The 72,089-nt window shown below is 35.0% G+C and overlaps 3 protein-coding genes and 1 non-coding gene across 5 annotated transcripts; all 4 read right to left on the reverse strand.

The window, feature by feature from the left end:
- Positions 1-1,538: 1,538 nt before the first annotated feature.
- LOC122294742 (protein-tyrosine sulfotransferase-like) lies at positions 1,539-13,637 on the reverse strand. Of its 2 annotated transcripts, XM_043103670.1 has the most exons (14): positions 13,290-13,637; positions 12,730-12,815; positions 12,173-12,350; positions 11,999-12,070; positions 10,520-10,808; positions 7,116-7,256; positions 6,785-6,889; positions 6,530-6,677; positions 5,285-5,334; positions 5,128-5,196; positions 4,929-5,048; positions 2,727-2,861; positions 2,007-2,041; positions 1,539-1,698 (listed from the first exon to the last, which is right to left on the reverse strand). In XM_043103670.1, the coding sequence occupies exons 2-13, from the start codon at positions 12,785-12,787 to the stop codon at positions 2,015-2,017; spliced, it is 1,392 nt and encodes a 463-aa protein (XP_042959604.1). In that variant the 5' UTR covers positions 12,788-12,815; positions 13,290-13,637; the 3' UTR covers positions 1,539-1,698; positions 2,007-2,014. The 2 variants fall into 2 exon arrangements, with proteins under 2 accessions (XP_042959604.1, XP_042959603.1); XM_043103669.1 differs by lacking the exon at positions 2,007-2,041.
- A 10,961-nt stretch (positions 13,638-24,598) lies between these two features.
- On the reverse strand, positions 24,599-25,806 carry LOC122293591 (zinc finger BED domain-containing protein RICESLEEPER 1-like). The gene is made up of 2 exons (XM_043102134.1): positions 24,916-25,806; positions 24,599-24,631 (listed from the first exon to the last, which is right to left on the reverse strand). Exons 1-2 carry the CDS (start codon positions 25,804-25,806, stop codon positions 24,599-24,601), a joined length of 924 nt encoding a protein of 307 aa, XP_042958068.1.
- A 17,681-nt stretch (positions 25,807-43,487) lies between these two features.
- On the reverse strand, positions 43,488-45,134 carry LOC122294961 (very-long-chain 3-oxoacyl-CoA reductase 1-like). Its single transcript, XM_043103950.1, has 3 exons — positions 44,490-45,134; positions 44,241-44,310; positions 43,488-44,043 (listed from the first exon to the last, which is right to left on the reverse strand). The coding sequence occupies exons 1-3, from the start codon at positions 45,128-45,130 to the stop codon at positions 43,774-43,776; spliced, it is 981 nt and encodes a 326-aa protein (XP_042959884.1). The 5' UTR covers positions 45,131-45,134; the 3' UTR covers positions 43,488-43,773.
- Positions 45,135-60,157: 15,023 nt separating this feature from the next.
- LOC122295322 lies at positions 60,158-60,265 on the reverse strand. Its single transcript, XR_006237977.1, has one exon. It is a non-coding gene; the product is annotated as a small nucleolar RNA R71 (small nucleolar RNA).
- Between the last annotated feature and the right edge of the window lie 11,824 nt (positions 60,266-72,089).

Raw genomic sequence — 72,089 nt, forward strand, 5'->3', positions numbered from 1 at the left:
AAATAGTTATTAGATACAAGAGACAACAGGTGTGAAGTCCCAACATTCATTCCAAACCAACTAGTACAATACAAGAAAAAGACAAAATAAGATAGATATATGGCCAATGACTTGACTCCCACCATTTCTCTCGAAGGAAAACTGTTTAAAGCGGTTTTGATCCTATAAACAAATTGTAATACTACAACTGAAAGCTGTAGTGAATTGATTTATGCTGCATGTTGCTGGTCTGGATAACTGAATGAGTTTTTCACTACTTCTTTCCTACGATCCTTGGTTTGGAGAAGCGATAACATAAGAAAATTGCAAGCGAAAGAAGTGTTGAATCTCTGGTGGACAACACCAGGAACTGTGGAGATGCATGAAGATCACACACCACACTAAGAGAGTGGAGGTTGGTCGAATCTAAGAGATCCGAGACCGGTGACCCCAAAAATGCCTTATATGGCAGTAGTAAGCTCTCCCTAGTGCAACATGTGGATCTCACGCTCGGTTTGGGCCACGCATGAGACACGTGCAACTCTTTGCAATAATCTACCTATCTTCCAAAGAATCGACAGATGGAAAGTCTTGCGATGCGACGCATGATAGTCATGAGTTGCCAAAAAATAGTAAATCCATTTTTATTTGTGCTATGGTAGGAAAATGAAGGGAAGAAAAAAATACGATAGGACAACGATAAAATTGAGTAATGCTATATACAGTTGTAGAGTTTTCAAGCGATATACAATTATTTTGAAAAAAAGTATGGTCCACTCTCTTAGTGATTGTGCAACATTTATGCACTCCACATTGCAAATATCATTTCTTGACAGGACTATATAGACGAGGATGAGGCTCCAGCCACCCTCTGGATAGGGAAGATGAAATTTTTAGGTTTTAAATGGAGAGCTTATTCATAGGAGAGAGAGGAAAAAGAGAAGGAATGACAAGTTCGACTTTTGATTACTCATAAGTACCTATTCTATTGGTACAACTATTAACTCTTTCACTATTAACTTTTGAAAATAATGCATGAAGTAAACAACCACAACATTTCTAAGAACGCCGATAATCGAGAGCTACTTCTCATCTCTCTTATCGTTAAATCTTTTTTAAAATCCTCCAAACTAATCGCACCAATGAAAAGAGACCCCCTCCCCAACCTTGGTTAGATTTTGTTACCCATATCTTCTCTTATTTTTAGTGTATGGACAGAGAAGACCAATCCATTGCCAACTAGATCACCCAAAACACACACACGCGCGCACACACACACACACACACACACACACATATATATATATATATATATATACGAGGCACGAACAATGCCTATGACCCTAAAATTTGAGGCCCCGTTTGTTTTCACAATCATTTTCATATCATCTCATCTAATCATTATAGTTTTTTCAAATTTTCACACAAAATAAAATAAACAATTCAACTTTTTCAAATCTTAAAACAATAATAATATTAAAAAATTATATTCTAACAATATTTTATTCAACTTTTAATTTTTATCTTAACTCATCTCATTTTATCTACGAAAACAAACGAAGCCTAAATAAGATTTTAAGATTTAACTTTTGATGTTCTTCTTCTTGCATTTACAAAAAGAAAGAGAAATAGAAAGAGTAAGATAAGGGTCGAGGCCAACAGATATACTTTCCAGAACCCAGCTCCATCTAAGTTGTTAAACATGCTCCCCCACCTCTCCTGCAAGTTACAATATAATTAAATCAATCTACAAAATAACCATTCCTCTTCACCATAAACTCATCTTAGCATTTCCAGAAGGGTTTGCTAGATACAGTCGGGAAATGCAGTCAGCGTGCAGTCGGCTGTACGGAATGAATAAAAAAAAATTATAAAAAAATTATTTTCTATTCAGGGGGACCTACATGAATAAAAAAAAAATTATAAAAATAATTTTTTTTTTTCATGTAGGTCTCGTATTAATTCACTTTTTTCTTCACGACTGCATGCCGACTGCATTTCCCGACTACAAAAAGTATTTCTCTTACCAGAAACATCAGGTAATCCAATCCAGTATATGCAGCTAACGACACAAAAAGCAATGATACGTAAACAGAGCATACCAATCAACCAAACAACAATTTCTCTGAGAGGATAATACAGTAAATTATAATTTAACATCAACATAACAATTGTGTATTACTACTTTTTTTTCTAAGAATACTAACTCAGGATGATAATTAAGAGCAAACAGATATATAGAGATGAAGGCATGCACGTATGGTTTGGATTCTAGAATATTATAAAAATCTATAACATGGTCCGAGCTACTATGATCGCTGTTCCTTCCCAGTATAGAAGTGTATTAACTCGGCCAAGAAACAGGGAACTCTCAGAACCCAACTCAACTGATGGCAATAATTTTGACAACCGGAACTATTTACCAATTGTTGGTTGACTTAAACGAAGGCAGCAGAACACTTCCAAACATGGATGCCAACAAGACTTGCAATATAACATGAAATAAACTCTTTCACCTCAAAATTACTATTTCAGTTTCCATAATTAATTTAGCAGAATCAAATTGAAAATGTGTAATTTGACAGTTCAAAGCGTATCCTAAAAAAAAAAAAAAAAATGCAGTTCCACTGATAGTAGAGAGACTCAACATTGTTGCCAAAACAGAGATACAGATGCCCTAATATGGAATAATACCCTAGCAACCAGAACATCAAAGGTCATAAGTGAATTCCTGGACAGAGGCTTACTATAGCAAAAAGCTTCTCCATTGAATGTTTGTGCCGCTTTTCAAAAATGTCTTGAGCATACTTGTAGAGCTCCAAATCAAGTCTGTTAAGTGATCTTATCTGCTCGAGAATCACTCCAGGAACCTGAAGACGTCCCTGTAAAATTTGAAGATAAAAAAGTTAGCAATAGAAAAGGACAGAAAATTTTAAAACCCAGCGATTGTTAGTCACAGAAACTCCCAGATGTACTGAAAAAAAGAAGAAGAAAAGTAAATTAGTCTATCAGAAGGCAGGGATGATGCAGGTGTACCCTTGAGCCCAGGAGATTACGTATTAGAACTTTGATCAGAAGTTGAGAAATGCATGTGTTTCAAAACAGTCAAGACATGCAATAGAAAATAAGTACAATAGTATGGGTATATCTAACTATATTGTGTTTATGTATATTTAAAGCAATCAAATCCAAAGAAGAATGAACCCAAGTGACAGAATGAAAGATTCATAGTTCAAAATTTAACAACTTGTCCAATTAAAGACCACAAATTTACAATTAGTTGTTGGCTTACAAGAAAAGAAAAATTCCTTCTAATTGTTTGGAAACAGAAACTAATCTAGCATGGCAGCACGGGGGGTCAAGGAAAAAATAAAAAAGAACATACTATGTGTTTTGATGTAACACCCTAATAGAAGGCCCAAACTACATGGCCTTTACATTAAAAGGACTAGTCAATTATATAAAAATAGATCCCCATTAGAACATTATAAAGAGCAAAAGCTTCTCATTCCCAAGCAACGTAGATCTCATACACCACATACCCTTACACCTTATATCGGATATCACAATCTCCCCCACTTAAAATCCCGAAATCCTCGTTGGGCCTGTCCTTTGTAGATGGCACGACTCAAGTCCCACATTTCAGGTTGGGATATGCTTTGATACCATTTGTAACTAGACTTGCAACCTGGCATGTCACAATCGGGTTTTGTGCCTGACCCGACCAACCCCATTTAAGGAGCCAACCCAATTTGAACCGCCCCAGTCAGAATAAAATCAGGTCAAACCTATATGATCCAACTTTTTTTTAATTGTTTATTTGTTTATATATATAAATATTATTATTTTTTAAAATTATTTTTAAAAAATGAAAATTCTGCACTTTCTTCTTCAAACAAAAGCATGTCAAGATTTTTCAAAAAACTTCATACAACTCTCCAAATATTCTCAAGATTTTCATTACTAACCCTACGAAGAACATTAACGAAACTCTCAACTCTTCTATTTCCTCCTCCACTGAGGAATCTGTGAATACCCTCTTGGCCTTGAAATGTACCAACAAAAACCAAGGATCCGTTTCTTTATCGGCCCCAGCCTCCACCTAAACCTCTGGTATCTTCCTAAAGCTGTTGAGGAGGCTTTTGGGTATAGCTTAAAGTTTGATTGCCCGAGCATCACTTGGAAACCAATCTGATTACTGTTCTTCTGCTCAAACAAAACCCAATATCTCATAGAAGTTGAAGGTTCCTTGTCCTCGAATTTTATTTCTGCAGCAGTTCCGTCTTTCTGAAATTGCCTTTTATTTTTCTTCATGCTGAAAATCCAACCAGTTATTAGCAAAATAGGGAATTTGGGGCTCATATCGGGCAAGATGGCCTGGATGAGTTCATTGAAATCAACGCTGCCGTTGCATTGGCATCCATGTTGGCCAGAAGGACGTAGAGCTGGTCACCAGAGGGCTTGAGGCCAAGTGAGTGAAGAAGGGCCGCCAATTCCAGCTGGGTAAGGCTGCTGTTGGAGTCCATGTTGAAGTGCATGAAGATTTCCTTGAGCTGCTTCAGCTGATCCAATGGGAGAACTAAAAAAGGCTGCGGTTGTCATGCACAAGACTTGGCCAGCTACTAGCTAGGGTTTCAGAACTGAAAGTAAGCTTTTATACTCCAACGGATTGACACCCAAAATACAAACCCGTTGTTGGTCGGGTTGGAGACCCACTTCACTAATAACCCGATAAAAGCTGAGTTGGGTCGGGTCACATGCACAACCCTATTTGTAACACCCCAACAGACGGCCCAAACCACATGGCTTATACTCCAAAAGGATTAGTCAATGCTACAATTGGAACCCCATTGGAACATTACAAAAAGTAAAAATCGGGGGTGATCACAATTGATGCTAAATGCAGCAGTACATCAAGCACTGCCAAGTCAACAAATAGACATATATACCTCTTTGGAAAAGTTTGCAGGGGAAATTCTCTTCAGAGAAGCAGTGCGTCGGTGTGCTTGCTCCTTTCTTAAACTGGAGATGCAGACTTCATAAGCTTCCATGAGTCTGTCCACCGTCATCTAAAATGATGGGGAAAATCTAAGTATGTAAGTAAATGAATTACATCTTGATTTGTGCACAGGATGCAAAGTCACTTACATTTTGTTTTGTTGCTTCGTCATTTTCAGTTGAAGTCACCTGACCTGAGTTGTGGTCAATGCTGCTATTCTGTATGCAAGAAAAATGTAGTAAGGAACCTATTGTACTTGAAATCCAAGCACCAAACATTTTATTAACTAAAAAGCAAGTTGCTAACCTGATGGTCATCATTTTCAAGCTCAGAAATTGAGAACGAAGAGCTCTGTTCTGCAGCACAAGAAGATAAACCTCACTAGTGCCACACATAATCATCTAAATCTACATATCTAACAATTGAGATTAGGAACGAGATGTATGCCATCCAAAGTTTACCAAAACACAATATATTAAATTCAGACATTTATTCATAACTTAACTATATCATTAGATAACAGCCACTTTTTTTGAGTTTATTAAAAGGCAAAGAAATTCAAAAACAGCCGCATCTTTTTTCTTATGCTTATCAAAAAAAAAATATTGAACTTCTTAAATAGACTGCACACTGAAATGTAATACAATCCTCAATGGGTTCAAGGTTCAACTGGATGTTTTTAAAAGAATAACACTAATGGTGCCAGCATTTTATTCTCCAATTTTCTTTTGAATTCAGCAGGCCTTTCAAATTAGTACTGATGCTCACCTGATTGGTGTAAAAGCCAGCTAGAGGTTCAAAATGAATGTGATTTTTTATGCTCACCATAATTATACTCTTCAAAGTTAAGACTGAATCTATCGCATTGTGCTAATCTGGAAGTGTTGGAACCCCATAGAAATTCATTACATTTGAGCAAAAGAAGACTAAAAGCATCTATTAATACCATCCAGAATTCCATAAACAAACTTACTTCAGACTACAAATTCAGGAATACAGATGCAATGGTTTTACCATGTCGAGTCCAATAACATACAGAAATTGTTATCTATACCATGTTAGAGCACCAGGATCATCCATTTCAACTTTTAGATAGAGATATCCAACTGTACTAAAAATTCAAATCACAGTTCAAAGCCAATCAACGTGTGACTCTAGCAATCCCCATGAGCGAAATCCTCAGCAAGATCCAAAAATGACTCCAGAATTAAACATTCCACTAGAAAATGAGCTCCAAGAGTTCTAATGGTCAGCAAACATTGAATGAATATATTTTTTTTATCACAGAAGAACAGATGAAAACTAAACTTAAGAATACCGCCGGTACTATTTTAATGGATCATTTGCGTCCACACAATCAGCCTTCTAGGGAAGCAGCAACAGGATGGAGAGGTTCTTGTAACAAAACTATGGATTTCAAAATAATATCTTGAGAGAGAAACAAGTTTGCAAATGTATTTACTCCACCAGTAAACAAACAGTGAAACTGCTGTTTGACTGATTGAATTTGCTACAAGACAAAAACATACGTTTATTTTGTCACCAGCTTACCTGATTTGTTGTTAGCTACACTCTCCATACTCATGTTCAATGCTCCCCACTGGGAAATCACCTGCGCACCAACTACATTGGCAAACATTGTTGCAGATTCTCTGTGTTCCTCAGTGAGCCCAACATATAACATATCATCTAACCTCTTCTGCAAGATTTACAAGTATCTACCATGATATGCAACCATAAGGAAAAAATCAATATCAGAGAAACAATATTAGGACTTGCTTATTGACAACTTAGGATATGCTTCACCTTTGCAACTTGAAGCACATGTTCACCAAGAATCTCATACTTCTGTACACAATGGCGCACCTCATGCGATTCCTCTAGATATGAGTTATTTGTCAATCCTGCAACCTGTTAATTAAACATAAATATCATATACCACACAGATACAGAGATGCTCGGCCTGATGAGTGCACAAAAGTAAAAAAATAAAAAAAAAAAGACACTACTTCCTTTCGTACTCAGAAACCTCATTTTCTTACATATATTATGAAAAAAATATCCCAGAATAGATTTTATTCTTCCTAATCACTAAAAAAGAAATCAATATTGCTAATAAGACAATAGGCTTAAATACCTGGAATGTGGCCCCATTGTGAACAATATCAAGTGCTATAGGGCTGTTGATGTATTCATGTAATGGCATAACAATCTCCTCCATGTCATATGCGCCATTGCTCTGCATGTCATCTGAACCCCTTCGTCTTCTAGCATCTCTCTATCCCAAATAATAAAAATGCACAATACTAAACAAGGAGGAATACTGCAGTGATTCAAGTATTGCAAGAACAATAATTAATTGACACCATGCAACAGTCCAAATGACAACACACTTTTGATCATATTGAACCACAGCAGACAATGTCTGCATGTTTGATCAATGGATTACACAAAAGAGGCTCACTGCAGGGCTGCACCACCAGCATGCACAAGTTTGTGTGGGGGGGGGGGGGGGGGGGAGTTAACATGGGCTGAAAATCAGTGTATAAGGGAAACTCAAAAAAGTTTTTCCTTAAGAATTTTACTTTTCCATTAATATTAATACATGAGCAAGGAGTCATGGATTCTCCAAGGGTTGTTTTGCAATATCCTATTCACATGACTTGGAGCCATAGACGTTTTTTTTTTTATAAGTATGAAGATATTTTATTGATATAGAAATAGGCATAGCCAAAGTACAAGGGAAGTATATATGTGATTACACCTAATTAGGAACTAGAAACGGTTACAAGGAAATCATGAAAGTTGAGATCATTAAAGTCCATAACAATGGCCCAATAAAATAAAGTCTTCCAGAAAAAAACTCAAAACTTTTCCAAGGAGTGCTCTCAATCCTCAAAATTTCGGTCATTCCTTTCACTCCAAATGCACCATATTAGACAAATGGAAACCATCTTCCACACAGCTGCAATCTATGGTATCCCCGTGATCCCTCTCCAACTAGCTAGTAGGTCAACCACCCTCCCCGGCATAACCCATTTTAATCCTACTTTGCAGAAAAAGTAATTCCATGAGGCCCTTACTCACAATGTAGAAGTAAATGTTCCACGGTTTCGCCTCTATTCCTGCACATACAGCACCAATCAAGAAGGATAAGCCCACGTTTCCTTAGATTGTCAATGGCCATAATCTTCCATAAGGATGCAGTCCAAATAAAAAAAGCAATCTTAAGAGGTGCTTTACTCCTCCAAATGCTCTTCCAAGGAAAGTGATTACTAGCTTGAGTAGTGAGAACCTCATAGAAGGAGCAGGAAATTTTCCTTTGCTGGAAGGCAACCAAACCAACTTATCCACCACTGTATCAACAGGTCCAATGGTGTATAAAAAGTTAAAAGATCTCAACACCCAACTCCCAATCATGTGCCTCCCTAATGAACCTGGCATGCCACTGTTGTGAGCCATTAGTAATTTCCCTCGAGTCCGCCGTCAAAGTATATTGTTCCCGTGCAATTATGAAAATAGAGGGATATGCATCCTTAAGAGCCGTATCTCCAATCCAAACATCATGCCAAAAACTGATTCAATTACCTTCCCCCAAACACAGCCTAGTGTGGCTAGAGAAAGACCGCCAACCTTTCCGGATATGCTTACATAACCCCACTCCACTTGCCCCCCTAACTTCGTTAAAGCATCAAACCCTCTGTATACTCCCATACTTAGTATCAATCACTACCTTTCATAATGCTTCCCTCTCATAATCATATCTCCACAACCATTTCCCAAGGGGACCTTATTGAAGAGCCTCAAATTGCGAACCCCCCACGCCACCCCTCATTGGAGACCACACCTTGTCCCAACCAGCTGAGTGAAGCTTAAACTCGTTGCCATGTCCAATCCACAAAAAATCTCGTTGAAGCTTCTCAATCCGTACGGCGACACTAGTTGGGAGAGGAAATAATGATAAGAAATATGTGGGAAGGTTTGAGAGGATACTCTTTATTAAGGAAATCTGACCCCCTTTAGACAAATACAACCTTTTCCACCCAGCCAGCCTTCGCTCTATCTTCTCTAACACCTCATCCCAAATAGTCTTGGCTTTGAATGGTGGAGCCATATCTTTTTGCAAATTTGATCCTCTAGATTTTGAATAATGGCTTACATTTAACTTAAATGTCCATGATACATGCATCATTGGGGGCTCAACAATTCATACTCACATTGCCAGATATTTTCTTGAACTTATCTAGTTATATATACTCATAACAGGCCAACAGATACACCACTGATAAACAACACTCTAACACCCTAAATTACTCATCAGAAAAGCTTGTCATCAAAAAATAGTACTTAGAACCAAAACTCGCATGCTCTAAATCATGATGTCCACAAGTAAGTTAACAAATGCCTTTTCCACAGAGAGAGAGAGAGAGAGAGAGAGAGAGAGAGAGAGAGAGAGAGAGAGAGAGAGAGAGAGAGAGAGAGAGCTGGCATTTTCTTTTGAGGCAACACAATCTGTTCCCAATACTGTTACAAAGTAAATGAACAAAAGAAAAAGCCTTCAATCGGAAATGAGTTCTATGACACTAAAATCTGTATCCTTCTCTCTAAAAAGGCTGTTGATCAGACCACCTACCACTCACAGCTAGCCCAAAATATCTAGAAGTTAAGGAAGACTGTATAATAGCAGCAAAATGCTCAAATGCAAATGGAAATTTAGCCCCGGGGTCTGTTAATGACGACTGTTAAGAAGATGTCTAAAAGGAAGGTAGAGTACAATATTTTTATGAAGATTAAGAAAGTTGGTGCTGCATGGGAATAGAGAGTGGGGGGAATCTGTTGACCAACTTTTAGTTTATTGTGAGGTTGCCAAAGCCCTATGGAACAACTTCTTTGGCAGTGTTGTGTTGTCTTGGCTAACGCCTAGAAGGATAGTAGACCTCTTTGCTATCTAGAGATGGCGATATGAAGTCTCCAAATTGAAGCAGTGTGGAAGATGACTCCTATCTGCTTGATAGCTCCTATCTGCTTAGTGTGGTGTATGTGAAAGGAAACAATTGATAAAAGTTTTGATGACCTCAAGCGGCAATGGATGAACTTAAAACCTTCTTCAATACTTTATTTCTTAGGGAACTTGCTATAACTTTTAATGGGTTGGAGTCTTCATGATTTCGTTATATTGTTTTGCATATCTAATTAGGTGTTTCTCTTTTATTCCATGTACTCCCACTAAGATTTTGCATTATTCAATAGAAATTTTGGATTACCTATATAAAAAAAACTTTTATGAAAACTATTAGATAAAAAACCATAAGATTTAATCAAGTTTAGTCATCTTACTCTCATCAATTAAAAACTTTAGAAATTAAATGGAAGGCTTTTTTTTTTTTTTTTTTTTTTTTTCTTTTTTTTTATAATTAGGAAGTAAAGGGAAGTACTAAACCGAAATAAAGAAGGTAAAAGTAAAGAGTAATGGAATTAAGAAAGATACCCTGCATTAGTTATAATAGGAAATAAGAAATAATGTGTATATATATAACTCACCCTAGCAAAGAGGTCTTCTCTCATCCACGGAACCAAATACTTCCATGGCCATATATCCAGTGTACTAACTCCTCTCATCTTAGAACGCAAGCGCTCAGCCATTTGTGTAGCAGATGTTAAGTTCGGATGCACCAAAAATCTAGCTCCCACCTCAATTGAAAATTCATAAGTACTGAAAACACGTTCAACTGGATTCCTAAGTATCGTCACCACAGAAGTTCTATGACTGGGAAGTTTGGACATCATACTATAGTCATCATGAGTAACCAACAACCTGCACTTTGTCTTGCTGCACAAGATACAAAGTAATACCAATTTCTAAGAAATATAGTGAGTGGTATGAAACAAGACTATAGTTTAGAAAAACTCTACTCATAATCCTCACACCACACACTACACATAATTTTTTAATTTTTAATTTTTTTTCTCTTTCCAAATGTGTGGTGCATGGATAATGAGTTGAAGAACTCAATTAGTTTAGGAAGAATAAAACCATTTCTTTATTTTTTTTTAAAAAGTATGTTGTGTGGTATGTGGAGATGATGGGTAGCAAAGCTCTTTATGTTATAACTGTTTGAGCAGCTTGTGTCATGCTTCCTTGTTTTCATTACCCAATATTTAGCAACAACATTTGTTGACCACCTGTTGACCTGGCGAAAGCACTTAACCAATGTATTTTTTTGAAAAGTAATGTAAATTTTATTAGTATGAATGGATGTTGCCCAATACACAGGAAGTATACGTGAGATATCACCTAACTAGAAATCCTGTCCACATAATGATCCATCAGGTAGCTAAAACAATGAAAAAGTCCCGTCCAAATAATCTTGTTATTGAAATTTGGTATAGTTTTTTCTATCGGTAAACAAATTTTTATTGATCAAAAGAGTACAAATGAGCCCAAGTATACAGGACATATACAAGAGCAATGCCTAAGCGTGCTAGTTTAGTGATTGAAATTCGGTATAGTAATAAAATATTTTTTAATGTCTAAAGACTCCTTTTTGATAAGTAATGTCTAAAGACTCCTTGCCTATTGATACTCTTCTTCAATGTGGTTTGACAAAAAATACACATTAGAGACATTAGAGAAAAATAGTTAATTGTTGGACTAAAGTCACAAAGCGTTTGCCTTTTCCCTGCACCAAGTCCCCATCACCTTTCTACAAGGTTAAGTATATAGAAAGAACCATCCTCCACATTTTTTTTTTTATAGATAAAAAGGAAGAACCATCCTCCACAATTAACACTCTAATTCCAAGAATCATTGTAGCCTGTTACTTCTCCACCCTAGCTCATCAATCAAGTCCATGTAACTACTGTAACTTACATTATCAAATACAACTAACAGAAATTGTGCCATTATAGTCGCACAACTGGATTGAAAGAAGAAGACTATATTAAGATTAAGAGCAGCTTGATAAGCAACAAATGTCCAGCGTTTATAGGAATTAAAAAAGAAGAAAGAAAGGTGGGTACCTCGGATCAAACCGCAGCTTATCATAAGAACGGGGGCATTCCAGAGATTTAGAGTACAGCTTTCTCAAGAAGCTGCAGATATAAAATATATCCAAAAGCACAAATTAATATGCTGTCAAAAAGCCAGAGGCCAAACTTTAGCCTTAGGTGAGTGTACTATCTGAAATTAAATACCAATGGAAATATGTTCTGCCTCCGGTTCTGGGGACATGGAGAAAAAAAAGTAAATCTCGCAATGTGTGCTTGTCTTCATTGACTTCTGGATCAAGGGAAGAAACTGCCCACTTTTTTACCACCCGTTCACAATGCCCAAAATTATTCTTCATAGGAGAAGCATTTGCGAGTATTGAAGCTGGGAAATGCTAGGAAAATCAGTTACAAACCAGCAGAACAGCGATAGCCAAGTGTAAAATAAAAACTTTGAAAAAAGTAAAAAGGGAGTAAAAGCTTTTTGTAATCTCCTGCATATTGAAAACTAAAAGCGAAAAGCCCGTAAATAGAAAATTTCACAATTCATTCGTTGGGTAGTTTCATCTTCAAACTATACCCACAAATTAACTACTTTTGTACTAAATTAATTACAAAAGTAATCACAACTTGATAAGAAAATTAAAAATTAAAAAAGAAACACTTTTTGGTATAAATAGGAGGTATAATAACCAGGGAGAATGAGATAAGAAGCAAAATGTTAAAAAGAGAAGGAACATGAGAATCGAATTCTGGCTACACACCGAAGCCCAGAAGCGTCAGCAACAGTGAGAATTGTAGAGTATGATCCATCAACCTCATCCTACTCCAACCACTTGCAACCAAGAAACTAAATCCACAATGACCATAAAAAACAAAGGATAAAATGTTAAAATGTCATTATAAATGAAAAGCTTGCATAAAAGAAAAGCAACAATAACGTGAAGAGTTGATAAGACGAAAAACACTACAACTATTCGTTAAATTATTTTCCTTCCAGACAAGCACAATCGCGTCGTTTATTACTAAAAGTAATCAAAATAAGCAAAAAGAAGTCCAAAAAACTTTTAATACAACACCGACCAGAAATTTTCTGAACTTATGAACTGGGAAAAGCTGAGCATTGATTAATATAGGAGTGCACAAAAAGCAGGAAAATCAGTTACCCTAACAAAACCAAACGACAAGAACAGAACCGAAATTCAAACATGTCGACTCGCGGAACCGAAACAAGCATTAATCGCAAAAAAAGAGGGGGGGGGGGGGGGGGGGGGGGAGAGAGAGAGAGAGAGAGAGAGAGAGAACGGAATTAGCATGGGCCTACCAGTACTGGTTTTCCGGATCTTGTGTTCATAAATCCTCCGAACTATGCAGGGGCTCAAATGGACAGCCGTCGCGATCAATGGAGCCCATCTGAACCCCCATCCCCCCGGCCTTTTCGACCGTACCCGAGTTCCCTTTTCAAGAGCGTTTTCTCGCTCTCCAAACGGAGGGTTTGCTCGGCCTGGCCCTTCTCTATGGGGAACAGTCGTTTTTAGAAGTGCGGTATTGGAAGACCTGGCTTTGATTATGGTGAAGATGCGCCATTAACAACACAAGAGATTGTCACGACTAAAAGGTGTGCTGCGGTAGGCACTCTGCACTCAGGCCGGGGGCTAGTGGATGGTCCCACCCCTGCTCTTCGTATTTGATAGGGTCAAAATGGTAAAATTGAGGTTATTTAAAGGCTAAACAGCAGCCTCCTTCGAGTCCTTCCCGTTGGTAAAATGATTCCACGTTTTGGAAGAAGAAAATAGCGGTAAAACGATTCTACGTTTTTATATAGTCGTTTTGAAAAATAAATCTAGTTAAAAATATTTATTTATAGTACCATTCACTATTTTTTAAGGACATTGTTATATCCACCGAAACCGTAGCACGATAACTTTTATCGAGAAAGTCATTTAGGTGATTTTTTTTATATATATTTTTTAATTTCTTAAAATATTTTAAAAAAAATTTACAATATCATTAAAAAAAATGGTTCTATTTGGCCACTAAAAATTCTGATACGAGAATTTTGAGTTTTAAGATTAAATATTAAAATATTATATTTTAATATTATTATTGTATTAGGATTTGAAAAAGTTAAGAAAAAGTTAAATTGTTTATTATATTTTGTATGGGGATTTGAGAAAGTTGTAATGATGAGATGAGAATTTTATATTTGAGATGAAAATTTTTTAGAGCCAAGCAGAACCTAAATTAATACTAAAAATACAATCGAGACTCATTATCAGAATCCAAAGTAATCTTTTTAAAGGACTCTGCTAAAATTATACATGCTAAACTTCTATATATAGTTACTCAAGGATTATCATATAAACTTAATATTATTTATGATAAAGGAATAATTATATTAGTTTATTATAAAATGTGCTGTAAAAAGAACTTTTAAGTCTTATCATTATCTTAAGCTTATGTATTAGTGTATCTACACAAGGCTTTACTGCTTAAAATAATGCTCTTATCTCCCATGCAAATGTAAAACTAGATTTGCTCCAAAAAGATCAGATAAGTAGATAACAGTAGCTTATATATTAGTTGTAACTTATCTATTAGTTGTATCATTATCTAAATTCAAATGAATTGTAATTTATCTGATCTTCCTCGTATGTACTTCTATATATATATATATATATATATCAATATAGTTCTATCTTGGTATCTTGCCAAATCTTATCATTCTTCAATTTGTTTCATGGTACGCTCTTCGATCCTCATGGCTACCTCCAACTTCTACATTATTATATCCTCCATTTTCTATCCCCAACTACTCCTAACCTATTTCTATGAAGCTTGACAGAAGTAACTACCTTCTTTGGCTATCACAATTTCTTCCTATACTGTGGGCCAATGATTTGATGGGCATCGTTGATGGTACTGAGCCATGCCCACTAAAGTTCGTACTTGATAATCAAGGTAAGGACATTGTTACTCCGAACTTCCTCCTTTGGAATAAAAATGATCAGTGTATACTCAGCTAGATTAAAGTTACCTTGTCTGAAAGTGGTCTTTCGACTGTTTATGGTCTTAACACTTCATGACAAGTACGGACTACTCTCCCAAATAGATTTGCTTCCTCGTCCCGTTTTTGGATTGCTCACTTGAAACGACAATTACAAAACTTGAACTAGTGCTCAAAGTCCTATAGTAATTATCTTCAATCTGCTAAAGCTTGGGCAGATTAGTTAGTTGCTGTTGGAAAACCCATTAATGATGAAGATTTGATCTCTTTCATTGTAAGTGGTCTAAATCCTTCATTGATCAATTCCTTCATTACCTCATTCTCTTTCGCTACTCGAGAGAATCCTTTAACATTCAGGTTTGGTTTGTTTACCCAATACAAATGAAAACATCTCATCTGGAGTTATACCATACAATAGTTTTGACTATCCAAATGTAATATTTCATCTCTTAAGTTTTGAAAACATCGACTTAAATGAACAATAAATAAAAGTATAAAACAGTGAAAACTGACATTAACAATGCTAAATTGATGTGAACAGTACATGAACAGTGTAAAACTAATGTGAACAATGTATGAACAACACAATTTGGGTACTTTATAAAACAATGGGACTCACAATCTTTTTTCAAATCCCAAAAATTAAAAACTATCTCATCTCATCTTAAGTCAAAATTTCAATACTATTCAAAATATATCATCTCGTCTGAACTATGTATCCAAACGAGGCCTCAATGATTTTCTAGATGAATTACTTAGCCATGAAATGCTTCTAAACCAACAAACTGCTGCTTCTACAATCACCTCATTTCCCTTGTTGTTTCTACTAAACAACAAGGCATTTTTCCACTAATCCTAAACACAAAGCTCAACAACCCAAGTATCCTCCTCGTGCATCCTACTCAAAGCCATCTGCCACTGGCCTTTATAATACTTCTCAACCACATCCCCTTCCTCATTTCTAGCAAGTACCAAAACTCCTTGCTAAATTTCTGGCAAGACCAACCATCAGGCTCTCGACCATTTTCATAGGATCCTGGACTATGCTTATCAAGGTTGTCATCCTCCTACTCACCTTGCAACTATGGTGGCCCAAACTAATGCACGATTTGAAGATCAATGAATTGAAAATAGCAGTGCTAATGTTCATATAACTAAGGAGCTAGAAAACTTGACTTTGCAGCAGCCCCTTCCAAGTGATGAAACAATAGCTGTTAGCAATGGTGGTGGCCTCCACATCGAAAATAATGGTTCCTCTATTCTTCAATTTTTTCTCTTAAAATCTAATTTTTATCTTTGCAACATTATGCATTGTACATATGCAACAACAAATTTGTTGTTCGATAAATAATTTTGTCTTGATAATCACTACTATTTTATCCTTACCGATTCTTATTTTCTTGTGAAAGATCTTCAAACACATGCAACACTCTTGGCAGGCAAAAGTGAGAATGGACTTTATCCCTCGTCGGTTGCAACATAAGTCTCTCAAGAATACCCACATTCTCAGCATACTTTGGTGTTGAAACATACTCTTATAGATGGCATTGTAGATTAGGTCATTGCTCTTATGATGTACTTTCCAAAGTTCTTCATGATTTTCCTTTGTTTGTCTTCTAAAAATTTCAATAAAAATGTGATTTGTTCTTCTTGTCAATTGGGTAAATGTAAAAATTTGCCTTTATCTCCTTCTTCCTCTCATCCATCACAACTTATACACACAAATGTTTGGACATTTCTTGTCCTATCAATGAGTTGTTTTAAATATTATGTGTTGTTTACTAATGACTACTCTCGATATTCATGGATCTATCCACTTCGCACCATATCTGAGGTGTTTGATCAATTTATTAAGTTCAAACTACTAGCTGAAAATCCATTTTCAACCATGATTAAGCAATTGCAATTAGATGGTGGTGGAGAATATAACTCTATCCCTTTTCAATCATTTCTCACCAGCCATGGCATATTACATAAGAAAACATATCCACATACATCTTAGCAAAATGGTTTAGCTTAGAGAAAGTATCGACACATTCTTGGAAAAGGTCTAACCCTACTTACTCATTCCAACTTATCAAACAAATACTGGGTTCATGCTTTTCTAAATACTACATACATTATCAATCACCTTCCCACACCAATACTTAACAATAAATCACCCTTTTCAAATTCTAAAATAAGGACCCAGATTATACCATTTTTATAACCTTTGGCTGCAAGTGCTATCCTCTTCTTCGTCCATATGGCTTGCACAAACTTTGAGTACAAATCTAAACCTTACATCTTTATAGGTTATCATAATGTTGGATACAAATGTTTAGATCCTGTAACTAACAAAGCTTTCCTCTCTCACCATGTTGCCTTTGATGAGACTTCTTTTCCAACTAAGGATCAAACTTCATCTCTACTGCCATCCAAGATAAATGCATCGACTAATGCTCCATTCACACTTCTTGTAAGTATGTCTTTTCCTATGCCTAACAATACATCCTCACATCCAACATATTCTCATAACTCCCATATTGACTTGCATTCTTATTCTACAACATCTTCATTCCAAAATCTTCAATACTAGCCTTTCCTATTATCACAGATCTTAACCATAGCTCTCAGTCATTTTTTGCACCTTTAATAGTTTTCACCTAAACCTATACTAGATTTTTCACCTTCTCCCCTAACTGGTTCCTTGCATCCTAAACCATTCCTTGGTTATAAGCTTTCTCCTCTACACGCCATCCTTTGCATTTCTTTCATACTATTCTCCAAGAGGTTGAACCATCTAGCTATACTAAAGTTATTCATGATTCATGATGGAGTAATGCTATGAGTCAAGAATTCTCAGCTTTGTAGCTTAATGGCACCTAGACTTTGTATCCACAACTACTCAATGACAATGTTATTCAAAGTAAATGGGTATTTAAAATAAAACAGGAGTAAGATGGCTCTATTGACAGGTTCAAGGTGAGGTTGCTTGCTAAGGGGTTTGAACAACATAGTGATATCGATTATAATGAAACATTTAGTCTTGTTATTAAACCTTCTATCATTCATGTGTTACTCAGCTTAGCAGTTCATTTTGATTGACCAATTCATCAGTTAGACATTTCTAATGCATTTATGCATGGTCTTCTTGGAGAATATGTAAACCTGGAGCAACCTCAAGGTTTGTTAACAAATCTTTTTTTAATCATGTTTGCAAGCTACAAAAGGCTCTTTATGGTCTTAAACAAGCTCCACGAGCTTGGTTTATACGTTTATCAACTTTTTTTGTTTGAGTTTGGTTTTACAGCATCTTTGATAGACACTTCATTCTTTATTTATCATCATCATCATCATATTATAATTTATATCTTGATTTATGTGGATGACATCCTCCTCACTAGAACAAATCCTAGCTATATAATGTCTTTCATTAGCAGCTTCAACATGAGTTTCCCTTGAGAGACTTGGGTAGTCTTGATTTTTTTCTTGGCATTCAAGCCACTCAGACCTGCTCTGCTCTTCATCTATACCAAACCAAGTATATCTATGATCTTTTGCATCAAACTCACATGTTTGATGCCAAACTAGCTAAGTCTCCATTCTCCTCTAGTTCTAAGCTATTCAAGTATGATGGCACAGCTTTGTCAGACCCTACTAAGTATCGGCAGGTTGTTGGTGCTCTTCATTATTATACTATCATTAGACTTGATATAGCCTTTGTTGTTAACCAACTTTGTCAACATACGCATGATCCTACAACTGCTCATTGGGTTGCAGCTAAACGAGTTCTCAGGTATTTAAAAGGTTCTCTTGATCATGGTTTACTTTAGACAAAAGGATCATTGCAATTATTAGGTTAATGTGACTCTAATTGGGCTGGCAACCCTGATGATCTTCGATTAACCTTTGGTTTGGCCATTTTCCTTGGCCCTTGCCTCATTTCATAGAGTTCAAAGAAACAATTAGTTGTTTCTTGATCATCCACAAAAGCAAAATACCGTTCCCTTGCACTTACAACTGCTGAACTCTTTTGGCTCCACATACTTTTCAAAGAAATTCAGATCCCTCTTACATTAGCCCTACTCTATGGTGTGATAATGTTAATGCTGTTGCTCTTACCTCCAATCCAATTTTTCATGCTCAGAGAAAAAATATTGAGGTTGACTATCATTTCATCCGAGAAAAGGTGTTGAATGGTGATATCATGCTTAAATACATCTCCTCTAATGATCAAGTTGCTAATGTTTTGACCAAAGGTTTTAGTTCTGCTCACTTTTCTAATTTGAAGTCCAAGCTAATGGTTGTTATTCCTCCCATCAGCTTGAGGGGGGCTATTAGTGTATTTACATATGACTCTGCTGTTCAAGATGCACTTATCTCCAATTTAAATGCAAAGCTAGATTTACTCTAAGAAGATCATATAAGTAGATAACAATAGCTTTAGTTGTAACTTATTTGTTAGTTATAGCTTATCTATTAATCGTATCATTATCTAAGTTCAAATGAATTGTAACTTATCTGATCTTCCTTATATGTACTTTTATAAATATATCAATATACTTTTGGGTTGGTATATTGCCAAATCTCATCATTCTTCAATTTGTTTCAGATTTTACCACGGAAGTACATGAACGCAAATAGATCTAATTGATAACCATCATATGCACTCGCAAGAATTAATATGAATTATTCATATACAACTTGCTACACCCGCTTAACAAATTCTGTTAACAAAATGCTATAGCTACACACATCGTTCAAACCTTCATCATTGACGTAATTGAACTTCAATAGGTCAAATGCATCTTGTAGATTCACATTTGCTAGACTTCTTATGACATTATATATATTGACCTAGCATTATCTGAATAAAATCTTACCTTTTTAAATAAAACAATTTAGATTTCAATCAATATTTTTTTCTAAGTAATTAATGTCATAACTCATTCCTTTTAACTGATTTGTAGCATAGCTTCCAAGAATTGTGGACTTTCCTCAACTTATAGTTGATTATATAGTCATAATTTTATGAGTTAGAGTCATCTTCTCTATCTTGTACTTAGGCCCTTTTACTGGGAGAAAGACACGTCCACTTATATATCTCGTTTTCTAGAAAATCTCTACCAACTCACTGACCACTAACCACATGGAGAGTCAAGGCTCCCCCTTCCTTCTGACCCTATTCTTCATTTTCTTTATATCCATGCCATTTTTCTTATTTATTTTTTAGTTTTTTTATGATTTTCCTCTAGAACTATAGATAGTTAGATCTACTACTTTTTAGAATCTAAAACTCTACACACACAGCCTTGTTAGCATATGTGGCTTATGTGTGACCTAAACCCAGTGTGAGATCCACGCACCATCATGTTGCATCATGTCTTATCTAGACATGCACGCCTCTAGGCTTAGTTGCATTTTATCTCCCTTTTCTAACACTCCAAGTACTTGTCCCCTCAGCACATGAGGACATCGACTCTACATAGCATTCTTGGTCACCAATGACTCAGCCTGTTCATAATTTCCTATATATTTTTTATTTCTACTTCCACTAACCAAGAACCATCAAACAAGGGAAGTAGGGTTATCCATCATCTAACTCAAAACAATCCAACCGCACTCCATAAGTTGGATTGCAAAAAAATTGCAAAAGGCAACTCAGCTTTAATGGTATCTCTAATGAATTAATGAGTCTCCTAATAATTTATTGATTTCATAATCAATTTTCTTACTTGTCTTTTTATGTGCTATATTAACTTTGATTGAGTATTTGTTGGAGCTCCTCACCCTTGCTTATGTATCTTCTTATATGTATTATACATATATATATATATATTTATATATATTTAACATATGCTTAGGAAAAAAAGTGAAGAAAGACATTAGACTTTTGTTGGTGGTAAATGTATAGTAGTTCCCTTTCTAAACATAGTTTATTGGCAAAATTTTTCAAATTGCATGATGTCCAACTAGCTTTCTAGACGAAGTCTGTTATATAATTCCTAGGATTTATGTGCAAGATTAAATCTTATTGTTAGGCTAGATATTTCCATGATGTATCAATGCATGTAATGCCTATATATGTTGTATCTAAAAGAAACAAGGAAGTTATGGGAATTGTAACACACATTATTATGCTACTGAGTGTGTGTATTTATAATAATAAAGTTTGAATACAAGTAAAATTCTATAAAGTGATAATACTTATCTAACTGCACTTATCACGAGTTGAATACTCTTTACTTAGTTCAATACTTATCATTATCTAATATTGCCTTATCACTAAGAGTCACTTTTCATTATCTAATACTGCCTTATCACTAAAACTTAGTGCTGGAGTGGTAGAGTCCTTAGCAGATGGAATGCTAGTAGTTATTGAGTCTTTAGCTGCAAAATGTGTTGGTGGAGATGAATACAATATGTTATCCTTTTCCTTAATAGACCTTGCAAGCTAATAGGGAGATCTTGGATCAAACGCTTATCTATAAGGAAATGGAATCTAGTAGAGGTGAGATCCTTGATAAAGAGTTTTGCAATTTGAGTTGCAATGAAGATGAATCAAAGTTGAATGTCTATTGCAACTACTTTTTTTCTAATGAAGTGAAAATCTACTTCAATATACTTTGTCCTTGCATGTAAGATTGGATTAGATGCAAGAGACAATGCTCCAAGGTTGTCACACCATGGTGTAGGGGGCTTGGAAAGATGAACACTAAGGTCACAAAGTAGCATTCATAGCCAATAAAATTTTGTTGTGACTAAGACCATTGCTCTATATTTTGACTCAATACTTGAACGAGACACAATTGATTGTTTCTTGGCACTTCAAGAGACAAGGTAGGAACCAAAAAAGATTGCATATCCATTAGTTAACATTCGATCATGAATACTTCCATCCCAGTTCGAATCACGAAAGAAATGTAAATCAAGGGTGTCTTTGCTAAAGAATAGACCTCTATGTAGTGATCTCTTAAGATATTTGAGTTACCTTTTAGCTGCTGATCAGTATACTGATGTGGGGGCATACATGCTTTAACATAATTGATTTACAATTAAGGCTATTTCAAGCTTGGTGAGGGTGCAATACTGTAGGTTTTCAACTATATGTCGATATTCAGTAGGATCAAGGATGAGATCACCTGCATATTGGGTTAACTTTATTCCAAAGGCAATAAGTGTGGTACAAGGTTTGGCTCTAGCTATTCTTGATCTATGGAGCAAGTTTGCAATGTATTTACTTTGAGTTAGGTGCAGCTGGATGTCAAGATGGTCAACTTTAATGCCCAAGAAATAACTTAGTGGTCCTATATTCTTTATTACAAATTCTTGGTGCAGGTTTTGGATAAGTTACATGATAAATGATAAGCTAGTACCCGTGACAATGATATCATCGACATATATTAACATGAAGATCTTATTTGAACCATAGTAATATATGAAGAAGGAAAATACTACTCCCATAGAAATGTTTTACTAAAACCCTCCACCGACTGACTTGGCTCTTACTAGGTGGATTTAAAAAATAATAACAAACTTAAAATTAAAATTGTCCCTAACCTCCCTCATCTCCATCTACAAACACTGAAAATCAAAAATCTCCCTCATCTCCACCTACGAACCCTCATCTTCCTCATCTCCCTATGAACCCTCATCTCCCTAAAAATCTTGAGTGTATCTCTTTGCACCACACGATCCCTCATCTCCATTTACGAATCCTCATCTTCCTTATCTCCTCAAATCATATGAACCCTCATATCCTTGAAGCACATGAACCCATCTCCCTGAATGACGAACCCTCACCCGTGGCCTTAATCTCCCCAAGCCATCTCATCTCTCTCTCAGCATTCTCTCAATATCTCATTCCCTAAACCATGAACACTCGTGTGAACCCTAAGCCAGAACCCTTTGCCTTCAAAGCTCGTCACCCCTCACCCTAAACAAACCCACGCTTACCTCCATCCCTCTCCACCCTCTAATTTTAAACCCCCTAAACCCTTAATCTCCCCGAGCCTATCACTTGCCTCCATTCCGAGTGACAGAGCTCCATTTACAACAATAGATTCTCTGTTTTTACTCAGTATGCTTCGCTGATTGTCCCTAAGTTTCACTTCTCTCTTTTATATTTTTTTGCATGATTTATGTTCGGCCCTTCTAATTTTTTGCCATTATTGATGGGTTATAAACTGTAATTATTAATTGTTTGAGTTACTATTGTTGTAAATGCTTTTCTGAAGTGATTTAAGGTTATTGATTTAGCATTACTATAATAATTATGCTTAATTGGAGAAAGAGAAAATTAAAGGAGAGTTATAGTTTAGGTTGCATACATACGTGTGAAAGGGTTGAATTTGTGCTTGTCTTTGCCTGTCTTTCTTCCTTCTAGTCCCCCTTAAGGGAATGACAAATAAATCAACACCTCTATCATGTTTGGAATTATTAAGGATTATAAGACCCTTCTCATGCATGTAGGGTTGCAAACGAACCGAATCGAGTCGAATTCAAACAGGAGGTCAAGAGCTCGTTTAGCATATATATCTACTCGAATTCGACTCGAGCTCGAAAAAGATTGAGAATTTCTGATCGAGCTCGACTCGTCTAATGTAAATTCTGATCGAACTCGACTCGAACTCGAGTACAAAAAATACTCGAGTTGATACGAGCTCGAGTAGCTCGACTCGAGCTCGATTTAAATCAGACCCACAATTTTTTGTTTTTTATTTTTGTTGGCTGAAGTAAAAATGAGATTATTTCTCTTAATCAACTTTAACTAGAATTATGATAATATATATTAAATTGAGTTATTAATGGTTATTAGACATAAATCAATGATTCATCACTTACCACAATATAATTAAAATTTACAAATAGGTAAAATAATAATTCCAACATATAAGATATCGTATCACAATAAATTACAATTTCAAATGGTAGATCACTAATTACAATTACAAAATCTAAAAAACTTACAAAAATAATAAATTATAATTTCAAATGATAAATCACTAATTACAGTTACAATTTCCAGCAAATTTACTAAAAGAATAAACTAAGTAATTTCAAAAGCTTACAAACTTACAAATAATGCCCATTACAAATATAACACAATTCAATGACTTAGTTCTTAGTAGCTTTAGAGCTTGACAAATAATAACAAATAAAAAATTATTACAAATAAATTAGTAGATTGATAGAACAATATCAAAGCCTCCATGGCACACATTCAGAAATCTGACTAAAAATTGGACGAAATATCAAAAAACAAGCCCACTTACCTTTGTTTACAAATTTCTATCAAATAATAAATTCCATTTCTTTGATCACCAAGTACAAAAAGAAACACTACAAAATACCTTCTTATAATTATCCATATTTCTCCATTCAACACAATTATACTTTTACAAAAAACTAGGGCTACAATTCAAGTAAGTCAGATATTCAATTAATGAAATCACCTAGATCCAAGCTTCCAAAAAATTCCAAATTCCCAACCTTGTCTAGTTGGACAACTTCAAGCCTCCAACCTCCAATGAGTCAATAAGTTTGATCTACAAAAATAATTACAACTTTTGTCTTAAAGAACATGTTCTATCATTGTTCCTTGTAGTATTTCTAGTAGATCAATTCACAAAAAGAAAAAGAGATTAAAAACTAGCCAAATGCCAATCACCATCAACCTATAATGCAAAACACACACGATATAATTAGCAACATGATATAACAAAATAACAATTCAAAAATAAATAGCATTATACCAAAAAGGCAAAAATATACAACTTGTCACTTGATTCCCATTAAGGCAGTAAAATCTCCTCATAAGTTGGTTCTTCTCTCTAGAAAATGAAAGAAAAAATTAGTTAAGACAAGTTCTCAATAAGTTAAGACAAGTTATAGATGGCAATAAAAAATCATTAAATAAAATTATACTTATATTCGATGATTTTTTCAAACCATGAAGTACCCGAACCCAGTCAGCTCCACATAATAACATTTCTACTGTTTCAACAGACATTGATGCACGATAAGGATCAATTACTCTACCACCAGCACTAAATGTAGATTTTAAAGCCACTGTAATAATTGGAATTGACAAAATATCACGTGCCATCTTAGATAAAATGCGGTATTTTAGATCATTAACCTTCCACCACTCCAAGGCATCAAATTGTAAATCTGAATCCTCACTACAAATATAGACACATTCCTCTAAATAAACATCCAAATCAGATTTCACTACACGAACGGTATCATTCCTTCTAACGAATGATTCAAATATAGACTTGACACTCATCACATTCTTCCCCACAACATTGATAGAGCCACTACAAGAAGAATCTATGTCTCGAGCATTTTCATGTCCACTTGACTCCACATTAGCTAAATTATAATCTTCAGCATACTCATCATACAGCTCATATAAGATTCTCAAGATGGTGTCTATGTTTCTAGTGGCTTCGGGTTCTGAATAAATTACTGGAAAACAGAATTGAACTAGCATCATCTTGAACCTTGGATCCAAAACAGCAACCATTGCCATAAGCAAATTACATTCCCCCCAATATTTATCAAATTTTGTATTCATCTTCACAACCATTGCTCGTATGTAATCATTTAGGTCAAGAGACTTATTGTTCAACACCTCTTTTATTCTCCATACCTCAGGAAGGAATAAGTTAGCAGTTGGATACTCAGTTCCTGAGATAATGTTTGTAACCTCATTAAAAACTGCCAAAATTTGACAGACATTTTCCACTTTAGTCCAATCCTCAACACTTGGAACATAATTAAAGCCTTGATCTCTATCACCATATCTCGGAAAGACTTCCTTAAACTCTAAGGCTGCAGCTAGCATTAGATAAGTGCTATTCCATCTGGTAGTAATATCCAAAAAAAGTTTCTTGCTTGGTAATTACAATTGTTTTGCAATATCACTAAACTGCTTGATACGAGCTTCTGATGCAACCAAGTACTTCACCCCTTCTCGAACACAGTCGACAATTTCACCAATCTCACTTAGTTCATCTTTGACCAATAAATTTGTTATATGTGCGCAACAACGCACATGAAAAAGCTGCCCCCCGATAGATAACTTCTTTTTCAAACTGAAAACATCTTTAAGAATCCTTAAAGCTACATCATTATATCTAGCATTGTCCACTGTTATTGTAGATACTTTGTTCTCAATTCCCCAATCAGTGAAACACTTTTGAAGAGTATCAGCAATAATAACCCCGTTGTGTGGTGGTGGGACATAACAAAAATTTAAGACTCTTTTTTGTAAATGCCAATCAGGATCAACAAAATGACAGGTAATAACCATATATGAGATCTTTTGACCTGAAATCCACCTGTCGGTTGTTATACTGACTTTATTCACACCTCTCAATATTGTCTTCAACTTCTTTTTCTCAATCTCATAAGTGAATTGACAATCATTTCTAGCTGTAGTACGACTTATTTTTTGCCAATAAGGAGTATTAGCTCTCATAAATTTATTAAACACCACATGTTCCATCATGGAAAAAGGATACTCGTGATAAAGTATCATGTGAGAAGCTAGTTCTCTTACCTTTTTCATATCATACGAGAAAATTTTTATAACATTCACACATTCAGAACCCTTCATGTCAATAGTCAAAACCTTTTGCCTCTTAGAAGCAGCTATGTGTGGAAGACAACTAGTCAAGTGCCTATGAAAGTGAGTTGTAGAACTTGATGAAGAAATAGACAAGAGATCTTTGCAAAAGTTACACTCAGCTTTCTTGACACCATTCTTCTCCACTATTTTAAAATCTTTCCAAACTGCAGAAGTTTTCTTCCTAGGCTTCCTTTGGTATGCATATTTTTGGGGATCTATAGGGGCACTTGGGTTTTCTTCTCCACCAATAAGACCATCAACTTCATTATTCCCATCATTACTATCATACTCTATAGCATTAAATTCTTCTCTACTAGTAATACCATCAACTTCAATCTCTACCAATGGACTTGCAGATGAGCATTCAACAGTTGGTACTTGTTCAAACATGTCTAAACAAAAAATTTTAGACAAGTAGTGGCAATGTTAGACACAAATATTGCAGATTAATATTTTTTTAAGAAGAAAATGTAGCTACAAATAGCTAGAGTAAAAAAATAAAAATAAAAATAAAAACAGATGACTTCGCTCAACCCTCGCTCAACAGGACGCTCGAGCACAGTGTCGAGCGTTCAACTCTACCTGAGTTCGCTCGAGCGCAGTGTTGAGCGTTCAACTCTGCCTGAGTTTGCTTGAACTCAGCGTCGAGCGAGTGTCGAGCGTTTCAACACGCGCTCGACACTGCGCTCGAGCGAACTCAGATAGAATGTGTCGGCCGACCTTCACTTGACACTTCGCTCGAGCCAATGTTCCAGATCTCCCCCCCAACTTCACAGCAGCAGAAACAAATCCAAATGTTTTATTATTATGGAAAAGGTAAAGCTATAAGAATTATCAAATACCAACTTAAGAATCTTAAAACAAAATGGAAATTTGTTAACTTAAGAAAGATCAGACATCCATGAACCTTCTTAATTTGCCAACACATAAAAATGGATGAGTTAAAAAAAAAAAAAAAATCTCCTTATGCCATTCTCAAACCTGTGAAGTATGCAGCTCAGTAGCCCTCACAAAAAAAGCTCTACTTCTTTAAAGCCCAACAGCCACCATCAAAAAAGCTCTACCTCTAAGATGATTTAGCTCTTGGCTTTGGCTCAGTTGATGATGAAAAGAATAAGAAGAAGATCACTCAATCTACAAAAGAAGATGAATTCACTGCTTCAAAACCCTCTGCTTTTGTTTTCCTTAGATATATTTCACTGGAAATCAGATTAATGAGGAAGAAATATAAAGGGAAAAGAGGAAATCCAAACAGAGCATCCTACGTGTTAGCTTCATCTTAAAACAGAGCACTATCACACAAAGATATTTGTGTTAGCTTCAGCCTTCATCTTAAAACAGAGCAGTACCTCTTACTAATCCAAAAACTACCGAAGAAACAGAGGAACTGGAACTGGAATTGGAACCGTGCTTGCTTGATGAGCTGAGGAACTGGAGTTTGGAACCGTGCAAGTCTGGAACATTTCAAGTCTGTAGATGGCACGTTTTCTTGTTTTGCAGTCTGACTTCTGAGAAGCTCGACGACTATCCATCTTTTCAAGCCGTAAACGTCCCACCAAGGAGCTGTTGGGGAACAGCGCCGTGCAAATAACCAAAATTCAAAATAAGGGAAATAAACAAACTCAACCCGCTAGGCGCCAAACAGTCTAAAAGGAAAAGGAAAAATATTCTAATATATTTGAGATTGTACTATTTTATTTTTTTATAGAGTCATGAATTATAAACTATAATGTAATTAAAATTTTTATTTTTGTCAAGTATTTTTTTATTATTTTTAATCACTAAGAAAAAAAATTAAAAAATTAAAAAATTTCACTACTAGTCACTACTAATAGTGAAATAAATAAAAATGCATATGGCATCAAGAATGCCTAATACATTAAAGTCATTTAAAAAATTACATAATAAAGCTATTAATTTAATATTAAAGTATTCAATTATTCTTAATATAATATTAAATATAGCCAAATAATCAAAATATGATTAGTTAAGAAAGTGTCGCAATCAATTAGAGTTGTTTATTTTTATAAACATTTAATTACAATAATACATTACTATTGTAAAATACTAAAACATGTTACTTATACATAAACTTAAACTAACAACATATATTATTTTATATATATATTACTTAACATATATATAAAGTATAAAAAATAATATATGTATAAGTATAAAATATATATAATAAAAGAATACATGTAAGTATATATGTAAATATATATATGTATAAATATTATGAGTATTGTGACGAGCTCAAAACGAGTTGAATCGAGTTTATACGAATATTATTCACGAGCCTAAACCGAATCGAGTCGAAATTATACGAGTTTTGCTCATTTAATATTCGAACCAATATTAATGTTCACGAACAACTCATTTATTAAATGAACTGAGTCTAAGTCAAATTTATACGAATCGATCTTGAATTGTTCATGAGCGGCTCTGTTCATTTGCGGCCCTACATGCATGTTATTAGTACTGTAGTTTTCTTAAAGTAAATTCGCACGAACTTCTTTTGCAAATGGTTTTTGGGTCATGTTATTCATCACATGATCAGGTGATCTCACACTACTACTAGATCATTAATTAGTATCATAAGGAAGAAAATGCAAGAGCATTGTGAAATCATATGAAGCAAGAACATGAATTTTGAGATCATCCAATATTGAAAGTTTGAGACTCTTGGTTTAATTAATTAGTTACGCAATTGGGAATTTAATTTGATGTGCTGTTTTCCTTTTTAATCTGCTTAAGTTAGATGAGTTGATGTATAGACTACATAATATATAATAAAAGATAAACAGACGAGGTCATGGATTCAAGATTCATTAAGCCTGTGTGTGTTTCCCTAATTATCAAGATCTATATTTTAGGAAAAAAAAAAAGAAAGGAAAAAAAAAAAAAAGAAGTGTAAAGTATATAGATAAATATCTATATATATATATAGCTAGATATATTGGTCATATTCAAATGGCATAAGTAGTTGAGTTCTATTATTCTGAAATGACAATAGGTGAATCTGAAAGTGTGTTGGGTGAATATGAAATTGTGGTGGGTAATTTGAAAGTGTGTTGGTCTGTTGTGGGTTTACTTGATTTTCTTATTTTTTTTAATATATCAATTGCTTGATTTTGGTTTTGAGAGAGTAGTAAATAATATTGTGGGTAATCAAATATATTATTATTAATATGTGTAGATGCCCTTATTTATGATATGATAATAGAAATGTCAGGATGTTTTCAAAAAGAAATATTAAAATACATGCTTACTATATAGTGAGTTATGGAGGTCATACTGGGTTACAGTGTGGTCTTATTTGTTAATATGTATTGGTGGTTTCAATTTGTTAATATATACTGGTTAGTTTATAGGTTGGGCATCCTTGATTATATTTTTGTTGGCATAACCCAAAAATACCAACATATGGCCAAAAGATAATCAACCGATTAAAAACCAAATTTCAAAAGATAAAAGCTATTCAAACCACTCAAAATCAACTAGAAATAGAAGTTGAGAGGTGAAAGAGAAAACTAAATAAGACAGTTTCATTATAACAATTTTGCTACTGTTGTGGTTATTTGTTGCGAAAATTTATATGTATTGATATGAGATTATGGGTACATAGGTTAAAAGTATTTTTATGTTTTGGGCAGTTCTGAGATGTACTTTAATATTGACATGTAATGGATGGGAATTTTTATGTTTTGGACATTTTTTGTTGTAAATTTGTAAATATTTTACTTTTGAAAATGAATAGATAATTTCAGATTTTTGTATATCTTCACATGACAATTTTAGCTCAACTTCAGTTTGTATATCTTCACATGATAGTTTCAGCTTCAATTTCTACAAGATATCTTATAAATCGAGCATTACAAGATATTGCACCAATTGCATTAGTACAAAAATACAGTATAGGAAATTGCACTATGCCCATTACAAGAAGTAGCATTACACATTTTAATATTACATTACAAAGTATCAACTCTCATTTTCACACAAGTTAATGGACCAAAACACCACCACATACTCCAAAAATGTTCCACCAAAACATACTCCAATAATTGTGTCCAAACACAGTCATTTTCACCATAACATTCTTTCGAATCACTACCATTTATACTTGTCCTAATAATTATCTTGATCTGGTAGATGCAATTGACATGGTTGGACCTAAAGAAAAAAAACTTAGTAAGAACGACAATAACAAATTAAAAAACAATATTAGTGTCATATTTCACATTGACACTACCTACAATGAAGGAGCAGTCACTCCAATACCTAAATAATCCGTTGTGTATACTTTCCTGTGTGTATACTATAAGTATAAAAAAATATTGTGTCAAAACCAACAAAATGTAATATTATAATGTGTCCAAGGAGTAGTACAAACTTTATTTTTTATATTTCTACGAAAGTTTAACTATGAAGGAGGAGCAGTTGCTTCAATTCCCAAATAATCCATCATGTATACTTGTCCATGTGTATCCTATAGACATAAAAAAAATATTGTGTTAAAACCAACAAAATGTAATAGGAGTAGTACAAACTTGATTTTTTATATGTTGCAAAGAGTAAAAAAAATTCTTGTGCATGTGGCTAAACATAATTTGTTATATCTTGTAGCAATATACAATACATTATTCACATACACAACATTAAACTATGGACAAAATATACAAATTATTGAGCCAACAAAAAAAACAAAGGAAGTACTTAGGTTTGAGGAGATACATATTATGTGCCACTTACATTGCATTGATATGCTAATTGACTACTCTACTCTCCAGGGGAAGACATATAAGATTGTCCCGTTAAATAATCAAGAGAGCTAATTGTTTTTCAACAATAAAAAATAAAAAAAATTATTAAAGTGGAACACAACAAGGTCGCATCGCAATCTCCTTCTTTTACTAACTTTCTTAAGAACCTTCTCAACAAGATGCGCTTTTCTCCTTGGTGGTGGTTTTCCTTTACTTCGAACTATTAACGGACTAAGAACTGTACTTGTCCTGCCCTCAATGAAAGTAGGTGGATCAACTGGTTTGCTAGCACACTATGAATCAATGTCAGGGTACTCTAGCTTCAACTACTCTAGTTGGCTAATCAATTTCACATAGTTGCCTCGCCCTTTTAAGCATTCGAACACAGTTCATAGAAACAATTTTAGATCCTATTGTACATTTGTCCATTGTGGTTGCTACTTGATTCATAATTACTTTTTACAAATGTGCATTTTCACTTTATATCATTTCTTCACCGTTCCAAGATGTATTTTGATAGTATTGTACTCTTGTCTAGCTGACGCAAGAAACGAAGAGCGTGTCTTCATAATATGCCCCTAAACTCAAACAACTTGCAACTGTATTTAACCTTTAGGGGTTCTTGATCGATCAAAACATTGTAATTTACATGTTTTATTAAGTTATCACTCACTCAAACCTCATTGGCAACTACGTACGTGCATCTTCCACCACCCATGCATCCTAAATACGAGGTTGTCAAATATAGAAATCCTCGAAATTCGTCTTATACTGCTTTGAACTTGGAAATTGTTTATGCTTTTTGAAACTGCTTCTCAAGAGGATAGTGACTAATGTAAAGAATCTCGGTGTTAAATGGATTGAAGTCGGCAATGGCTTCATTGTCCACCTTCCTCCTAAGAGTTGAATTGTACTGATCAACAAATTGCTTAAGAGTGGCCTTTGAGTTAACGTAGTAATTGAAAAATGCATTCATGCCTTTACTCCATTGTGTAATTGACATTCCAGCCCAAAATGTGTGTCTAACATGGGTCGACACCCAAAAATGTCGATTACTATATAGTGATCCTAACTATGCATTCTCATGCAAATCATATGCGCGTATCAAGCAAATCAGACCAACGTTTTTCAAATTCATCTCACTTAAATAGTCATGAATGCATTTTTGTAGTGTACTCTTAATCTTATCATATCGAGAATGTGATTCAAACTTCTCATGATGCTTTTCATTATGTGCCACGGGCAGAAGTGATGACTAGACATTGGAAACATCCTAACAATTGCAATTTGCATTGCCTTGTCTTGGTATGTGATGATTGCATTTGGTATGTGAGTCCTCATTGGATATCAATTTGCACCCGAATAGAATTGACTGATTATGGTGGTTCACACTCACAAGTGATACAAAGGACATCTTGTAGGTATTAGTCAGGTATGTTTTGTCAAATGTAATCACATCTCTGAATGATTCGTACGCAACTCTACTTTGAGCTTCTTCCCAAACCACGTTCTTTAATTTTATATCATGGTCCACATCTATGCAAAAATAAAAATCTAGATTTTTATTTATTTATTTATTTATTTTTTTGCATTTCTTGGAAGTAGTTACATAGAGCTTCTGCGTCTCCAACCTTGAGGCGAAGTTGTCTTACTTTGTCAATATAGTTTCGACACTACTTCTCCCTAAATGACACTTTCTCATAACCCACCGCCTTAACAATTAGAGACTTGAAATTCTTTGATATTCGTATTCATGTCTCTTTATTTATTTCAAGTATTTTAGCTACATGAGCATAAACCTTTTTAAATTATTTGAAATGTCTAGCCTTTCTCGGACTACAAATGTGTGTGTACTCCAAGTTTACTTTAGTCAGGGTATATCTACATTTATCATTCATCTTCACATTAATCCTAGCCATATACCATATATTTTTTATTTGTTTTGGCTTGAGAACATTGATAGCTTTATTATTTGACTTGCCTTCTTTTACACTTACCAAGGTAAACCATCTGACATTACCATCATCTTCCTGTTTAGAATTCCATTTATATACCAAAATCCCTCTTGCTTACCATACTTCATATAGTAAGAAAACTTCTTTTGTAGATAAAATTTTATTTTGATCTTAGGTTCATCGAGTATTTTAGCACATTCTACTCATTATCAACTTCTACCTCATCATATTCATTATATATCTACATGTCCCATGTTCAAATCTATTACAACTCTAGGGTTTGAATTATTTAAGAATATCCAACCATATTTAAATAAAGATATTAACTTGAATATTGAAATAAATAATATACAATCAAAGGGAAAAAATTGAGAGAAAAGTGTATGATTTATTTTTGTTATAATTATTGACAATAGATTTTATATTGAAAAATAGTACACTCAAAAGGGGCATTTTACTAATCAATTAGAGTACTTTAAGAAAGGTAATGAAGCCATGAAAATGGACAAAAATAATACAAACTAGCTAAAACAAGTAGTGTTGTGGCTGGAATTCATAACCTTTGAGCAGTTTCTCATAGATATTTTTGAATCCATTGATAGTTAAGCTGAACGTTTAGGCTATTGTATGCAAACACATCCATACGTAAGACTCAGATGCTTACATATTTTTTATTGGAGATTTATGATAAGCAGAAATCACTAAACACAAAATATTCGATCTTGACATATATTAATTACCCATACTTGTGCAACCCATTGACATAATGGATAGATATTGGTGTAGTAGTTTCAAATGATTTACAACAAAGCAAAAATTAGTACTTTACATGATAAAATCAAGGTGTAAACATAAATCACTATCGACATGAATACAAATCAAAAGAGTACTAGGAATGAAGTAACATAATCACAAATTTGTAAACTATCAACAATGACAAGCAATAGACTCACCTACCCAATTCATTGTTGTCTTCTATCTATAATTGGTGTTGAACCAAAATTTTTACAAAAACACATGTTGTCTTGTTAGGCTAGAGTAATTAAATTGGCATTTAACTTGTGAAACAAAGTAAAGAAGTTGAATAGGCCATTGTCAACAATGAGAAAATTGTCTCTTTCTCTTATCTAATTCCTATGTTTGTGTTTCCAAACAGATTTTATGTTTTTGAGCACTTGATTTTCCTAATATTTGTATATGAAAATCCTAACATTTGAATAAAAATGAAAAAAAAGATGGAGGAAAAACTACCGCTTGGAAGAGGGGGAAAGCTTGGTCAACAGGAGATGGTCTAAAACCAAAGCCAAAAATAGAGGTCAACTAGTGAGGACTTGAGTACGGTGGGAGATGAATGATTTCCCTAAAGTATTAAGGAATGACTCATGAGGGAGAGGTGAAGGATGAAGGCTGGGCTTTCTTGTTTTGTTTTGTTTTGTTTTTTTTTTTAAATTAACATGGCATGCCACGTTGAGGGACATGTCAGTCGATAATAAATTTTTGTGCCTAGCGTCGGTGACTATAGCAACACCCTATGAAAAAATAGCAATAAAAAATTGAGGCTGTGAAGCTGAGAACTAAGAGATTGTGACAATATATTGAACCCAGCATGTGCGTGTTTGAGGCCATAAATGGCTTGCTTTAACTTTTATATATGATGAGAGAACCATGGTATAGTAAAACCTATAGATTGTTCCATATAGGCTTTTTCATCAAATGTTCCATAGAGATAGGCATTAAACACATCAAGTTGTCTAAGAAGCCCATGAAACTGGACAATAAGTGCTAGGATGACCATGATTGTGGTAGGATGACACAATGTCCATGTTTGATTAGCTTTTAGTAGCTCATATTCAACCTTCATGGCAACTCGGCACTCTTTGAACTTTTTAACTTTAAAGTAAAATGATGGTATGGTAGGAATAGTTGAGGCATGCAGGTATATGAAGGATGTCTAGTGGTGTAATAAACCTAAAAGTTTAGAAATTCTTTGAGACAATTGACATCTGATTTTGGTAATCATAGGGTGAATAGATTGTATTTAGGGTTTTGCAACTTGTGAATGAGAGGAAGACTCATTATGGGATTCAGACTGTACAATGGAAGAAATATTAGGTTTAGTTTATGAAGATGATTGTGACACATGCTCGTCCAGTTTAGACTCAAGAGAAGATGTAAGAAAATATTGAATTTTAAGGTCAGTGGCAGGAAGAATGTGAGTGTTTACCTGAACTTCACCTTGAGTATGATGAGAGATGTTCTCTGGAGTAGCAATACTTGCATAGGGTCCTAGTTGAGAGGGAAACAATTTATTTCTTGAAAGTTACAGTTCATTAGACACTACATTACAACTCAAATAAACTCTATTGGAGTGAGGGTCATATACTGATATAGTTTGTGGTTTGAGCTATACTTGAGAAAGATGCAGTTTTTTACTTGAACATTAGTTTGTATTATTATGTATATGGTTTGAGAAGTAGATAATAGGTACATCCAAAGGTTTTAAAATTGGTGTAATTAGAAAGTTTTTGAAGTATGACTTCATAGGGAACATATTATTCAACACAGGAGTAAATAGTCTATTTATCAAATAAAGAGTCCCGTTAAAAATTTCAACCTAGAGTTTTTTAAGTAGAAAGGGTTGAGCACAAAGTGTGAGTCCTACTTCTGCTACATGCATGTATTTTCTTTCTGCTACTCCATTTTGTTGTAGAGTGTGTGGACATGACACTTTGTGCATTATGCCATAAAACTTTAAATCAACAATTATTGTCTTGATAGAATTTCTAGATAGACAATAGATTAACTACTGTACTAGGATAGAGAAGGATATTGTTTAACTTAAAGGAAGATGTGTTAGTGTGTAGGATGGGAAAACTAGTGTGTGAAATTGACAAACCAACACCATTTCCTATTGCAACTTCTCCTCCAAGATACTATTAATTGAGTTGCAAGTTGTTCATGTCAGCGGTGAGATGATTTGTGGCACCAATGTCTGCATACTAGGTTTTATCACTATCTAATTTAGTTTTTACAGCCATAGCGACTAACCGTGCTAGGGTGTCAACCTTGATAAAAGAAATTCATCACGTGAAAACAGTCAAGACTCACATGTCCATTCTTCCCACAAGTTTGACAAATAGCTTGTCATTGTGATAAGGATGTGTTAGGTGATCCTTGCTTCTAGTTTGGTTGTGGCTAAGGTGACTATTGCTTGGGTGAGTTAAAGATCTTTTTTCGTTGGTTATACTATTTAAGCTTATGAGAAAATAATGCAAATCCACCCGCATCTTTATCACTAGATCCATGATGGTTAGACAATAAGATGTCAAAACTTGGCAGTTCCTTTTGAAATTTATCGAAGGACAAAGTATAGTCCATTATAGCAAAGAATATGATATAATGAAGGGATAAAAGAAGGTGTTTAGACCATTAGTTACTCAGGAAATGTGGTCTTAATCCTCAATTAGCTTGCCAACAATGGTCAATTAATCAGACCAAGTTTTAGAATGTTGCAGATACTCGGGACAAGACTTGGTTCCTTGATAAAGATTTTGCAACTGGCTTTTGATGTGTGCTATTCTTAACCTGGATTAAGATGCAAACCTGCAAGATAACTCCAGATTTATTGAAGTATTAAATCTATATCCAAAAAATAGGACATTCTCAGACAAGCTGGCATTGATCCAAACTAAAAAAGAAAATTTAATTGTGACAAGTGTATCACTCTTTAATAGTGTGAGATATTGATCTAGGCAGGGCACAATATCTTCTACAATTCCTAATAGATCATAGCTGCAATGTGCAAGGAGGAATTGTGAGACCTAGGGTATATAATTTTTTTCATCTAGCTTGATAGGTGTGAGTTGAGTGACATTGGGTGCTACATAGGTTGTTGCAGAAGTGTGAGAGGTAGCCATTTGATCTGAAAATGATAGCTAACCTAGGCAAGCTCTAGTACCATGAAAGAAAAAAGAAAGTTATGCTAATTGTAATACATATTATAATGTTGCTGAGTATGTATATTTATAATGAGAAAGTTTGAATTCAAGTAAAGTTCTATAAAGTAATAGCACTTATCTAACTATACTTATCACTAGGTGAATACTTATCACTTAGTTGAATACTTATCATTATCCAAATAATGCTTTATCACTAAGAGTCACTTACATTATTTTATACTGTCTTATTACTCAGAGTCAGTGCTAAGAGGTAGAGTCCTTAGTAGATAGATTGATTGTAGTCCTCAAGTCTTTAGCTGCATAATATGTTGATTAAGAAGGTTGCAACATGTTATTCTTATCCTTAATAATATCTTACACTTGTAATAGTACAATTAACAGAGAATTATAGAATTCTTCATTTCTTTCTTTTTTTGTGGTATCAAAACCAAGTTCCGGGTTCTCTCATTCTTAATCCCAATTTCTAATCTTGTTGACTATTTCGCTTGCAACTCAGATGACAGATGGAGAAAAGGGGCTAGAAGAAACAAATGATCATTCAAACCCTCATATTATGTTCATCACTCGAGTCATTCAAGCATGACTTTGGTTTCAAAACTATTGAATGGAGAAAACTATGGCAGTAGGAGTTATGCTATGAGTATTACACTCAACGCAAAGAATAAGTTTTGGTTTATTGAGAGTACGATTCAAAAGGCATCACCAATGAGAAATCAAACCGAATATACACTTTCAAAAATATATTTAGGCCAATATGCAGGTTTTCGAGCACTTTAGGAACTTTGGATGAAGCTACTTCCCAAAGCTCCTATACCCCAGTCTCTCGATTTGCCACAGAGAGAGAAAGAGATAAATCATAGAGTTCGCAAAAAGGCAATAATCAATTAATAAGTGAAGATGCCTAATTGATTGGTTGAGCCCTAAGTCTCGACCATATTGATTTGCATGACATATGTCATTTCACCATTTTCGTGTCCAACTAGAGGTGACAATTGGGCTATACCTAAGATTAAATGAGACATTTACAACAAATAGTTGAGATGCTTTATGAGACTAATGTATCTTTTTTGAAAAAATAACCACATAATATTGTCTTGGGTTACAAATAGCTAGATGGTGATCTTACCAATAATGTTATCTATGCCAAATCCGTGTTCAGAATTTGGAAGGAAATTTGGGAATGATTCTCTCAAAGCAACACAACAAGAATATTTCAAATTCAAATAAATATTGCCTTAATTAAACAAGACCAGATTTTTGTTGTTGTTTGCTTCACCGAATTATTACAAGGTTTTGGGATGAATTGGCTTCTTATAATGATCTACTTACTTGTACATGTGGTGCTATAAAGGTACATGCTAAACAAGAACAAAGAGAAAAAGTAATGCAATTTCTCATGAGCTTGAATGACTCTTACTCAACAATACTTGGGTAAATCCTTTTGATGAATTCTCTCACATCCCTTAGCAACGCTTATTTGCTTATTTTTCAAGAAAAAGAAATAAAAGGAGCTCGATGGAACATGACTTCAACACAAACACATGACAATGATTGTCAATAATGAGAATAAGAATGGACGAGGAAAGCTTCATGCATACAAAAAGGAGTAGCTTCATTGTGACCACTACAATATGAATAATCACACCACTGACAAATGTTTCTTTTTACGTGGATTTCCACCAAGTCACCAATTTCATAAATCAAATATAAAATCAATGAATAAACTATAAATTGATGGAGAAAAACAATCATCTACTCACAATGTTCAAAACACGATTCCCAACTTCACCGTTGAGCAATACAATCAAATCTTGGCACTTCTAAATAATAGTGATTCATAGTTCCAAGTGAAATGTCAGAGGTGTGTCAATTGACTTGTTTCTCCTCACATTTACGTCGTAGTAATTCTAATAAGTGGGTCATTGATAGTGGTGCAACTGATCACATTGCATCATCACTTTTATTTTTGCAAAATCACTAACAACCATTATCCTTGTGCGTAAAAATGTCCAATGAAAAAAAAGCCACCATAACTTTCATAAGATCTGCCACTCTAAACATGGACTTATGATGATATGATATGTGTTCCTTCCTTCCATCTTAACTTGTTATCTGATAGTAAACTCACTCAATCCTTTAATTGTTCTATCACATTCTTCCATGATTTCTGTCTTTTGCAGGACTTGACAATGAAGAAGATGATTGGACTAGGTAGACAACATGGTGGACCTTACTACTTCCCTTGTCAATCCATAGTTTACATCACTTAGCTAAGTCTTATACTGACATTTCATTTAGCTACAATAAAAAATGTGATGTTTGTCTTTTGGCTAAACAAACTAGATTGCCTTTTGGTCTTTGTTCTATTTCTAGTACCATACCTTTTGATTTAATCCATTATGATATTTAGGGTCCTCACAAGATAAATGCTCATTTTGGTGCTATTTTTATTTTATTTTATTATTATGGACAATTCTTGCATCTCTACTCCCTAACCAAATGGAGTAGTAGAGCACAAATACTCGCACATTTTAGAAGTTGCATGAGCACTGAGATTTCAAGCTAATCTTTCCTTGATTATCCAGGAGAGTGTACTCTCACAGCTACATATCTCATCAATCGTTTACCCACACCTTTTTTATATGAAAAAATCATCTTATGAAGTCCTTTATAAGTGCACCCAAAATACAATCATTTATGTATATTTGGATATTGTGTTATTTAACAAATGTCAGCCCATCACACAAGTTTGATTGGGGTGCCAGTAATTGTATTTTTGTCGGATACTCACTTGGTCAAAAAGCCTATAGATTGCATGACTTATTAACCAAACAATTTTTTTCTAGTAAGGATGTGGCATTCCATGGAGACTTTTTTCCCCTTTTTAAGAGATGAACAAAATATTCAATGTGATGGATTAAGCCTACTACCTTATCTATGCTATTGATAATAACATTCCTAAGTTGGTAGCTACCCATCTACCAACTTCAACCACTTGCAAGTCAATTTCTCCTAATGCTTATACTAGTACTTATCCAATAGAAGAATTTGTTCCTCACCTTTCAGAGCTACCAATACAACCTTCCATTTGGTTTCGTGATTACAAATGTTCAAAAACTAAAGCCTCCAAAAGTAGGTACTTGTTATTCATTGTCTAACTTCACTGCATATAATAGATTGTCATTAGCTCATTATTCTTTTGTTCCCATATTTCTCGTTTAGTTGAACCTGATAACTTTGCCCAAGTTGTGATGGATCCAAAATGGAAGGAAGCCATCAATTCTAAAATCGAATCTCTTGAGTAAAATAATACATGGGCTCTCAATTATTAGGGTAGAAAACCTATTGGTTGTAAATGAGTGTATAAAATTAAGTACAAATATGATGACTCCATTGAGCGATACAAGGCTCGTTTGGTAGGTAAAGGTTAAACACAAACTGAAGGCTTGGATTATCATGAAGCATTTGCTCTGTTGTCTCTTGGTTCTAATCGCCTCTCACAACTGGTCTCTTTATCAACTGGATGTTTAAAATGCCTTCTTATATAGGGACCTTTATGAACTATGCTACCACCATCAAGCCTCAATCACAAGGGGGAGTTTGGTGTGTTGGTTGAACAAATCTCTTTAGCAAGCATCACAAAATTGGTTCTTAAAGTTCTCTTTAGCCATACAAGATGCAGGCTTTTGCCAATCTAAAGCAGATTACTCATTCTTCACCCATAAGCTTGGTGGGTCTTTTTTGCTACTGTACTCATTTATATTGATGACATGATCATTGCAGGGAATGATTTACTAACTATTGATACAAGTTCTTGGATGATTGGTTTAGAATCGAAGACCTTGGTAATTTTAAATATTATTTGGGAATTGAGGTTGAATGTTCTAGAAAAGGAATCTCCATCTCATAATGCAAGTACACTTTGGATATACTTGATGACATGGGCTTACTTGGAGCACAACCATCTAGCTTGCCTATGAAGCAACACTTGAGACTTACTCCCATCGATGGTGATGCTTGACATGGCCCATCATGTTTAGAAGAATAGTAGGTCACCTAATTTATCTTACCATTATGCGATTAGACATAGCGGCCTATTCAATTCACATTCTTAGTCAATTTATGCATCAACCACGTAAACCACACCTTAATGTAGCATTGCGTGTTTTACGCTATCTAAAGGGATTATTGGACAATGCAAGTCATTTTCTTTGTAGAACAATTTGAGGATTCAGGGTATAATGTGACTCAGATTGGGTAGATTGCCCCACCATAAGGAGATCTGTCATTGGCTATTGTATATATCTTGAAAATTTCCTCATTTCTTAGACCAAGAAGCATACAAATGTGTCTTGATCATCATATGAGGCAGTCTATCGAGCTATGACTGCTGTCATCTACGAAGTCACTTGGTTGCACTATCTCTTGAAAGATTTGCAAATTTTTATCTCAAAACCAGTAGCCCTCTATTGTGACAATCAAGCAACCGTGCATATTACAATGAACCCAGTCTTTCATGAGCAAACTAAACATATAGAGTTACATTACCATTTGATTCGTAAGTAGATTCAATCTGCCTTGATTACCACAAGATATTTACGAAGCCCTTGTTAAGTGTTGCTTTCAAAATCTTGTTAAGAAAGTTAGTGTTCTTGATATCCACACTCCAACTTGAAGGGAAGTGCAAAAGGGGGAAAGTTTACTTGCATAATTTTCTAGATTGCATGATCTCCAACTCTTGCCTTTTTGGACCACATCCGTTTGATCAACTGCTAGACTTTAGGTGCAATATCAAATCCCATGCATTGATAGTTTCCATATTTCCATATTGTATCAATGCATGTAAGGCCTATTATATGTTGTATCTTACTGCATCCGTAACAAAGCATTTATAGAGAAATACAAAAATATTCTTCATTTCCTATTTATCATTTACAGCACCTCTAGATTTTCAAATTGAAAAAACTACCATAGTTACGAGAAATTAAAGGTAGTAGATAGGTAGTTATACTCGTGACCTTTATGTTTCTTATAAACGTAAGTGATACATTTTTCATTGTAGATAATGACATTATTTTTGTGAACGACCAGAACTTGGAAATAGTATGCATTGCACAACTATCTAGAGTTAATTTTGCAATTCGCACCTCCAATTATAAAAAGAATTATACATTGCACAATGGTCCAACTCAGCTAACTTTTAAGATGAATAAAAGAAACTAAGTGATGGGAGACAATTTTGATAATTTGATCAGTTAGAATGTATATTTGAGATAAGTGCAAACTGTGCTTATCTTTTAAAGATTTAAAAGAAGTACTATATTTTTGTGTGCAATTTGTTGGGATTAATGTTCTAATAATTCAAGTTAAGTGACATGTCTTGTAAATAACTTTATGTATAATTTTTTATGGTATTAATTTTAACTTTCTAAAAAGATATCTTAATTATTATTATTATAAAAGATAAAAGGAAATCACATTCTTAATTAATAAAATATGCATGTATTATTTGAATTCTTATAAATTCAATAACTTATACATGTATTGCTAAACTATATAAAGATAAACGTATATAGAAACCCAAAGTTTTTCATCAAAATATATAACCTAATTTATTAATAATTAATTCTTGAACATGTTCGAACTCACTAAAAGAATAAACAAGTTATCTGTGAATATAAAACATATATATCTCAATGATAATTAATTAGCTATATCTCAACTGGTGTCAAAATTAAAATAAAAATTAAGGGGGGGGGGGGTTTTGGGGAGTGAGATGAAATGAGAATTTTGTGAATAGTAGTAAGATAGTTTGTGAATAGTAGTGATATAATTTGAGTTGAGTATTTTTTGAGTTTTGGGAAATGAGAGAGAAAAAATTGAATAAAAATATTACAAAATTAAAATATTGTTATAATAAGTTTTATAATATTATTTTTGCTTGGAGATTTGAAAAAGTTGAAATTATTTTTTATTTTTTATCTGAAAATTTGGAAAATTTTGTATTTGAATTATGTTTGAAAATAAGTTGGAATGAGATGAAAATATGAGATTAGATGAGAATTTTGTATCTCATATGAAGCCTCAAACCTGCTCTAATAGAACTAATTGACCATCCAATATTTGTTGAATTTGATTTATTTACATTTAATAAATCCATAATTACATATAATATTGAAATAATAATTAAATAATTAAAAGCTTGAGATCACTGATTAGAGTACTTCATGAATTTTATTTTTGCTTCGGATCCCTCTTAATACACATGCACGTACATCCATGTTTGAAAGAGCACTCTTAGAATTTACCTCATCGAATCATCTCCATTCTATTCTCTTGGCATGCATTTAGATAAAATACTCTGAAATGTCTCCCCCAACATAATGCAGTTTCCCTAGCTACATGCACATTTCCAAAATCCAGATTTTGCTATATATAATACAGTGCTGTATTCGGCCTTATCATCAAACAACAACTCCATTATTAATGCATAGAATGTTTTCAGCGGTTCACACTCGAAACCTCGTATTTATAACTCTCCATTCTTCTTTTGCTTATTTTAAGGAAGAACCGAAACATGTACCAATTTAAAAATGCAACTGGCAACCTTTGTATTAAAAACCACTGCACAGAATGCAACCAGTAGGGTGTGCAGATATGTTCATAACCGATGCATCGGATACTTGCTTTGCTGTACATTTCCGGTGAGGGAGTGAATAGAGAAGCTGTTTTGAAACCTCTTATCATCTTTGTTGCCACATATAGTGGAACCTGCATGCATGCATGCTCATAATTAAGATCATGCAACGGTACTTATATGTTATTATTAGGATAGCTTTTGCACATGTCTCGGTCCGTCTCATTCATATCATTCACGATCAATTTATAATAAGTTATAAAATCTTTTACAGCTGTTTTTATAATAATTTGTAAAAAGAAAATTAGGAAATTAGGAATATATATAGAACCTGGCACTGAACATCTATTCCGTGTTGCTCGTATTCCAAACTAATGCATCTCGAGAACATCGCCAGATACCTGCGACAAGGTCGAGATCATTAAGAAACCTCTCAGCCAAACAAACCAAAAAGAGGTTAAACATCTTACAGCCAACAGTTTCTTTATTTAGAAAGGCTGAACAAAGAAGGAACGATGGTGCAGAAGACCAGATTAAAAGATCAGAAAATGACGTATATTAATAACCAGAAAAAACTTACGCTTTTGTTGAAGCATAAACAGTGCCTAAAGGGAAAGCAGGAACGGCCATGGAGGAACCAGAACCAATGTTTACAATGGCTCCTTTCTTCTTCTGTAGCATGCCCGGAAGCACAGCTCTCGTCACCCAAGTTGCAGCATCCATATTCACCCTTACTAGGCTCTCCAAAACCTCAGATTCAACCTCATGAAGAAACATCGGATAAGGAGATCCCATCCCAGCATTATTTATCAAAATTCCAACATCTAACCCTTTAATCCCTTCCTCCACCATGTTTGATATCTCTTTTCCACTTAATTTCGCGAAGTCTATAACAATACCTTTTACGTCTACTTTTCCGGCGAACTTTTCCTGTATTTCGTTCGACGTAGCTTCAAGTTTTGAAGGGTTGCGACCAACTAAGACTAGATTAATGCCCTCCGAAGCTAACTCAAAGGCAAGGGCTTTGCCGATTCCATCGGTGGAGCCAGTTACGAGAGCCCAAGAGCCATACTCGTTGAGATTTTTTGCAGGTCTGAAGAACGAAACCCAGGCCCATTTCACAAATCGGATGAAGGTTTTGCAGAGAGAGATGAAGCCTAAAGAACATGCAGCTATAAGGATGAAATCTTGAAACTCCATTGCTGACCGACTGAAGATCATAGAGAAGGTGTCTTTATAAAGTGCAGGAGGAGTGAAGTGAATATGATGGCAAGTTTTGCCTGGTTCCCACGTTGGTAGCGTTTTCGAAAGGTAGCCAGGAATTTTGGATTTGGCGTAGGCAAGTTAGGTACTAGGCGCCGCTCGAGTGAACGAGGACCACTTGCCTTCACAACTCTTTTCCAATTATTTTATAATTTATTTTAAATCAATCAATATAATTATAATATTTTATTAAAAAATTTTATTTTTATTTAAATATCTCATTTTAAATAGAGTAGTAAAATAATTGTATACAACTAATAAATTTATTATTTTTTGTATTATTATTTTTATTTATCTTTCTTTTAATTATTACTCTCAATATAATCTCTTGGTGTGAGATGTGATATTAAATAATTGATAAATAAATAAAATATACAAAATAACAATGCTCGTTATTATTTATTGAACTTTTGTATAAATAATTAATACTATAATATTTATTTATATTTATCTTCTCTCTTTCTTTATGGCTACTCAAAATTATATCAGATGATGAGTAACATCGTTTATTATAATTTATTTAGATTTTGTTGTTGATGTCAATACGTTTTTAATTTTTTTTTTCAGAGTTAGTAAATATACCATATTAAATTAAAAAATGACCATAACAAAGCTTGGGAGTTGGTACCGATGGCATACCGACAACCAAAGATACAATCAATAGCTTAATTTGTCACATCTTGTCAGTATAAGTCATATTTTGAAAGCTGGGTATGAGTTAATGCTGGGAATATTTGGAGAGGAAGGGGACCAATATTTAATAATATTGAATCTCCACACTATATTTGAGATAAGGGAAAACCTTACGGTCAGTCGGGTGTAATGTTTCTTTTTACACCAACCAATGATATACAAACACGTGTGCGACTTATAGAAATTAGAATGGGATTGCATCTAAGTAAAGCTATCTCTTTTCTCTTCCTCCCCCATATCCCTTCTCCCCCAAATCAATTCTTGGCTTCTCCCACGAATTTCTTTTAATTCGAATCCAGCTTACCTTTGGTTGAAATATAAATCCTCAGAGAGGGAAGGAAATTTGATAAACCAGTTATTGTTAGCTCTGTTTCACAACTTCATTTTCTCTTATTTCTTTTGGATTACATATATCTCCTGCATTTCCAATGTACTAATAATTCTCATGTACAAAAATAAGACTTTAAGATGGCTCTTAGAAAGTATCGGAAGGCTTTACGTTATTTGAATATCTGTTGGGAGAAAGTAGGGATTAATGAAGGTGATCCATCACTTCTCCCGTGGTTTATTTCTGCACTGACGATGATCTGAAAATGTTAGCAAATCACCAAGCCTTAGTTTGATCTTATGCTTTATTTTTGCGGCTGCAGAGAAAAGTTCATGTTTGAGGAAGATGAAGTCACAAATTTTCACCAAAAGCCCCACAAATCTCGAACCAAATCGTATTGGAGAGAGAGAGAGATGGTCACGTGGGTGGGGAAGGATTTAAAGAAATTGTGTTTATCATCTGTGCGAGGGTGAAAAAAAAAAATTATGGAAAGACCTATGTGGTAGCTTTTGTGATATCCTATTTTTATGTGTATTTTATTGAATCCTTATTTAAAATAATTATAATTAGTAGTTCTTTTATTTTAAATTAAACGTATTTTTCATTATATTGTTTTATGATTTTTAAGTTGTGAGATTTAAATAATGTGTTTTCTTGATATTAATAATTACTTCGCATTTAAATTACTGTCTAGCTTGAATTATTTTATTGTTGGGCTTTAACTATTTTATGTTATTAATATTGAATTGTAGTGTTTTTATTTAGGCTTTATTTATTTTATTATGCTCTTTATTTTAACATAGTTTATTGTTGAATTCTAATATTTATTTTATAAGTCGTTGTGTTTAAATTATTTCATTTAATTCGTCATTTTAAAATTCACTTTAATTGGATTCATTTAGTTGTAAAATTTATTTTGAGGTACTTTCTTAATATTAATTATTATTTTGTATTTAAATTGCTACTTAATTTAATTTAGTTTATTTTTAGATTTAAAATTTTGTTGTTAGTTTTTACTAGTTATTTATTATATTTTAGCTAGAGTTTGTATTTAGATTATTTTATTCAATTTATAGCTTTTAAAGTTGTTTTCGTTGGATCAATTTCTGGATCTCAGAGGTGAGGACTGTACCTCATTTCTTTTCCCCATCTTTTCTTTCTCTCTTTTTCTTTTTCTTTTTGTCCTTCCTATTCCTTTTCTCTTTTTCTTTATTTTTTCTCTACTTTTTCCCCCAGTCTCCACTCTCCCAAGCGACACTCTTCCCTCTCCTTTCTGGCGTTTTCTTCATCTGCCCAGAACTGCCGCTCCCCACCGCCGTGACCTGCACCACCCACCCCATTTCCCCTTCAGCCGATGATCATCCTCACCAAATTTCACTCCTATCCGAGTAGCTGTTAACCACCACGAGCTCCTTCAAGCTGCGACATCATCTTACTCCAACCCTATCGTCGTTCTACCTCTGACCACCATCTCTTCATCATTTCATCATCGATCTCTTGCCGACCTAAACCACCCATTTCCAGCTCCGATCCATTGCCGAAGTAGCCCCCATGATCTGACTTTCCGTTTTGAAATTTTTGGCCTTCCACCGTCGTTTTCGCTGCCACCCACGACCAACCCTCACTTCCACTAGTTTCATAAATACCTTTAAGTCATTCCCTATCAATCCCAAGCCTTGGTTCGTCCCCATTCAAAAGTTAATATTTTACAATCCACGGCCACAGTATTTTTACATTGTTACGTTACTTTTTCTTCTCCTTTTTAGCTTGTTGATCTTTCAAAAATTATTATAAAGAGCTGTAAGTATTTTTCAAATTTCATTTTAGATTTAAATATATTATTACTTTTACGATAAATTGTGACTGGTTGGTTATTTCGGACTAAGTCTGAGGAGTCGGGGGTTGGATGGATTTGAGGACGGAGTTGTTTGTTTGTTGTTGATGTTGAGATTTGTTGGATAATTTGTGTCTTGCCATTTGTATTGTATGGTGCATGCATGTTCATGTATGAAATATTGAAAACTTGGTTTTCACGAGTTAAATGGATTTTTGGGTGCTTGCATATCATGACCCCAAGCTGGGATGACATATTATTTCGGTGGAGCTCCTCTGGTTATTTAGGAGTGGCTAATACTAAGTGACATCCCATGGGTTGTTGCTGTGTGATGACCAGATCGCACGATACGATAATGCTGTCGTGTCGACTCCGTGGTTTCTCGGCTGGCGGCGACTAGAGGATGCCTAGTCATAATACGCACTGGGCGCGGAGCTAGGTATCACTTGTGTAGATGTCACATGCGTAGTCGTTACCTGCGATGTGGCATAAGAGCCAAGGCGTGCAGATGATCCCTAGGGGAGATCATGATGCATGCAATAATTGAAAATTGGTTTTGGATTTTGGATATGGGTCATTTTCTAGGAAAATGACGAGTTTGATTAAAGGATATTTGCGGGCCATTTTCTGGGAAAATGACGAGGTTTTATATGTAGACTTTATGAACCATTTTCTGGAAAAATAGTGGCTTTCTTGATTTGGGCCATTATCTGGGATAATGGCGAGGAATTGTTTTAAAGGAATTTATTGTGGGCTAAAAATGAGATTTTTGGCGTGCGTGGAAAAATGTGAGTTTTGGGACACATACATATGGCATCTTTCCATGCATATTGTTGAGTGTAATATCTTTTTATCTTGTGATGTTTTGATTATTACTTACCTGCAGCATCATTTTTAGTACCGTAGATTTTGATGTAGAGGTTAAGGATGAGGAGACTAAGTCTGAGGAGGCAGCTTCGCCAAACTATTGATTTGGAGTTGTTTTACTTCTAAAAATTATTTCACTTACTTTTATGTTATGTAATATGGATTTGAAACAATGTTGAAACTTGGAATATTTTTTACATGTGTTTTAAGCAAGTTTGTATTCAAACAAAAATCTGATACTTAGTTGTAAGACTTTTATTACCGCTACATTATTTTTTATTGTGCACGTATTGCATATACACACACTTGGCACTTGGCGATGGGATGTGTGACTCATGTTGTCATCATCTCGAATTCTCGATTTCTACGTGTCCGTACGTGAGAGTTGGGGGTGTCACAGCTTTTGATTGATTTGTGATATCCTCTTTCTACGTGTATTTTTATTGAATGATTTTTTAAAAAATTATTATAATTAGTGGTTTCTTTGTTTTAAATTAAAGGTAATTTTTTCCGTATTATTTTATGATTTTTAAGTTGTGAAATTATTTTAATATGCTTTCTTGTTATTTATTATTTTTTTGTATTTAAATTGATTTTTAATTTAAATTACTTTATTTTTGGACTTTAAAATTATTGTGTTTTTAGATTTTATTATTTTATTTTTTAATCACTGCGTTTGAATTATTTTATTTAACTTATTGTTTTGAAAATAATTTTCGTTGGATTAGTTTCGTGACCCAAGTTGTCAGGGTTGGACCTCATTTCTTGCATTCCCATTTTTTTCTTTTTCTTTTTTTATTCTTTTTCTTTCATCTTTTTCTTCTTTCTCTTCTTTCTTTTCTTCCCTACTTCTCTCTCATGCGCGGGACGTCCCTCTCTCCCTCTCCATGCTGTTTCCTTTGTCCAAACCAACTCGCCACAGTTCACCACCGTGTGCCTCACCGCCCACCCCACTTGCTTCCCCTCTGGCCGGTGAACATTTTCCTTTATTTTCAGCCCCAACTGTACCGCCGTTAGCCACCATGAGCCCCTCCAAACCACGTCGTCCATTTGCTTTAGCACCGTCGTCGCTCTACCTCCAGCCACCATTTCTTTACCAATTCATCACCGGCCTCTTGTCGACCTAACCCAACCATTTCCAGTTCCGATTCATCGCCGAAGCAACCACCATGAGCTAAAATCCAATTGGGCCATTTTTGACTTCCACTGCCATTTTCGCTGTCACCCACGATCAACCACCACTTCCACTAGTTTCACCAATACCTCTAAGCCATTCCCTAACAATTTCAAGTCTTAGTTTGTCCCCATTCAAAAGTGGGTATTTTGAGACCCATAGCCTTAGTGCAATTTGCACTGTTACGTTGCCTTGTCGCCGCTTTTTGCTCCTCCATGATCATTCAAAAAATATTTTATAGCTCTGTAAGTATTTTCTAAACTTCTTTTAAAATTTAAATACATTTTTGCTTTAACAATACATTGTGATTTGGTTGGTTGTGCCAGACTAAGTCAAAGGATTCGGGAATCGGATGGATTTGAGGATGGAGTTATTTATGTTTGGATGATGCTGGGTTCATTGGATAATTTGTCTTGTCATTTTCATTGCATGGTGCATGTATGTACATGTGTTGGAAAAGGAAAACTGGGTTTTCATGTAATTGCATATATGTTCATGTGCATATTTGGAAATTGAGTTTTTATATGAGAAAGGATTTTAGATGTGTTTGAAATGAACTGATTGAACGGTTTGATAGAGAGTCACTATAGGGATGGTGGTAAGCAGAGACGATAGTAGAGTCCCGCCTGTGATTCTTGCCTACGGTGTACACGTAGAGATGGTAGTAGAGTCCTGCCTGCGATTCTTGCCTATAGACAGAGTTGTAAAGATGGTGGTAAACAGGGACGGTGGTAGAGTTCCGCTTGTGATTCCCGTCTACAGTGCATGCGTAGGGATGGTGGTAATCAGAAATGGTGGTAGAGTCTCGCCTATGATTTCCACCTACAGTGCTCTGATAGTTGGTTATTGGGTCATTTGTTGAGAAAATTATGAGATTGGATTTTTGGGCCATTATCTGGGATAGTGGCAAGAAAATGTTTTAAAGGAAATATTGTGTGCCAAAAATGAGATTTTTGGCATGCATTGGAAAATGATTATTTTTAGAAAATGTTTATTTTAGGATCTCATGCATATGAACGTTCATGTATATGGTTGTGACTTTAATATATTTTCATCTTGTGAGTTGCTTGGATTAGTACCGTCTTTGGTACCGTATATTTTGATGTAGATGATGAGGAGGCTGAGCCTGAGGAAGCGGCTCTACCGGATATCTGATTGGATTTTTGCTTGCATTATTTGGAAATTATTTCCTTGCCTTTAAATTATGTATTTTGATTTTATGATGTTACTGGAAATTTGTAATATTTTGATACACTTGTGTTTAAGTGAGTCTATCTTTTAAACAAAGTCTGGTACTTAGTCGACTGACTTTTATTATCCGCTGCATTATTTTGTTGTACACGTATTGCATGTATACACACTCAACACTTAGCGATGGGATGTGTGAGCTGTATGTCATCATTCCGACGCCTTGATTCCCATGTTTCCGTACGTAAGAGTTGGAGACGTCACATAATTGGTATAAAATTGTTTTTATCACTCGACTAGCTCCACTAAGGCCCAAGGGTGTTTTAACCCAAGCCCAAGCGTGCATTTGAGGGTCCAATCTCCTGTCTCTCTCTCGACTACTCTCTCCCTCCCTCCCTCTGTCCCCTTCTCAATGGAGGAACCAAAAATTCTGTTTTAAGGGACCATACTGATCTATGCAATGACATGCTTGCATACATGCCTATGTCTATATATATTGTTATTTATAATTATAAGAAAATACATAATAGACATAATTTATTCCTTCAATTTATAGGAAATATTTTTTGGATTGTATATTTCTTAACTCATATTTTTAATTTTTTAAATTTTCTGTTGTATATTTTTGGTTTTTCTTTTTAGGTATTTATACTCATTTTTATATTTTGGATCCAAAAATTATGAATTTTAAGGAAAAAAAATGATATTTGTAGTTATGAGTGTGCAAACGCCGCACACTTGTTTTTTAAAAAAAAAGAGTAAATATGGGACCTAAATAAAAAAAATTAATTTTTTAATAGTAGAATCTATTCTTTTTTAAAATGAATGCATGACGCTTGAACAACCCATAATTGTATGTAGCATTACTTCAATAAAATATACAAAATATTATTTTCATACTTTTAAGAAGAATTAATGATTTTAGATTGGATTAGAAGATAATTTTCATATTTTTAAAAGATTTTAAGAAGTTTTTAAATTTTTTAGGATCAAAATTATTTTTTATCAAATTTTATTTGAATTTAAACAATAACGATTAGTTTCTTTTTTAGGTTGGGGGACATGGCCCCTTCTACCCTCAACTTGGTTCTGCCAATAGTCTCTCTATCTCTCTCCCTCTGAACTTTTGTTGCCCCTATGCCACTCCAGCTTGCCTTCCACCGTTAGTGTCCTATCGTCTCCTCGTCACCAACCATAGGTCCACACCAGTATGCTTCTCCGACCATCTCTCCTCCCTCCCTTTGTCTACTTCTCTCATTCCCTCCTAACCACACCATCACACCACATTGCCACCCCCCTCTCCTCTATGCTATTCAACTCTCCTCACCATTTCCTTTCCTTTTACTCTTTCTCTCTCCATCCTGTCACTGCTGCTCTTATTTGGTTTTCCTTCCTTTCTCTATGTTTTGGTCACTCCTCTCCACACTATTCACCTCCTCTACTATTCACGATGCACCAGCTTTGGAGAAGAAGATCGAAGCACTAGCATGCATCTAGAAATTTCCCCCACCACATGGGGGTAACAACTGACTCTACTTGGACTGAGCTTGAAGATGCATATCAATGGTTTGAAGACTTGTGTGCTTGCCTCTGTGTTTTTGGTGCTATGTACTATACCTTTATTGCATGTTTGATTGTTGATTCTCATCGCCTTTCTGAGAGTGCTCCAACCCTCGAGATATAGCTTTCGTGTGTGAGTTTTGAGATTGTTGCTTGACCTTGATGGTGTTTGAAACTATCAATTTGTTTTTTTGATAAGAAATTTATTAATAAATGTAATTAGGCATAGCCCAAATACATAGAAAGTGTATATAGAGAGACGGCTAATTACAAGCTACCCTGAAAAGAAATTACTAAAGTTATTAAGACTATTCCCATCCAATATAATAACCGAAGGCCAAGGCAACAAAGTTTGAAAAAAGAAAGCTCTAATCCCTTCCACCGATCAATCTCTATTCTCAAAATAGCATCCATTCTTCTCATTCCAAATACACCATATAATACAAAGAGAAACCATCTTCCAAACAGTTGCTATTTGACAATTTTCTTGACGCCCTATCCAATGTGCAAAGAGATTCATCACCCTTTTGGGCATCATCCAAGCAATTCCCACCTAAGCAAATACCTCGTCCCACAAAGCCCTTGACACATCACAATGAAGAAGAAAATGATCCGCTGATTTGTCCCACCTTTTGCTCATAAAGCACCAATCCATTACAATGATGCCACACTTTCTTAACTTATTAATGGTAAGAGATTTTCCGTGAGAAGCCAACCACCCAAAGAAAGCCGGTTTAAGAGGCACCTTGCATCTTCAAATAATTTTTCAAGGAAAACAATCAGTGGAAAAATATGATGCAAAGGCCTTGTATAACGATCTAACCAAGACTTTCTTATTACCAAGCTTATTCCAAAGCAATCTATCCTCCCCCTCCAAAATTAATGTTTAAAGCATAAAGCAAGCTGTAAAAATCAGTAATAGCCCCCACTTCCCAATCTTGGACATCTCTAATAAATCTTATTAACCACTGAATTAATCCAGTAGAGTTTTTCATGTAATCAACCATGGATGCAGCTTTATTCACATCAATTCTGAAGAGAGGGGAAAACATTCTTCAAGGCCTCATCCCCACGCCACAAGTCTTGCCAAAAACTGATCTAGTTTCCCCTACCCATCTCAAATATGAAATTTCTGAAGAACTCTTCCCATCCGTTTCGAATGAATTTTTACACTTCCACACCGTATGCCCCTTTTACTCCATTGGAGCACCAACCTCCCAAAGTACTCCTATATTTGGTATCAATAATAAGCCTCTAAAGAGCATCCCCTTCTTGATGATATCACCGCATCCATTTCCCTAAACGTGCCTTATTGAAAGTTTTCAACTTTTTAATCCCCAAACCACCCAATGAAAGAGGACTGTAGGTCTTATCGCACTTAAGCAAATAAATTTCTTCTCATTCTCCATACCACCCCACAAGAAAGCATGAAATATCATTTCCATTCTATTAGCCATACCTTTAGGCAAAGGAAAAAGAGATAAAAAATAGGTTGGGATATTAGATGAGGTGCTCTTGATTAAAGTGATTCTATCATCTTTGGACAAAGAAATTTTAGCCCAACCAGCCAATTGACACTCAATCTTCTCTATAATCCCATCCCAAATTTTGTAAGGTGCCCCCAAAGGGAGGCCAAGATAGTTTAAAGGCAAGCTCGAGACTTTGCAGCCCAAAGTATTAGCCAATTCCCCTAAATTATTAACCAAACCAAAATGGATCATTTCAGACTTTGATAAATTCACCTTTAAATTGGATACAACTTCAAAACATAACAGGAGAGCCAATAAAGAACAAATCTAGTTCGAATTTGGCTCACAAAGAATCAAAGTGTCATTCACAAAGAGTAGATGCGAAACATTAATGCATCCATACGAAGGGCTGCCCTTGAGAAACCAATATGGATCCCCTATTTGCCACCGTCTTCAACATTCTGCTCAACACATCCATAACTAAAACAAAAAGAAAAGGGGACAATAGATCCCATTGTCTCAATCTCCAAGAGCTGTTAAAAAAACTAGCTGGTGTACCATTGATCAAAACTGAAAATGTAACTGTAGATAAGTAATATTTCATCCAATTACACCACTTTTCCCCAAAACCATACCTACCAAGGGTATAAACCAAGAAATCCTAATTGACATGGTAAAAAACCTTCTCCATATCCAATTTAGAAAGGATTTCGAGAATGCACCTCTGATTCTACTCTCCACACTCATAAATAATAAGAATGAAGTCAAGAATTTGTCTTCCCTTGACAAAAGCATTTTGAAATTTTGTGATGATTTTCCCCATAACCACACTCAAACGGTTAGTAAACACCAGCTTTGAGATGATTTTATAAACACTACTAATAAGGCTGATTGGTCAAAAATCCTTCACCTCTATAGACCCAACTTTTTTTGGAATAAGTGTAAGGAACTTAGCATTAAGACTTTTCTCAAATTTCATAAATGAGTGAAATTCAATAAAAACCTTTATGATGTCATCCTTAAGAATGTCCCAACATACTTGAAAAAATGCCAAGGAGAAACCATCTGGTCCAAGGGCTTTATCTGTATCCATTCCTCTTATCATATTGAGCATCGCTTCCCCTACAAACATTCTCTCCAATCAAAGTGCACTATTCTGGTTGATCGAATCAAACTCTAACCCATCAACCTTAGGACACCAGGAATAAGGCTCCATTAGGAGCTTTTCATAAAAATGAACAATGTGGTCTTGAATTTCAAATTGTTCCATATAGGGGTGTTCATTTGATCTAGATATCTAGCCATAACCGAAACTGGATCAGCATTTCAAAAACTGGGTGGGTTATCCGCCTTGATTGAATCCAAATTCAATCCAGGCAGATAACTGGATTCAATCTAGATGTCCGGATATTCAGATTTTTTTACTTTTTTTAGCTTAAAACCTGGATATCTAGGTTATAACCAGATTGAATCTGGGTTTTGTATTATTTTTTTTTCTTTTTAAAAAAATAAACCTTTATAACTTTAAAAAAGAATTATAGCACTTTAAAAAAAAAATCCAATATCATGTTTAAATTGCCCTATTTGTTTTTAAAAAATAATTTAAACACTTTTTAAAGGATTTTTTAAAAAAATAAATTGAAGAACAAAATAAATAAATATGCAAAATAAGTAATATTGTTGTTACATCGCAATGCAAAACATAAATTTATAAAGAAAAAACTCAATAATAATATATCACAACTAATTAAAGTAATACAATGTCACTAGTCTTAACCGATCAAAAAAAGAAAAGAAAAAAATAATGTCACTACTCTTGACATCTTCAATTTGGAATTGGGATAAGTTGCACAAGGGAACTGTTTTAATATAAGCATATGCCAAATCATGTGTTGATATAAGAAAATCAATATGGTGCAGTTTTACCAATAACATATATTACAAATAGATGGAACAATTAGGAATTGCAAATAATTAAACCAAGCCTATTGAAGAATTATTAGTACCCAACTGCCATCATTATGGAGATCTTCACTCCTTATTTTCTATTGAAATTGCTTAAACTATTGGTATTCCTACTCGCAATGGCAAGACATGTTGGCACTGAAATGAGAAGATGACAATGGGAGTGAAATAAAACAGTGGCATGAGAAACATCAAAGCCACAAGCACAACAAAAGCATGACTAGTGTTTTGGGTATTAATGTCCTTGAACCCCTATGATTGGTGCAACGGCAGCAAGAAATTTGAGATAATTGCAAATGCTCTTTTTGTTTTTGTTTTATCATTTGGCCTTCACTACTGTATATATACATTTTCAAGAAGCAAAAACTTCATATTTCATGTCCAGATTAACAAGAAACATGGTAGGGTTTCAACAACACACATCCACCATATTCAGCATCCACATCTATGTAGCAAATATTAAGATCATAGAAAAGGATAAAAAATTTAAAAAAAGGCCAAGATTTAGCATCAACAACAATAATGGATCAAATCAAAATCAGATCCCAATTTCTCAAAAGCAGCACAACAAAGGTCAATTAGTACACCAAACTGGCAAGCTATAACCTAAACATTAATATAGATATATATTTATCATCTTGATCTTTAATAATTTAGGAGAAAGATTTTAAATGTTTTAAGAGAGGTTCATTTGATCAAAAAGAAAACCTGGTACATGAAGCTTCTAGAATTATACAAAGAGATGAAAAATATTCAACACAACATGAAAAACTTTCAAAAGAATAATGCAAAAAACTCAACCAGAACAAGACCTTCAGCCTTTAGGACAAGTGATTGCCATGTAGCATCGGTCACAGTAGGAAATGAAATTTTGAAAGACAATGATCAGTCAACTCAACTTATATAAATTAAAATCCTACACGAAGAAATTTGGGAATTGATACAAAGTAAAGTGATGAAGTGTTAGAAATGCATAATTAAACTGTTTTAGTGAGTGATTTATTACATCAAAGAATGGTTGAACACTTAATTATGCATCAAAATTTTAACACTTAATGAAAATTTATTGATGATAATATTTTGCACATCAAAGTCTCATATTTGCTCTTGAAATACTTAAACTATAATATCATTTCATTTATATATTATAGGGCATTTATGGAAGGAAAGAAAGAGTGGGACCTATAAAGAAATAAAAGAATTGATTATGAGTGGAGCAGGAACACTCACACAAGCAGCATCACATGGACAGCAAACAAACTCACTCGGACATCACATGCACACAGCCGGACTCACACATGCAACACACACATGCAGAAAAGTGACACACCCACTCACTCGAATGTGCAGCAGCTGCTACAGCAGGAGAAGAGAGCTTACAGATGCAGCAACAAACCCACTTCGGACAGCAACCACTCATTTGGACTCACACATGCACACATGCACACATGCAGACGTAGATCAGCAGGAGAAGAAATGGACATAGCACATGCAGCATCATTCGGACTAGTTCACACATGCAGACCAGCAAAGCATTCGGATTCACACATGTAGGAACTCAGCACGTTGCAGAAAAAAGAGCAGCCACTCACACCAGCTCACACACGCTGTACAGCAGCAGAAAGACACCCATTCACACATGCAGGAGCACATCACACATGCAGAAAAGTGCAACACACATGCAGTAAACATGCAGACCAGTAAACATACAGCAGCAGAAAGCCTTGGGATAGCAGCACACCACACGTGCTGACCATTGCAAGATAAATAGAACCAAGCACATGGCTGGAAGACAAGCTGTTCACTTCACATTTCTTGCTTCTGCACATGGAAGTTGAACGTGCAGCAGCAGAGCTTTTTATTTCTTTTTCTTTTTCATGTGGATGGGAAGCAGCAACAGTAGGGAATCAGCTATTTATTTAGCTGGAAGCAGCAACACCGAGGGAAGGAGGGACAGTTCAGTAGCTGAACTTGGAAGTTTTTTTCGTTGGAGTCTTTCGTTCACAGTAGTAGCTTAGTTTTGAAGTTTTTTTTTTCTAGCTTTTCGTTCAGACCTGGAGTAGAGTAGTGGAGCATTTATTTTCTTACTTTTCGTTTAGTAGCATAGGCTGCTGGTTTTGGTTGTTTCTTACTCTTTTCTTTTCGGTTTCAGCACTAGAATAGCAGTAGGGCAATCTTGAATTTTATTTCTTTCCTTATCGTTTGGAGAGGCAGCTGGTATTTAGTCTATTTTGCTCTTTGTCTTTCGTTAGCAGCAGCAGCAGTAGATTAGTTGTTAGTTTTTCTTCCTTTCTTTTCGTTTGGTAGTTTTCTTGTCATATCATTTTCTTACCTCACTTTCGTCCAGACCAAGGCAGCAGAGTAGAGTTTTATTTTTTTTCTTTCAGCTCTTTAGTTTATTTGTTCGGTGGGCAAAGTTTTTACATTTTTTTTTGGTTCGTTGAGCTGCTTCTTCATTTCTCTTCTGGGTTGTTCTTCATTTTATTTTCTGCAATTTACATTTTAGTTTTCATTTTAGTGTTTGTTTTCCTGCGGGCAGTGGCAGCATCTCTAGGATTTATCTCATTCGGATATTTTCTCAGATTTTGTCATGACTCAACTTAGATTTATTTTTATTGCTAGAAATATTATGCATAGCTAATTTCTTAAGCTTGGGTTGTGGAATGGGACGTGATTTATTTTGGATTATAGTATAGTGCAATATTTTGTCGATAAATGATGATCACTCTATATTACTAGTCAGATTTGAATTGAAAATAGATTGTGGCTCTTGCTCTTGTTTTGTTGTTGACGTAAGGCACAACAAAAGCTTGAAAACTATCAAAGCCTCTCTTAGTTGTTTGTTAATGTGTGTTTGACTAGTAAAGTAGAGAATCCCTTAGGAAAATATTGCAAAAACTTGAGCTTAACTTTTTATCTTCCGTTTATCAATGCCTTGACTGGATTGTTAATCGAGAAAATTATCTAGAATCCGAAATAAAGAGAGTCTCATACCCAACCCAAGTGTTCGTTAATTTGTTTTGTTTTTTTTAAGAAACTCTAATTTCAACTTCGATTATCTTTTTGTATTGCATTTGAATTTTATTTTCATCACTCATACTTGATTCATTTGTTACTCACAAATCTCTTATACGCTTTGATAACCCGTTGTCCCTGTGGAATACGATTCTGGACTTATCCTTGATACAACTTGACACTTCTACACTTGGGAGCACATTTGACCACGAGTCAAGTTTTTGGCGCCATTGCCGGGGACAACTGGTGCTTATTAGAGCATTCCTCTACTGCTGAGAGGACGTTGTGGAGCTGTGAACCTTTTCACAGCCTGGTTGACATCTAATCTTTTTCCCTTCTCTCTGTTTATTTTTCATGGTCTTTGATTATCTGCTCTTGTTTGTATGACTAGTTGGACTAGAGACGATACATCTCGATTGTTTAGGACAGAATCATTGACATCTTTTAGCTCTACATCATCTTCTGTAGAATCATCATCAGACACTGATAGCATCATGGCTGAAAATGAGCATCATGATAGGGAAGTGGAGAATCCAAACAGGACTCTTAGAGAGTATCTTCAGCCTGTTAGGACTAGCACACCTTCTTGCATCATTTTACCTATTAATGCAAATGCTTTTAGTTTCAAATCCGGGACGATTCCATTGTTACCACACTTTCATGGTATGGAATCTGAAAACCCCTATTTGCATATCAAAGAGTTTGAAGAAGTGTGTTCCACATTCATGGATAGAACATGCACTGATGAAGTCATAAGATTGAAACTGTTTCCATTTTCCTTAAAAGACAAGGCTAAGACATGGTTGAATTCCTTAAGACCAAGATCCATTGGGACTTGGCAAGAAATGCAAACTGAATTTTTAAAGAAATTTTTTCCCATGCATAGAACCAATGCCTTGAAAAGACAGATCATGAATTTTGGTCAAAAGGATGTGGAAACATTTTATCATTGTTGGGAACGATTCAAAGACCTTTTAAATGCATGTCCTCATCATGGATATGAGAATTGGAGGGTCATTAGTTTTTTTTATGAGGGGTTGCAACAAAAAATGAGACAATTTGTGGAAACCATGTGTAATGGAGCGTTTTTTAACAAAGAACCTGAGGAAGCCTTTGAATATTTTGATTATCTAGCTGAAAATGCACAATCATGGGATACATCTGATGTTCATGATAGGTCGAAAAGTTCAAGGACAATTTCAGGGGGTGGAAAATATAATCTGAGAGAAGTAGATGATTTGAATGCTAGGTTGGCTATGATTTCTAAGAAATTAGAAACCATAGAAATGAAGAAAGTGAATGAAGTACAAGCTGTACCTCAGATTACCTTGAGCTGTAATATTTGTGAGGGACAAGGGCATTCAACTAATGATTGCCCGACCATTCCTGCCTTTAAAGAAATTCTCTTGGATCAATCTAATGCTGTTAATATGGTTGCTAAATCTTTTTCAGGTCCTTATTCCAACACTTACAATTCGGGATGGAGAAATCACCCTAATTTCAGTTAGAGGGGTGAACAAGCTACTTTACTTGCACCCAACATAGCTGGTCCTTCACAAATTGTACCCTACACTACCCCAGGAGGTCCAGGACCATCTCAATATGCCAACCACATGGTGCTAGCCTAGAAGAAGAACCTTGAAGACAATTTCCAGCAATTATCCACCAACTTCCAGTAGCTGTCCACCAATTTTCAGCAATTCATGCAAAGCCAAGCTGCTATCAATAGTCAAAATTCACAAGCCATTGCTGAGATTCGAGGGTCAGTCACAAGGTTGACTACAACCATGAGTGCTCAAGAGAAAGGGAAGTTCCCTGCACAATCTCAGCCTAATCCCCAAGGCCAAAACCACCAATTTCAAAGTGTGGCAGGAGATTCAAATGTCAAGCAAGTCAAGGCTATTACAACCTTGAGAAGCGGTAAGCTGATTGGCATTCTAGCTCAAGAGGTAAAAAAGAATGGTAACACTTCTAAACCTCCTTCTGAAAATGAGGCACATGATCTTTTGAAATCTGAAAGTGTCCCAAGCACTACACTTGCACCTTTTCCTCAAAGGTTAGCCCCTTTGCACAAAGATAAGCATCACGCTGAAATTCTTGAAATTTTTAAGCAAGTTAGGATTAATATACCATTGTTAGATGCTATTCAACAGATTCCTACCTATGCTAAATTTTTAAAGGATTTATGTACCGTAAAAAGAAAATTGAATGTGTAAAAGAAAGTTTTTCTTACTGAGCAGGTTAGTGCTATTATGCAAACCAACACTCCTCCCAAATACAAGGACCCAGGATCCCCTACCATAGCTTGCATGATAGGGAGCTCAAAAATAGGCCAAGCATTATTAGACTTAGGTTCAAGTGTGAACTTATTGCCTTATAATGTTTATGTTCAGCTTGGATTGGGTGAGTTGAAATCTACTTCTATTACATTGCAGTTGGCTGATAGGTATATTAAGATTCCTACGGGTGTTGTGGAAGATGTTTTGGTTCAAGTAGACAAATTTTACTATCCAATAGACTTTGTCGTACTCGACATGCAATTGACTAATCATTCTACTTTCCAAGCACCTGTTATCTTAGGAAGACCTTTGTTGGCTACTTCTAATGCACTCATAAATTGTAGAAGTGGACTTTTAAAGTTGAGTTTTGGAAATATGACCCTGGAGCTAAATATTTTTAATCTTTGCAGGCAACCGCAAGAAGTTGAAGAAGTTCATGAAGTGAATTTGCTGGAAAATTTCATTGATAAAAATTCTGCACATTACTTTCAACTTATTGATTCTTTAGAGGAATTTGAAGAAGATTTGAAAATATTTGATAATAACTCATCTCTTGTTTTCTCAATAGGTCAGCAAGTTTCACCACCATGGAGGCCAAAATTTGAGCAACTTCCACCATTGACATCAACCCTCAAGCCTTCGGAGGAGCAATCCCCAACTTTGGACTTCAAACCTCTTCCATTGGAGTTGAAGTATGCTTTCTTAGGACCACAAAGCACCTTCCTTGTGGTAATTTCTTCTCACTTAACTAGTGAACAAGAAGATAAATTGCTAGATGTGCTTAAGAAGCATAAAAAATCTATTGGTTGGACAATGGCTGATATAAAAGGTATAAGTCCCTTGGAGTGTACCCATAGGATTTATTTAGAAGATGATGCAAAGCCTTCTAGGGAAATGCAAAGAAGGTTGAATCCCACAATGAATGAAGTGATTAAAGGTGAGGTGTTGAAATTGCTTGATGTGGGTATCATTTACCCCATCTCGGATAGCAAATAGGTAAGTCCTATTCACGTAGTTCCAAAAAAATCTGGGCTTACCATTGTTAAAAATGAACAAAATGAATCGATTCCTACGAAGATTCCTACTGGTTGGCGCATGTGTATAGATTATAGGAAGTTGAATGCCGCCACTAGGAAAGATTATTTTCCTTTGCCTTTTCTTAATCAAGTTTTAGAAAAAGTTGCTAGACATGCCTTTTATTGTTTCTTAGATGGATTCTCCGGTTATTATCAATTAGAAATAGCACCAAAGGATCAAGAAAAGACCACCTTTACTTGTCCTTTTGGTACTTTTGCTTTTAGGAGAATGCCTTTTGGTTTATGCAATGCACCAGTAACTTTTCAAAGATGCATGCTTAGCATTTTTAGTGACATGATTGAGAACACTCTAGAAGTGTTTATGGATGATTTTTCTGTATTTGGTGATTCATTTGAGAGTTGTTTAACCAATTTACAAGCCGTTTTGGCCAGGTGTGAAGAGAAGCAATTGCTACTTAATTGGGAGAAGTGCCATTTCATGGTACAACATGATATTGTTCTGGGACATATTGTTTCATCTAGAGGACTTGAAGTAGATAGAGCAAAAATTGAGTTGATTTCTAAACTTCCTATACCTAAGACAATAAAAGACATTAGATCTTTTCTTGGGCATGCGGGTTTTTATAGGAGATTTATCAAAGACTTTAGCTCTACGTCTAAGCCTCTATGTAAACTATTGATGAATGATGTAAAATTTGATTGGACACCCGAGTGTCAAGAAGGTTTTGTCGGCTTAAAACTTTGCTAACCACTGCTTCTATTCTTTAACCTCCTGATTGGTCACTTTCTTTTGAAATCATGTGTGATGCAAGTGATTTTGCTATAGGAGCTGTTATTGGACAGCGTAGGAACAAACTTCTTTATGTCATTTACTATGCAAGTAAAACTTTGAATTTTGCTCAAAAAAATTATTCTACTATTGAAAAAGAATTACTTGCTGTGGTATTTGCTTTAGAGAAGTTTCGTGCATATATTCTTGGTTCTCCTATAGTCATCTTTACTGACCATGCAGCTCTCAAGTATTTATTGACAAAGAAAGATGCAAAACCAAGGTTGATTAGATGGATAATTTTACTCCAGGAGTTCAATATTATCATCAAGGACAAGAAAGGAGTAGAGAATGTGGTAGCCGACCATTTGTCTAGGCTCACAGTGGTTGAAATTGAACAACCAATACCTGTTCTTGATTCTTTTCCTGATGAACATCTTATGTTAGTTGAAAATTTTCCTTGGTTTGTTGATATAGTAAATTTCTTGGTGACAGGACAAACACCACCTCCTTAGAGCACTCAAGACATACGGAAATTCATGCATGAGGTGAGATTGTTCTTTTACGATGATTCTTACCTTTTCAAGTATTGTTCAGATCAAATCATTAGGAAGTGTGTACCTAATGATGAAATTTCTGGTGTCTTAAATTTTTGCCATACGGAAGCTTGTGGTGGACATTTTTCAGCCCACAAAACAGTGGCCAAAATTTTTCAAAATGGATTTTATTGGCCAACCATGTTCAAGGATGCCTTTAGTTTTTGTAAAACTTGTGAACCTTGTCAGAAATTAGGAGGAATCACTAGGAGAAATATGATGCCTATGCAACCCATTCTAGTGATTGAAATTTTTGATTGTTGGGGGATAGATTTTATGGGACCATTTCCTTCTTCTTATGGCTATTTATACATTTTGCTTGCTGTTGACTATGTTTCTAAGTGGGTTGAGGCAGTCCCTTGCAAATCTAATGATCATCAAGTTGTTTTAAAATTTTTGAAAGAAAACATTTTTGCAAGGTTTGGCATGCCTAAAGCCATAATCAGTGATAATGACACCCACTTTTGTAACAAGCATTTCTCGGCCTTAATGAAGAAGTATGGTATCTATCACAAAATCTCTACTCCCTATCATCCTCAAACCAATGGACAAGCTGAACTAGCAAATAGGGAGATTAAAAACATTTTTGAAAAAACAGGAAGGATTGGTCTTTGAGATTGTCTGATGCCTTGTGGGCTTATAGAACAGCCTTTAAAACCATTTTGGGCATGTCTCCATATAGACTAGTGTATGGTAAGGCTTGCCATTTGCCTGTAGAGTTGGAACATAGAGCGTATTGGGCCATTAAGCAATGCAATTTTAACATTGATAAAGCTGGTTGTGTGAGAAAATTACAGTTGTCTGAGTTGGATGAGTTGAGGAAGGATGCCTACAACAACTCTAAGTTGTCTAAAGAAAGAATGAAGAACTTCCATGACAAACACATCCAACGTAAGACTTTTGAGCCTAATCAAAAAGTGTTATTGTACAACTCTCGGTTACACTTGTTCCCTTGTAAATTAAGGTCTCGATGGAGTGGGCCTTATGTGGTACAAACTGTTTTTCCTCATGGTACTATAGAGATAATGAATCCTCTCAATGGTAACATTTTTAAGGTTAATGGTCAAAGACTCAAGCCTTTTATTTCTAACTTTGCACCTGAGGAATCTACTCTACATTTGCTTGATCCTAATTGATGGTTCTTGATCTATCTATTTCTTTTCATTGTTTTCTTTTGATCTTCAGTTTTTATTTTTTTATTTTGGCTGCATTCTTTTCAAAGCTATCTAGGTACTTTCTTTTCCTCTTTCCTTCAGTTTTTCTTTGAATTTTCGGTTCTTCTTTTAGTTGTTTTGCCCCTTAACTGCTCTCTTTATATAAATTCTTTCGTTTCTCTTGTATCATTGAGGACAATACTACAATCTAGTTGGGGGGTGGAAGAGAATTTATTTCTCTGTTTGCATGCCTTAGACATATTTTGGTCCACTTTGGGGGAGTGTTAGTAATGAGTTGAAAGTAAATTAAATCCCTCATTCTTGAAGTTTACACGCTGGAAAGTGATTAAAAAAAAAAAAAAAGAGATTTGTTGAGGTCATGGAATATATGGAATGTAGTGCAAATAAGAGTATATATCAAAAGAGAGATTTATCCATTTTATTTAGTTGTTAAACCAAGGAAAATATGTTAAAAGTTTTGCTAAAACACACACAACACATACCCGGAAGGCCTAGAAAGACTACATTGAGTCATTGTTGGTTGATTTACACTTCAAATGTTTGAGACTCTAATGAACCATATCCTAATGGCTTAGGAAGAAATCTGAAATGAATTAAATGAGAAAAGGGACAAGCCAGGGATCCAAAAAAAAAATAGAGAGAAGAATCCTTTAAGTAGACTAGTGGTAAGGGCTGACTTGTGAAAGTGTGGGTAGGCGCACATTCATAGGTCTGATTCCCCCACTAGGAAATCTAAAAACATAAATTACATCTATGTAGTGGAAAAGGCTGCCTACTACCGGGGTCCTTATAAAAAAAAAAAAAAAAGAAGTAGGTGCCTTTCAAAGTGTAATAGCGTGAAAGCCGCCACCACAATGATTTTGAATTAGGGTAAGACCATGTGGTTTTCTCAGATTGGTTGTTGTGATTGAAACTGTTAATGTCTCTTGGTAGTCGATCTTGAAATTCTAACCCCATTTCCATGCACTTGAAAGAAAGCAAGCTTTGTTACATGAAATCCCCTTCGTTGATTAACTAAATGGTGTATAAATCTCTCAGTTGATATAAAATTCATATTAATCTATCTCCAGTGTTCTTAAACTCAACAAGTCTATTTCATAGCATGTGATTCTTGGATTTTCTGAAATTGGATTTGGTAATCTCACCTTTGCATGAATTCTTTCACTCGTTTTGCTAGAGACTAGCAAAGAGCTAGTTGGGGGGTGTGATGAAGTGCTAGAAATGCATAATTAAGCTGTTTTAGTGAGTGATTTATTACATCAAAGAATGGTTGAACACTTAATTATGCATCAAAATTTTAACACTTAATGGAAATTTATTGATGATAATATTTTGCACATCAAAGTCTCATATTTGCTCTTGAAATACTTAAACTATAATATCATTTCATTTATATATTATAGGGCATTTATGGAAGGAAAGAAAGAGTGGGACCTATAAAGAAATAAAAGAATTGATTATGAGTGGAGCAGGAACACTCACACAAGCAACATCACATGGACAACAAACAAACTCACTCTGACATCACATGCACACAGCCGGACTCACACATGCAACACACACATGCAGAAAAGTGACACACCCACTCACTCGAATGTGCAGCAGCTGCTACAGCAGGAGAAGAGAACTTACACATGCAGCAACAAACCCACTTCAGACAGCAACCACTCATTCGGACTCACACATGCACACATGCAAACGCAGATCAGCAGGAGAAGAAATGGACGTAGCACATGCAGGATCATTCAGACCAGTTCACACATGCAGACTAGCAAAGCATTTGGATTCACACATGCAGGAACACAACACGTTGCAGAAAAAAGAGTAGCTACTCACACCAGCTCACACAAGCTGTACAGCAGCAGAAAGACACCCATTCACACATGCAGGAGCACATCACACATGCAGAAAAGTGCAACACACATGCAATAAACATACAGCAGCAAAAAGCCTTCGGACGGCAGCACACCACACGTGCTGACCATTGCAAGATAAATAGAACCAAGCACATGGCTGGAATACAAGCTGTTCACTTCACCTTTCTTGCTTCTGCACATGGAAGTTGAATGTGCAGCAGCAGAGCTTTTTATTTCTTTTTCTTTTTCATGTGGACGGGAAGCAGCAACAGCAGGGAATCAGCTATTTATTTAGCTGGAAGCAGCAGCACCGAGGGAAGGAGGGACAGTTCAGTAGCTGAGCTTGGATGTTTTTTTCGTTGGAGTCTTTCGTTCACAGCAGTAGCTTAGTTTTGAAGTTTTTTTTTTCTGGCTTTTCGTTCAGACCTGGAGTAGAGTAGTGGAGCATTTATTTTCTTACTTTTCGTTTAGTAGCATAGGCGGCTGGTTTTGGCTGTTTCTTACTCTTTTCTTTTCGGTTTCAGCACTAGAATAGCAGTAGGGCAATCTTGAATTTTATTTCTTTCCTTCTTGTTTAGAGAGGCAGCTGGTATTTAGTCTATTTTGCTCTTTGTTTTTCGTTAGCAGCAGCAGCAGTAGATTAGTTATTAGTTTTTCTTCCTTTCTTTTCGTTTGGTAGTTTTCTTACCTCACTTTCGTCCAGACCAAGGCAGCAGAGTAGAGTTTTTTTTTTTCTTTCAGCTCTTTAGTTTATTTGTTCGGTGGGCAAAGTTTTTACATTTTTTTTTGGTTCGTTGAGTTGCTTCTTCATTTCTCTTCTGGGTTGTTCTTCATTTTATTTTCTGCAATTTACATTTTCATTTTCATTTTAGTGTTTGTTTTCCTGCGGGCAGTGGCAGCATCTCTAGGATTTATCTCATTCGGATATTTTCTCAGATTTTGTCATGACTCAACTTAGATTTATTTTTATTGCTAGAAATATTATGCGTAGCTAATTTCTTAAGCTTGGGTTGTGGAATGGGATGTGATTTATTTTGGATTCTAGTATAGTGCAATATTTTGTCCAATAATGATGATCACTCTATATTACTAGTTGGATTTGAATTGAAAATAGATTGTGGCTCTTGCTCTTGTTTTGTTGTTGACGTAAGGCACAACAAAAACTTGAAAACTATCAAGGCCTCTCTCAGTTGTTTGTTAATGTGTGTTTGACTAGTAAAGTAGAGAATCCCTTAGGAAAATATTGCAAAAACTTGAGCTTAACTTTTTATCTTCCGTTTATCAATGCCTTGACTGGATTGTTAATCGAGAAAATTATCTAGAATCCGAAATAAAGAGAGTCTCATACCCAACCCAAGTGTTCGTTAATTTGTTTTTTTTTTAAGAAACTCTAATTTCAACTTCGATTATCTTTTTGCATTGCATTTGAATTTTATTTTCATCACTCATACTTGATTCATTTGTTACTCACAAATCTCTTATACGCTTTGATAACCCGTTGTCCCTGTGGAATACGATTCTGGACTTATCCTCGATACAACTTGACACTTCTACACTTGGAAGCACATTTGACCACAAGTCATAAAGGCTCATACCATGATTGAATATACAGTGTATGCAACGTCAGGTGCTCCAAAGTTCACACCATCAAGAACAAAACGTTAAGTTGTTGAAGTTGAAGAAAGAGGGTTACCTTAAGAAGAAAAAATGTAGAGGTTAAGTTAAATAGATAAATTAGTAATAAAAAATCAAAATTAACAAATAAAAGCATTTACTTTTGATGTCAACGTCTTCTACATGCTCCTCCACCTCCTAAGAACTAAGTGGTTCACAAGTCAACCAATTTTGCGTGCAAATTAGTGCTTGCACAGTCTCAGGCTCTAAGGAGCTTCAGTATGGGTCTATTACACGTCCATTAGAACTGAATGCGGACTCAGATGCGACGGTGGAACTAGGGATGGCCAATATATCACATGCGATCTCAGCAAAGATGGGATATCTATATGAGTTTCTCTTCCACCAATCTAAAATCTCAAACCCGAGTACTTTTGGTTCAATGACATCCAATAAATACCTCTCTATGTCTGAGCTAAATACCGAATTGTTTTGCCCCTCAAGATATTGATCTAGAGATGTATCAAAAACTTCATTGTCCAAGTCATCACCAATAATACTTGAGGAAATTCCTTGGGTCATATTTGATCTTCCACTATTTAGCCCATAAAACTTGTGTCTAGCCCATGAAACTTGTGGTATTGCTCAATCAAACGATTGACGAGCAATCTTACTTGGGCCTTAGTTCTATCTCTGCATTCATCCCCTTTGCACATTTCTAACTAATATGACAAGGTTGTAATCTTATATCGAGGGTCAATGATGAAAGCTACATAAACAATCATGTTTATCTTATTTGTGTTTCCCTAATATTTATTAAACTTAAGTTTCATATTAGATTCTATTCTCCTTAATGCTCAATTATAGAAATTTTTTTAAATAACATATTAGATGTCACATAAGATGAGCCAGAGATTTTCAAAGTGACATCATAAAAAGCTTTTAAAAATTTAATAAAAATACGAGCCTTTTGCCAATCTTCAAACAGAGGTGCCAAAAGCTGTGATTCCCTCATTCTCATTAGCACAAAAGCTTTTTCATATTCTTTAGCAATACTAAGCATTAGGTATGTAGAGTTCCATCTCGTAGGAACATCTAGACATACTATTTTTCCACACACAATATTCAGCTCCTTTGCACATGTTTTAAACATATCAAGTCTTGCCAGTGAGGACCTCACAAATCTTATTGCTTCTCTAATATTATTTATATCATCATATATAATTTTAAACCATCACATACAATGAGCTTTAAAATATGTGCAACACATCATATATGTATAAATTCGCCTTCTAAAATTGTAAACTCCTTATCTTTTATGTTTCTCCTCACATTATCAATAGCGACATCATTAGAGATGGCATTATCCATAGTGATCGTACAAAGACGGTTAATCTCCCAATCCATCAAGCAAGACTCTAACATCTAAGCAATGATTTCACCTCTATGATTTGGAATCTTGAAAAACATTATGATTTTCTTGTGTAATACTCAACTTTGATTAATATAATAACACGTGACACAAATATAATTCTTTTTTTGCACTGATGTCCATATATCGGTGGTTAAAAAAACTTTTTGATTGCTCAACAAAGCCTTCAACTTTTGCTTCTCCTCCTTATATAAATCAATACAATCTTTTTGGAAGGTGGTTCGGGATGGCCGGCAAGTTGTGTCTAGGCTCTAAATAAGCCAAGAGTTTAACAATGTCAGATGCTTTATAACCGTGAATGGCAATTTACATTGGATAAAACAAATTAGAAATCAATGCCTTTAATTTTTTACGATCATATTCTTCTAACATTTGAGGACTAAATCCTCTACCATCCATTCTAACTCTAGTGTGTGATGGTGATTTATCATTCTCAAGATTTTTATCGTGTTTAATGGGAAACTCAGGACAAGAATATCCTAGGTGGTGTGACATTGATGAAGTACCATTTTTATAATGGCATCCATAAACCTTGAAACAATAATTGCATTGAGATTTAGGTGCAATGGGATCAATAGGTTTAATCTTTGTAAAATGATCCCATACATGAGATTGGTTGGTAGCCTTCTTGACTCTTTTTGGCTTTGGGGCAAGAGATGGTGTGGGCCTAGTGTTTGGGTTATTCATGGAGGAAGGCACTAAAGGACTAGATTATTCCTCCATTTCTAATGAAATATTAGTTGAACTAGAACCACCAACACTACCACTAAAACTACCTTCCATCTGTTTTAAAAATAAGAAAAGAAAAATAAATATAATAAAAATCAAATCAACATCAATACAAATATATATATATATATCCAAACAAACATAAAAAAAGATATGAATTAACCAAAGGTAGCTTAGAAACGAAAAGATGAAACCAAAGGATATGAATTACAAAACTTTTGTAATGACATTACCTTCTGAGTGGAGCACGTCTATGGCATTATGCCTTCAATGAGAGTTGGTGACTCTATGAAAAAATTTGGTACATTTGTCCCATTCCTTTATCCAAAGGGCCCAAGACTTTTGTCGCCAAGAAATCTCCTCCATGAGAGTAATTTTTTCTAGTTTAGTAGCAATGCTAAGTTTCCTTTCCTTCTCATCAACCGATAAAACCCCAACAACTTCTTCTTCATCAAAGCAAGTTAGCTCCTCTAAGAGAGACTTTTTTTGATCCCCTAAATTCCCAAATACTTCCTCATTTTATTTCCTCAAATCTTTTCTCAAAGCTTTGTGTTTACCTGCTAATACAAAACTAAGTGAACCTAATAATTTATAAAAGGACCACTACTCTCTTACCTTTTCTACAAATCTGTCAGCTTTTAACCACATGTTTTTGAACTTAAAATATCTCCACCATTCATGAATATCCTTGTATTCCAAAAGGATGGGAAAATGATTGGAACTTAATCTAAGGAGACGTTCTTTACATAAATTAGGGAAATGCTCCTACCAAGAAGGGGAAATAAGAAATCTGTCCAACATGGACCATGCCATACCTTTCAACCAAGTGAAATGACCCTCTGCCAAAGGTAAATCAACCAAATCCAGTTCAAATATTAAATCAAAAAAATCAACCATGGCCAGACCAACACAAGAATTCCTCGACCTTTTACTTGGATACTTGGTGATGTTAAAATCACCACCAACACACCACCCACCCTCCCACCAACTGCATAAGCTAGCAATCTCATCCCAAAGAAATCTTCTTTTACTGTGCCCATAAACACCAACAAAGCTCCACCCAAATCCATCATTAACATTAAAAAAGAAAAAATTCATCCACCAAAATTTTCAACTTTCTTATCCCACATCAAAATAATACCCCTCCAAAGCCCTATGAGAAGCTAAAAATGCCTATCCCACATAAGAAGAGCTCCAAAAACTTCTTATAATATTTCTATCAACGGATTTCAGTTTAGTTTCTTGCAAACAAATCACATATACTTTCCATTCTCAAATTAGATTTTTTGCCCAAAGGTGCTTACATGGGTCATTCAATCCCCATACATTCCAAGAGA

This window comes from Carya illinoinensis, chromosome 14 (genome assembly GCF_018687715.1).
Source record: "Carya illinoinensis cultivar Pawnee chromosome 14, C.illinoinensisPawnee_v1, whole genome shotgun sequence".
In the NCBI taxonomy this organism is placed as follows: domain Eukaryota; kingdom Viridiplantae; phylum Streptophyta; class Magnoliopsida; order Fagales; family Juglandaceae; genus Carya; species Carya illinoinensis.

Excerpts from the sequence above, each read along its gene's own strand:
- LOC122293591 (XM_043102134.1), bottom strand. The coding sequence starts at position 25,806 with ATGCTAGCTGCAGCCTTAGAGTTTAAGGAAGTCTTTCCGAGATATGGT. Across the intron at positions 24,632-24,915 it reads GTGGAGCTGACTGGGTTCGG|GTTGATGGTGATTGGCATTT; the intron begins GTACTTCATGGT and ends TTTGCATTATAG.
- LOC122294961 (XM_043103950.1), bottom strand. The coding sequence starts at position 45,130 with ATGATCTTCAGTCGGTCAGCAATGGAGTTTCAAGATTTCATCCTTATA. Across the intron at positions 44,311-44,489 it reads GTTTATGCTTCAACAAAAGC|GTATCTGGCGATGTTCTCGA; the intron begins GTAAGTTTTTTC and ends ACCTTGTCGCAG. Across the intron at positions 44,044-44,240 it reads GAATAGATGTTCAGTGCCAG|GTTCCACTATATGTGGCAAC; the intron begins GTTCTATATATA and ends GCATGCATGCAG.
- LOC122294742 (XM_043103669.1), bottom strand. The coding sequence starts at position 12,787 with ATGAGGTTGATGGATCATACTCTACAATTCTCACTGTTGCTGACGCTT. Across the intron at positions 12,071-12,172 it reads GGCAGAACATATTTCCATTG|CTTCTTGAGAAAGCTGTACT; the intron begins GTATTTAATTTC and ends TTATATCTGCAG. Across the intron at positions 6,890-7,115 it reads ACAATGGGGCCACATTCCAG|GTTGCAGGATTGACAAATAA; the intron begins GTATTTAAGCCT and ends TTTAATTAACAG.